Genomic DNA, 72,089 nt, shown 5'->3' on the forward strand with positions numbered 1-72,089 from the left:
GTATAGTGTCTTAATTATCCTCCTGCTCTTCTGCCTATTCCTTTTTGGTCTTTGTTTTTCGCACATCTTCCTCTATCCAAGCTTCAGTTGTTAAGATTCCTGAAGGATCAGTCCACAAAGCTCTTCCCTTCACATTCTAGACTTTCCCCAGCCAGGCACATCCAATTTCTTGATTTTACTTACCATCTATGTGCTAATAGGTCTCAAATGTATATTTCTTCTGAGCTCCAGATCTGCATGCCTCTAAATTGTTTAATCTAGATTTTCAATGATGCCTTACAGTTTCTTCACATATTCCACTTTCTCTTGCCTCTCCCACTTCCCACTGTCTTCATGTTTGGTTCCTCTCTTGTATATTTTACCTTGATGAATGGATCCTCCTTCCATCTCACTGGCCGAGTCAGAAACCTAGTGTCATCTGTAACTCTTCTCACTCTCTCATCCCCCAAAGTTTGTCCCGCTTCTTGGTTATACAGTAAGAATCCAGTGACTAAGGGAGGGGACCACTCCCATCCAGTCTTCCAGCCCTTCCAGCCCCTCTGCTTCACAGACACTCATGCAGTGTGTTGTAAATTCTTCCAGGAGTAGTTTTACTGTCTGCTTTTCTGGATTAAAAAAAAAAAAAATCAAAAACTTAACAAAAAGTGAGTTTAGAAAAGCAAAATGCAGAGGGAGGAAGCAGTGACATTTTTGTAATTATGCTTTTTTTTCTCCGTTTTATAGAATTTTTCAGTTTTTACTATGGGTCAGCTGTTGTGATTTCATCAAGATAACCATGTCTTTGCTGAGTTCAGGTGACTGAGGAAGAGCCACACCCTTGAAACAAAACAAAATACACACACAACCAACCACAAAATCACCTTTAACCTAACTTTTTGTACAATGTCTCCGTTCCCCATAACTTTGCACACAAGTATCTGTGTTATGTTGAATTGTAATTGCTTTTTGTATTTGGAGAGAGTGTGACTATTGAACTTCAACATTTTATTGAGGGCATCCTGGTAGTTTCTGGTGGGACAAAACGGGTGAGAGGGGAAAAGGGAGATGGGGGCGGGGGTGAGGATAGGAATGGGAATGGGGATGGGGGCGTGGGGGGTCTCCTTCCCCTCAGAACATGAAGTTCTCCAGCTGCCCTTCTCAGAGGTCTTCAGGTCCCAGACCTGAGAATTTTTCCTACAGTGATCCTCTTCAATTATTTTTACTTTCCCTTGCCTCGTATATTTTAACAAACTGTACTTACTAAGAAATGTGTTTTCCCTGTTTTGTTTCATTTCAATAAATGACATGGCAACTCCTAAAAAAAAAAAAAAAAAAGAAATCTACTACAAATAGTTTTACTTTCCCCCAGAGAATGTTATTGTTGGCTCTAATTTGTTCTGTGGGGATAGTGGTAATTCAGTAATAGAATTCTTGCCTTGCATGCAAGAAAACTGAGTTTGATTCCCAGTCAATGCATCTCATATGCAGCCACCCCCCATCTGTCAGTGGAGGCTTGTATGTTGCTATGATGCAACAGACTAGAAAGGGGCTTGGCAGCCTACTTCTGAATATCATCCAATGAACATCCTTTGGATCGCAACACACGATGGGGTCTGATCCCATTGTACCTGGATTCTCCATGAGTTAGGGGCTGACTCATTGGCAAACAACAGCATTTCTTTCTGCGCACTACCTATTACCCCTTACCATCGATTTGACTCTGACTCATAGTGACCCTATAGGGCAGAGTAGAATACTACAGGTGGACTGAATTTTCGAACACACAAACCTGATCACATCTGAGTTTGAAATGCTTAGGATGCTCTTTACCAGACGTGAGAGTTCCTGCATGGTCTATCCCCTTCTTGCTCTCTGATCTAATCGCTCACTATACTTCTCCTTGCACTGTGTGCTCCATCACAAAAGTCTTTTTGTTGTTGTCTTGAATGTGTTTTTCTCCATATTCCATCAGGACTTTTGTAGATGTGTTCCTTTCTACCTATAATCTAATAACTTCTTCCCTGCTATTCTATTTATCTTTGAAGGCTTATTTCACTTTTTAGGGAAGCCTTTCCTGAGAACTCAAACTCTCTCAGGGTCCCTCTCCCATAGTATTTTCTCTTTTTCCTTTGTACCCCTTATTAGAATTGGAATTAAATAATTTTTCAAATTTTTTAACAATTCCTATTTTCCCAACAAAAATTAATGTCTTTGATGAAAGAGAGTGTAATATCTTTTTTTTTCTATGTATAGCACTCATTATAAGACTTTCATTGCCCATTGTGATTTTAAATAGCAATAGTCCTAACATTTTAACTGCAAACACTTTTGTAGCACTTATTATTTGCCATGTACTTTTCTAAGCTTTACCTGTATGAGCACTTTAACTTTCACTAAAAACCTATGACAAAGTTCTATGGTTTTTCTTTCTTTATTAAGATAAGGAAAAGGAGACTGTGCTCAGTTAGGGAACCTGTCCAAGATCACACACAGCTAGTATGTGTTGAGGCAGAATTTGAAACCAGAGCCTGTGCCCTTCTCTGCTAAATACTACTGCCTCTAATGAGTGAACATCTGTTGAATGAGTCTTATAATCTCACCTGACAGCAGAGTATGTGAATATAGCAGATGCCCAACACATCCTTGAGCCACGGCAACAGACCGTGGTAATTGAAGGAAAAAACACTTTATTTAAGAAGGATTTTAAAAAAGATTGATAGAAAAGATTAAAGGGTGAGTTGAAGAAAAAATAAATGAAGATCAAAGAAACATGAGAAAAGACTGAGTGACAAAATAATCAAGAACAATTTTAAGTTTTCCTAAAGCACTGGGCTAAAATCGAGGTACTAATATTTAATGGGTATGATGGGTCCAGATTATGATGGGTTCTGATTATGATGGGTATGATGGATGGGCTCACATTTTTTCAGAGTAGTCTAGATTTTATGCAATAGAAAATAGAAAGCCATTGTCAGGTTTTATTGTGGGAATAAGACTGGGAGAAAATCCTACAAGAAAAAAATTATAGTTTATTTAATTATTCCTTCCCATTTTTTCTTGGGAAATTTGCAAAGGTAAAATGATGTCTCCATTATCCCCATATCCCCAACTTCTTGAATGGTATCTACCTCATAGTACTCAGTCAAAAAATATTAGCTAAATAAACATTAAAAAGAAAATGCCAGAGATATGCAGAATGAGAAGTAGAGAGATACTTAAGATGAAATGACCCACAAGGAGAAAATGGCAATAATCTGAATGTGATTTATTAAAAGCAGAGTGATGATTGACGGAATTAAGAGGTAACAACTGATAAAGGTGGACCCTACTAAGGGGGAAAAAAATACTGGGAAGATTCCTAGAAAGGGGGGAACACAAAAAGCAAAGACATAAATCCCAGTTCTCAGTCATTAAAGAAATAGAATTGTAGTGCTCTGGACAGAAAGAGAAAGGTTGATAGAGATAGTATTAAAAAGAGAGAGAGAAGGAATCAAAGCTCTTCTAGAAAACCAACTTAGGAACAAAATCAAAGCTTATATACATATATCTCCAAATTAATGGAGAAAGATTTGCAGATTCTAACAACATGGACTTATGAACTTTAATGATAATTAAATAGTAAGTATGTTTTAATATTTTAAGTACAAGAAAGGCCCATATAACCAGTAATAAACACTCCAGTGAGATCATAACGATGAAAAGAGATGTATGATTGATTTCAAAACAATGGAGAATGGAATCATGAGTAGAGACAGAGCTAAAAGATCTCTGCCTTTCATAGTTTTCTTAGTGAAAAGGGGAACACTATAATCCATTAGCTTCTTCTAAATTTCACTGTCCTGAGTCACAGTTACCTTGTTTGTGAAATGGGGATAATACCATAACAACTAACTTCACTGGTTGAGAAAAACAATATGCTTGTAAGATAACTTTATAAACTGTAAAATTTGATACCTTTATGGAACATTCATATTATTATAAGAAGTATTTATGCTTATTGTCCATTCTTTCGTATAATTTAGACAAAAAATTTATCTTCTTTCCCAAGGATATTCACTCAGTACTCTAGTTTCTGTTAGATTCCATCATTCCTTTTCCTTTTCCACTAGAGTTCAATTGTCTGAATAAAGACCAGAAAATCTAGACTTAGAAATGTCATAAACATCAAAGTTAAGGTTAAGTGGCTTGACCAAGATCACACAGCTAGTCAGTGAAAGCTCTAGGTCACATTTATACAACTGAAACTCCACTTACCCAGCTCTACCATTGCCAACACCTCCCTGGAGTTTGGTCTACGCAGGGAAAATTATAAATTATGTTGTTTTTGTTGTTAGATATCGTCAAGTCAGTTCTGACTCATAGCAACCCTATGTATAACAGAACAAAACACTGCCCAGTTCTGCACCATCTTTACAATCATTGTTATGTTTGAGCCCATTGTTGCAGCCACTGTGTCAATCCATCTTATTGAGGGTCTTCCTCTTTTTTGCTGACTCTAGACTTTACTAAGCATGATGTTCTTCTCCAGGGACACTGACCCCTTCTGATAACAAGTCCAAACTATGTGAGATGTAGTCTCCCCATCCTTGCTTCTAAGGAGCATTCTGACTATACTTCTTCCAAGACAGATTTGTTCATTCTTTTGGTAGTCTATGGTATACTCAATATTCTTCACCAACACCACAATTCAAATGTATCATCTCTTTGGTCTTCCTTATTCATTGTTCAGCTTTCACATGATAATATTCATTTCTGCTTACAGAAATCAGTGAAGATAAGACATTCTACCTAAGAACCTAACTTGGCCCAAAGTAAAGAAAGAACTATAATTTCTTTCTCCTGATTAATTTGTGTACAACAAAAGCTTGTCACCAGTAGACATGGTAGTGGGTGTCCTTTTTGGCATGGCTTGTATTAATTATCTAGAAACTGAAAAAATAAGTTGAAGCTGTTCTGGATAACAACTTAATACACTGTCACTTATTTAGTGAATCATATTTCCTTTCTTAATGTGAATTTAAACTGATTTTTTTTTACTCCTTAGAACTTATTTTTTGTCTCAGGTATATAGGTATGTTTGTTTGGTTGGATGAATAACTATTGTTAATAAATTATAAAGTGCAAATGAAGACTTCTGAGTATAACACATTGGTGGGTACACTTTGGAGTGGTTGAACATGGGAGGCCAAAGCACCCCATCCAGAATCATTTGGGTGAAGTCTCTGTAGTGTTATTCTTCAGCAAAGTTTCTCTACCTCAGTGCTAAAACCAAAAAAAAAAAAAAAAAATCTGTTGCTGTCGAGTCAATTGTGACTCACAGTGACCCTATAGGACACAGTAGAACTGCCCCATATGGTTTCCAAGGAGGAGCTAGTGGATTTGAACTGCTGGCCTTTTGGTTAGCAGCTGAACTCTTAACCCCTGTGCCACCAGGGCTCCACCTTGGCACTACTGACAGCTAATTCCTTGTTGTGGAGGCTGCCTTGTGCTTTATGTGATATTTAACAGCATCCCTGACAACATCCTCCCTCCCTCTTTTGTGACAACCAAAAATGTCTTTGAATATTGCTGAATTTCAAATTTTCCCTGGGAAAATTTTGCCCCCTCTCCCAAATTGCGAACAATTATTTTAGCTTTTAAGTATGCTGGCTCTCCAAATGTGTGTTATGGGGGTGGATAGCCATTGAGTCACTCTACATTAGTTGTTTTGAGTTCTACTGTTGATACTTCTCATTTAGAGGCAAAAGCTTCTCAGATTATAAAGACTATTGAGATTTCTGCTCTTAGAGAAATGAATGATCCTATAGAGGAGACAGTGTTTCGTGAAGTGTAAGCATCGGGATAATCGGAGTATCGATGTGGTATGTCTGATAGTCCAAGGAAATGTGGAGGGAAGAATGTTAGGTTTACACCTACAAATTAGAAAATGAATTTTAGCTCACGTATTATTTAATGTATATCCTGAGAATAGAGGGAATCAGTGAACAAACCCTCCTATAATAGCGAACACTGCACCTATGGATAGTACATAGTGGAAACGGGCCACAGCATAATAGATATAGTGTAAAACGATATCTAGTGAGGAGTTGGTGAGTACGATGCCCGTTAAGCCTCCCACTGTGAATAGGAAAATAAACCCTAGTGCTTCTACTATGGCCGGCAATCATTTATGTTGCTACCATGGAGAGTGGCTAGTCAGCTAAAGACTTTTAGGCCGGTTTGGATAGCAATAATTATGGTAGCTGACGTGAAGTACACTTGAGTGTCGACATCATGCCAATAGTGAATATATGGTGGGTTCATACAATGAAGCCTAAGAAACCGATTGATACTATGGCTCATACTATTCACGTATAACTGAATGGTTCTTTTTTTCCTGAATAATACAGGACAATATGCGAAATCATGCTGAAGCCTGGCAGAATAAGGATATAAACAACAGGGTGTCTAAAAAATCAAAATAGATGTTGGTATAGGATCGGATCCCCTCCTCCTGCTGGATCAAAAAAGGTAGTATTAAAGTTACAGTCAGTTAACAGTACAGTAATGCTTGCTACTAAGACTGCAAGGGATAGAAGAACAGCTGTTACTAGTATGGATCATACAAACAGAGGTGTTTGATACTGGGATATGGCTGGGGGTTTCATATTAATAATTGTAGTAATAAAGTTAATTGCTCCTAAAGTAGAAGATATACCTGCAAGGTGAAGTGAGAAGATTGTTAAGTCTACGGAAGCTCCCGCATGAGCCAGGTTTCCTGCTAGAGGTGGGTAGACCATTCAGTGGGTGCCGGCACCAGCTTCTACTACAGAGGAGGCCAAGAGAAGCAGAAAAGATGGGGGTAAAAGTCAGAAGCTGATATTATTTATTCGAGGGACCGCTATCAGGTGCTCCAACTATAAGAGGTACTAATCAGTTTCTGAAGCCTCCAATTATAATTGGTATAACCATAAAGAAAATTGTCACGAAAGCATGTGCAGTGACAGTGATGTTACAAATTTGATCGTCTCCTAGGAGGGTGCCTGGTTGACCTAGTTCAGCTCGAATAAAAATACTGAGGGCAGTTCCTACTATTCCAGCTCAGGCGCCGAATAGTAGATATAGTGTTCCAATGTCTTTGTGATTAGGTGAAAATAGTCAACGATTGATGAACATAGGTAAAATGGCTGGGTAAAGCATTAGACTGTAAATCTAAGCACAGGGGATGATCCCCTTTTTTCCATGCTGCCAAGAAGCAATTTTGTACCTTCCCATGAAGATTTTGTTTATGCATGTCTATGTATGTGTGTGATATATATTATATTCTTCACATTATATATTATCTATTTCTCTATCTACCATCTCCTTTGTATCATAGAAGTATCATTTAGCATCTGGTGTTAAGTTTACTCCTTTTGTGGTATACTTTCCTTTAGTTATCCCTTAGTCTTTGGTAAGCCATTTTGTACACAGGATCTTGTGTTAGTGGTGGTTCAAGAAATTAAAGGACAGGACAAAGATGGGACATAAGATTTTCCTCACATTGTGATTCTAAGTCTAGTATGTCATTAGAAGTATTATTTGGGGAAGATAATATTTCCAGACTTCCTGGTGGAGTTAAAAAACAAAACAAGCAAGTTGTTATCTAAGGTGATCCAAAAATAGCAGACATATTGTGAGGACTCACCTGTGAAGTGGACAGGCATGGGATAAGTTAGAGCCACCTGTCGCAAATAGCCAATTCTTGAGACAGGGGTGAGGTGGGTAGCAAGAGCTGTATTAGATATACCGGTATATGGAGACAGAGGGGAATGATCTCTTCCTAAAGTTGTCTGTCTCACCAGACTACCCATGGGTTCGGGTTTTTAAGGGAAAAGGGACCATAAGTTTTAGGGACTTGTGGAATGTGCGCTCTCTTTCTTCTGTTTGGTTTTGGTGGTTGTATCTCAAACATGTTGATCTTTTCCTGCCATTATCCCATCAGCTCAGGGGGTAGCTGGTGCCATCCTTCCTCTTATTTGACGGGCTTAGATCAATATCACTTGTTTTCCACAGTCTTAGAGGAAACATTGGTTAACACTTAACCATTTGGGGAGCTAACATCAGGATCTTACTTGGAGGCAGGGATGGGCTAGGGGAGGGAAAGGTGAGAAAGAAGAAAGAATAAGGAAAAAAAAAAATTGGCTCAGGTACTGTTTAAGATGTGGCTGAGCAGCCTGTTTCAATCCCCCCTTTTTGTTGCAGGTTTCTCAATCTTGGGAAACAGGGCACCGTGTCTCTCTAGCTGCTTCCTGCTGGATGGGGGCATAGAGGCCTAAGGGTTAGAGAAGTGGAACTCTTGTGTTGTCTGCGTTAAACCACTGTATCTCTCTTGTATCTACAGTGGCCGTTTATTAGGCTGTTGCCTCTCTTCTTGATGGGGGATGGGTTGAAATTTCTGAGCAACCGTCATTTGGAGCTGGAACTTTTGAATCACTTGAAATGACTCTACCCTTCCGGGGAGAAGGCATCAACTCATTAAGGCATACACCTAGACACATGAGCTTGTCTGGAGAGAGGAACAACACAAGCAAAGGTTAAAATAGAAATTAGTAAAAGGGCTAGAGCGAAAACAATTCTTAATACTTTTATATTACTTATTTTTATGATACTTATTTACCTTTGTTTGTTTTGTCTCTTGAATAGCCACTTAAGTCTTTTTACTGATTCATATTTTTTAAAAAGGCAAAAGTGGGAAGCAGACAAGCGTGTTGCTGGAGTCGTGTCTTTTCAAGTCTTAAGAATATTGAAGGGTATAAAATGAGCAAAACTATCGAAAGCTTTACTTTTTCACAAACTGGAAACTGTGATTTTGTATCTTGAATCATCATTCTTAACGATCATTGGTACAGGTTTCAGTAATGACAGTCAGGAGGGTCTTCACTGATCTAACGAACTTCTATTTATTAGATGGTAATAGAAAAAGGTAAGAGTGGAAAGTCTTTTGTGTTCTGGCTTATGTGAAAGGTTCTCTAAAAGACATTTTCTGAGATTATCCTATTTATTGTCTGTATACCTCTCCAATTTTTTTTTTTTTTTAATACCTCAGGGCCCAGTTGATGCATCCCTGTGAGTTCTTGTAAGCCCAGCTCCAGCTGGGTCACATTCTCTATGCTCAAGGACAGGGAGTAATGACTTTAATATTATTTCTTAAATCATTCCTTCTTTTTGATTGGAGATTGGAGATGCCACATTTAATAATCAATACCTGAACTTGGTCAAGTTCCTAGATGGCGACCACGGCAGGTTCTTTAAAGTCACGGTGCTGGCTTTCCACCGGATACCATCTGGTTCTTCACCAGGATTTTAAGAGCGATGTTCTCATCAATCGTATTGTTAAAATGAGCAAACTCAATGTACATCAACATTTTAACCCAAAGCCTTCTTTTGTCTTTAGGTATGTAAGACAATAGAAGGTTAAGTTTTATTATGCCTAATACTATCAGGATGTAGACTAAGAATATTACTTATAGTAGCATAAATAAATCTCGTGTTTGTAAGGGTGTTACTGTGTGTAACCAAGTAACTTGTTGTCCAATTCTATTTGTATATCTTGTTCTTCTCTTGTGTTATTTATCTAAATGTAACAAGAGGTATTTGCTACAGCACATATTACACTTTCTTGAACCAATAAATAAAATTTAAGGCTATTTTGTTATTTCATGTCACCTTGATCACTGCTGTGTTTCCATCCCACGAGCAAATTTGTCTGTCGTTTGTCCCATAGTGATTGATAAATTTCTTAAAGATTCCTCTAATTCAAATATGCCGTAAGTAGGAATTAACATTACCAACCATCCCCTGAGTGTTGGACCAATGGGTTTTCTTCTCTCATTTTACAAAGGATAACAAATTAACATTACCTTTCCAGTATTTACTATGAATACCTAAAGATAATTTTAAAGTTCTCAAAGTGTATTGCCAAACATTCACCAGGAATCCAAACTAGATTATCCATGTAAATTCACTATTAGTTAGAAAGGAATCATTTAAATTAGTATAGTTGGATCCACCACACCAAAAAAATATATCTATAAGGGCACTCAAAGTTTGTCTAAAGAAAACAGAAGGTATAGAAAAACAAGTTTCTATTAAAGAATACATGATTAGCAAGTAGTACAAAATGGGCTTCCCCTGTTGGAGGCCTCCGGTTAATCTGTCTAAAACATACTAAGTGTTTTTCCTGAGGGCAACCTGCCTTTCCTTGGTTTACCTGTTAATAGTCATGGGTCACTTACTCAGAAGCAAAGGTGGAGTGTAAGACAAAATGGAGTCTGAGCCATGAGGTAGATCTCCTCTGAGAACCTGATTTCTTTAAGTTACATAATTTTCTGTATAGCAGGAAGATAACAGTTTGATTAAAAGCATTAGCAGGGTATTTTACACAATATTGTCTTGAACACTGATTAAACAGATTACTGATTTACCCTAAATATAACTCTATTTACTGATCTTTGAAATCAGTTTTTCAAAATAGACTGAATTCTTTATTAAAAAAGCACAATGCCCAGAGCAAAATGGTCTTGTTAGTTTATCTGGACAGTTGTTTGACTCAAAGTGGCTTCAGGAATCAGTTTTCTTCTCAAGGCTCGAGGTTCAGAAGGACACCCAAAGGCGATGGCCTATGTAGGTTGCCCCAACCTCTATGAAAGTCAGAAATTTGGATTTCAGGAGAATTATATACACTCTCTCATGGCTTCCTCCTTTGGATCATGATCTCGTTATAGAATCTCTGATCAAAAATGTTCAATAAATGGTAATTGGGCATCATCTGGTTTTTAAGATCTCAGGCACCATACAGCAAATCAGGAGGTAGAATAGAAACATACTAGACCAATTTTCTGAAATAATCAATGAAACCATGACCCTAAGGTCTTCCAACTAAGGAAACAAATCTCATGAGGTGTTTGTTTATGTATAAGTAGCATCAGTAACTGTTTTCTCTGTGCCTCTGCAGCAACCACACTCTGTAAAACTTATGACTGTGTATTAATATTAATATAGCAACATTTATTAAGGCACAAAATATTCCTTGAGAGAACTAATAGAAAGTCTAATACTATTCTAATCTGTAGAACCAATCATAGCTCAAATTTCAGACACTTTTCTGGTTATGATATTTACAACTTTTTTAAGTTTACCAACAGGAACTTCTAATTCAAATTTTAAAATAACTAAACCCATCAGTTAGATAATTTAGGAGAAAAGAGGAAAATGGTTTCTTATATCTAGAAAATAGGACCTTAAGTTATTATTTCCAGAAAGAAAGACCTTAAAACATCAGCAATATTCTCACATAAAACCCATAGTATTGTTTTGTTTACTCAGTCTTACGTAGTTAACTTCTGTTGCAAGTGATCCTGGATCCACTGCAGTCTGTAAAGCCATCAGCTTCTACACAGAGGTTCTAGAAATCTTGATTGAGTCCAGTCACAGTCTTTTTCATAAGTCCAATATAGTCCATCTTTTTTAGTTGAGATATTCTGGTCAAATGTTTTCAGAAAATCAGTAAAGTAAAAACTTATCTGTAGATGACAAAACTTAACATGGTCATGATTAATTTATAAACATAATTCCTTACAGTGAAAGACCCGATAGAAATTAATTACAAGCATAACATAAAGGCCAAATAAAATCAGTTACAAAAAAAAAAAACTTTAGATAAAAATATTTGCAATAATAACATTAACCATATTTTTAAAGAACTTCCAATGTAACGCATAATAATCTTGTGACATAATGCCATATACTCGGGATAGCCCAAGAACGTTCTAAGATTATCAAGTCTCTAAACACCTGAAGAGTAATTCTTCATTCAATCTATTGGTTTTGATGTTGCTAGATTCAAAAAAATAAAGTTTTAACCAAGTTAGCAATCATTTGTTGCCTAATATTAAGCAAAAACACAAGAGGAAATACCAACATATAAATTTTAACACAAAGAGAAGGAATCAGGCACTTCTCATGATTTTAACAACACGTTCTAAAATTTTGTGTCTTCCCAACTTGTCAGGAGTTTATCATAAGTTACTAAGAAACAATATTTTATTTAACCAAAAATCTTAAAGTAAAAACCTTAATTTTTTTTTTTTTTAAGGCCATATTGTTTGGTTTCTAACTCAGGAATCTTATTGTAATGACAGACTGAACCTTTTCGTCTTTGAAGTAGAATACACAAAGAAGAGATTAACTCTTTAACTGAGTAACCAAAGAAAGTTTTGTTATTTTAACAGTGATAAACCTAATTCTTTCTTTTATATGCTATTTAACATTAAAGTGCTTAAAAATCTCATAAATTAAACCATTAACTTCAAACAGATAAAACTTTTGACCATTATTAAGTAAAATTTTTTTTTCAATAAACCTCTTAAATGTTTTTTTGTTGTGTATCTCTTATAGTACATCACCTTAACTGGGAAAAATGAAATCACTCATTAGCAGACCTAAATGTACACATATGTATTTTTCTTTTTGGCTTCTTAAAGTTCTCTTAACAACAGAGAGGACTTGTTTACACAGTATCTTTTTTTTTCTTTTTATCGGGATCCGCCCAGTTTCTGATAACTACAGTAAAACAGCAATTTTTTTATCTTTTGTCTTAAAAGAGTTTTTACCTAGTTGAAAGAAATCTTTTAAAAGGTTCTCCGGAGCTATAGGATCCTGGAGACTAGGACTGGGGGCTGAGAAGGCCTGATCTTGCCTGGCCCTACCTGCCTTTTAACTCTAGGTAGAAGACAAGGTTAGGTCGTTTCTGATTCATTCTGATTCATGTTTAAATTGATCTAGGCATTTTGAAAGGCTATTTGCCCAGTAAGTACCAAAGTTCTTTAGCAATTTTGGAAATGAATCTATCGATTTTTAGTTAGGGAGACTGGGGGCTGGAGGTAGTCATCTCAATTCATTTATATAAGTTTAAGTGCACCTAGGCATTTTGAAATGCAAAAGATAATAATTTTTTTCTCTTTATTTCAGTTAGAGTAAACTTGGCAGGTCAGTTCTATTAGCCAAGAGATTTTTAACCCTATACTTCTTTCAGTTTTTGAAGCCTTTTCTTTTTTTTTTTCCAATCGTAAGAAAAGAATTTCAGAATTTCTAATATTTAAGGATGCATCCTAGGGGTGAATCTCTTAGTATGTTTTCTTGATTTTTCATTGAGTCTAACTATTCTCAAGAACCTAGTTTTCTATTTTTATGGGTAGTTGATACCACCAGTTTTTTCTTTTAGTCTAATAGAAATTTATTTGTCTCACACACTGCAGCCAAGAGTTTTCTGAGCTCTGGGAGAGAACCTCTTTTTAAAATCTTAACACTCTGCTCTGATTGTTCTCTGTATTGTGATTCAAATCCCAGTCTAGACTGAAAATCTGATCTCCGCATGCATCTCTCCTTTTTTTTTTTTTTAGCCCAATCAACAAATCTTTGGGAGTCTCTATAAGTATGTCTTAATTCACTCTGAATATACATTTTTTCACCAGTCACTTTCTATGCAACACATAAATCACACGTATGACACAGACAGAGGCGACGGAGATAATCTTGCAGTCTCAACCTCTCAGACAGCCAGCCAAGTTACAGAGGTGATCTTGGCAGCCTCAACCTCCCAGACAGCCCCGGTCACACATAAGATTCACCCATAAGATGAATAGATAAACAGAACTCTCGGACCAGACAATCCAGAAGGGAAAAGGGGAACGAGGATAATCTTAGTGAGGTCTAACACATTACCAGGAATGTCTCAATCTCCACTTCAATCCTCCAGATACCTCCTATCCCCAATGCCAGGTGGAGGGGCTTCAATCACCCCATCTAAACCAATAGAGATGTCTATACCCACTCCCCAAAACCAGGGTGCACCAACCAGAGACAGACAACCATCCAAACACAAAAACCCACCGCCGATACACACACATATGCCTGCCCAGCTCTAGAGTCACCAAGAGTCCCTCCTTGCGATCCCACTCACGGAGACAGTCATCCAAGGTGCCACTCGCCTTAGAAACGAAGGGCCCGGGTCCAGTTCCGGAAGCCGAACTGGTCCGCCCTTCCCGCCCCGGCCGTGAGCGCAACAGGGAGAGGGTCGCCGACTCGCCTCAGGATCCTGGTTAGGTCTCGCCTTCACACACCTCTTTGGCGCGGTTAGGGACCGGGGACGCCGCTGGGAAGCCCAGGTCCGGGGACAGCCTCCGGGGACAAACAGAGTCCCCAGCGGCCGCTTGGTAGGAGAACTGTCGATCGGGCCCGGGCCCTGCAGCGAGGCCACTTTTTTTTTTTTTTTTTTATGGGCCACCAAATTGTTACGCAATTTCGCGAGTTAGAGCCGCCTGCCGCAAATAGCCAATTCTTGAGACAGGGGTGAGGTGGGTAGCAAGAGCTGTATTAGATATACCATTGGAGACGGAGGGGAATGATCTCCTCCTAAAGTCATCTGTCTCACCAGACTACCCATGGGTTCGGGTTTTTAAGGGAAAAGGGGCCATAAGTTTTAGGGACTTGTGGAATGTGCACTCTCTTTCTTCTGTTTGGTTTTGGTGGTTGTATCTCAAACATGTTGATCTTTTCCTGCCATTATCTCATCAGCTCAGGGGGTAGCTGGTGCCATCCTTCCTCTTATTTGACAGGCTTAGATCAGTATCACTTGTTTTCCACAGTCCTAGAGGAAACATTGGTTAACACTTAACCATTTGGGGAGCTAACATCAGGACCTTACTTGGAGGCAGGGATGGGCTAGGGGAGGGAAAGAAGAGAAAGAAGAAGGAAAAAAAAAATTGGCTCAGGTACTGTTCAAGATATGGCTGAGCAGCCTGTTTCAGTTACATAGTTTGTTATCCCTTCCAGTTCTAGGATTTTTCTCCTATTGAGGGTAAAAAAGGTCTTCCTTCCTTCTCCTTCACTAATTGACTCCTAATTAAAACCAACCAGAAAATAGAATCAGGTATGCTAATCTTCTCTTTAAGGACACATGTAACTTAATTATTACAGTTTCTTTGTGGAACAAATAAATTAATGACAAAACTACACCTATTTTATATATATAGAATATATATATATATATTAACATGTTAAAAAAATTCAGTTCTAAAAACATCACAGTCTTCTTACCAATAACACAAATCAGAGCTGGATGGTAAACATATTGATAGGGGAAAAAAAGCTACAAACGGGTAGAATCTAACAAGGTAACAAGTATAAATATAGGGTTCTATGCTTAAATTGGAAACCCTGGTGGTGTAGTGGTTAAGCACTACAGCTGCTAACCAAGAGCTCGGCAGTTCAAATCTGCCAGGCGCTCCTTGGAAACTATAGAGTAATTCTACTTTGTCCTATAGGGTCGCTATGAGTTGGAATGGACTTGACGGCAGTGGGTTAGTGGGTTATGCTTAAATTAAAAATAAAAAGCTATAGATAAATAAATAATGTGTTAACAGCATTACATATATTGCATATTTACCAGTTTTAAAAAACAGTGCAATCCATATGAGTTGATTTATGTATGGTAACCAGTTGAAATATGTTCAAAGGAACATAAAAAGAATAAGAAGAGGCATGGAAAGCAGGTTCTATAGTGATCAGCAAAAGGTTTTAAGAGTGGAAACCTTGGTGGTGTAGTAGTTAAGAGCTACAGCTGCTAACCAAATGTTGGCAGTTCAAATCCACTAACCGCTCCTTGGAAACTATATGGGGCAGTTCTATTCTGTGTATTGGGGTGCTATGAGTCTGAATCGACTCAATGGCAATGTTTTTTTTTTTTAGCCTAAATTACAGAGGGCATGTGTAGATGTCTTTATTCAAATGACTGCCATGGGGTCTTTCTATGAGAAATGGTTTTGTATGGTTTAAGGGTTACAGCTAGGACTGGGGCTCAGATTTCAACTTAACCTAAGTAAAACGACATGAGAAAATAAATTCTGAATATCACTTGCCAAGGAGACTAGAGGGAATTTAAGTTTTTTATGGGTAGCTAGAAAATTCCATGTAACCATGAACGTCAATAAATATCACATAGCAATCCTTTGGAAACCCTGGTGGTGTGGTGGTTAAGTGCTACAGCTGCTAACCAAATGGTCGGCAGTTCAAATCCTCCAGGCGCTGCTTGGAAACTCTATGGGGCAGTTCTACCTTGTCCTATGGGGGTCGCTATGAGTCGGAATCGACTCGACAGCACTGGGTTTGGTTTTTTGTTTTTAGCAATCCTTCTACTTTTCCTGTTTTACATTATTTCTTCTTGACTATAATTAAATTCTGTTTTTTTTTTTTGTAGGCATCTTTAGTATTGTTGAAAACACATAATTACAAACATTTGCCAATTTGACATTTTTCAAGTATGCAATCCAGTGACACCAATTACATCAATCATTCTTGAAATATTCCTCAAACAACTTATGCTGCTTATCCAGAAATCGCTTTTAAATCTGTGCTATATGTCTGTGGTAGTTATCATGGTCTTTGTAGAATCAATGTTTCAAAAGGTAGAGAGTGTGAACTGGGTGGCTGGTGAGTGAAATTGGTAGGAACATGTGATGTGAGGCTTTTCTTTCTTGCTCTTTTGCCACTGATTAAAACAAAAAAAAGTCATAATGCTTATTATTATTAATTTTAATTTAAAGTTAAAATTTGAAGTGACTTCTTTTAGTACAACATCCTGCTACCAGAACTGGGTAGAGAATGTGATTTCTTGGATTCAGACATTAGTTTTTTCCCTGTGGCAAGCCTCATAAGATAAAGTCAGCAACATCATCATTTGCATCTAAAATGTTCTTTGTCTCCTACAGGCAGCACTTATTAAGCTAGCCAGATTCCTAAAGATAGTAGTAGGATTCCATTTATGTCTTACCTTGTGGTGGCACACCATTGAAATGAAAAATGAGTAAAGAAAAAAGTTACACATACTTAAAAAAATGCTAACCCAACAAAAAGATGGTAAGGAGTAGTTCTAGTGTGTTTTAAGTGCTTGTAAATGAATAGTGATGGGTAATTTTTTAAATACAGAGTCAGGGTGGGGCTACTGCCAAAAAAGCTGATGACAATCAGAAAGAGAATCCATGAGTGTCCCCATATTGTCAAGCTTTTCAAGCAGTGAGAGCTGTGCAGGAATCCTTCTGTGAACCATAGAAATAATAAACGCTGAGCCCATTGGAACATAATCTCAATCAGCAAGATGCCACTGCTTTCCAGATTTCCTCACAGGGCCCTGCTAATTCCATGCCAAAACTAGCAGTGGATTTCTTCCTTCTAATCTCGCCTAACGCCTTATTTGATTATTGTCACTGTTCTCCGACCATGGACTGTCCCTTCAGACTCTCATTTCCCAACTAAGTCAATCAGAGGAGACTGAGTGTCAGTCAGGACGTCACCTAAGACTGAATTCAGACCACCGTGTTCCATATGAAAAAACGACCACAAGGACGAGGACAGCAACAGAACCACCTCAAAGTTTTTCTGGCAACTTCCTTATCAATTGGATTACTGACTGGAAGCAAGCAAGGAAAAGGGATATGAGGGGTTCGGAAGATTGCTCTCGTTGATTGGCAAAGAGGAGGTAGTAGGAGGGAAGAGCATACCAGGAGGAGGGTGAACGGGGCATTTTGGTTTTGGTAAGATGGCATCGCCTCTGCCCTGGCTCTACTTTATTCTATGGTGAGTAAGATTATTTTCTGCTTTTTTCTGTTAAAAAAAAAAAAGGCCAGATCAAATCACGGAAGATTCCAGGGGTGGTGAGTCATGTATTTGTGATGGGGAGGACCAGGGTGGACTGTATCACATATCTCCTCTAATGCCAGAGTGAGTACCATTGACCTTCTATTCATAGGCTAGATACCACTCTGGGGAATCTCAAAGAAGAAGGAAACCTATACTCACAGAACATCAGCCGGATCCTGGACAATCTGCTTGAAGGCTACGATAATAGACTGCGACCGGGATTTGGTGGTGAGAGCCCACATCCTTGCTAGACCAAACCCCTGAACTCTCCTGTTCTATACTGCCCTCCCAAGATACTCCCAAGACCCCAAGGCATCATAAAGGAGTTAGTTTAGCAGAATGATAAAGTGCAGGGGTACTGGAGTGAGGCCAGGAGTGTTCCCATCCACTCTCTGCCTCTTACACTATTAGTGACGTTATGCAAGTTATTTGAACTTTCTAAGCCTCAGTTTCCCCAAATGTAGTGTGGGTGTATGAACAGTGCTTGCCTCATAGAATTGCGTGAGTGTTGAATGAGATTCTCCTTGTAAAACACTTTAGCAAGTGGCCCATTTAAGCCATCAATATATATTAGCTATATTACCATTTTTAAAACATTGTCGTGCAGTCAATTCTGACTCCTAGAGACTGTATGGAGCAGAGTAGAACTGCCCCATAGGGTTTCCAGGCTGTAAATCTTTTGCAGAAAAAGAATGCTACATCTTTCTCCCAAAGCGCAGCTGGTGGGTTTGAACCACAGGCCTTTCGGTTAGCAGCTGAGGATTTAACCACTGTGCCACCAGGGTTACTTAGTTTTCTTCTTAAAAAAAAAGAAAACTGTTGCCATCCAGATGACCAGACTCACAGTGACTCTCTAAGACAAAGTAGAACTACTTCATTGGGTTTCCAAGGAGTGTCTGGTGGATTCAAACTGCAGACCTTTTGGTTAGCAGCCAAGTTCTTCACCACTGGGCCACCAGCGCTCCCGTTTTCTTCTACTCCCTAATATTTCCTCAATTTGATCAGAATGCATTCAAAATCAGGCAACTGATAAGAGTTTTCAGAGTTGAAAGGCACATTATGAAGAGTTGTGATTGCATTAGGAAGAGTTGTGGATTCTGGCTCTGAGAAGGAGCTCTGCAGTGGAGTTGTAAGTTCTGTTCCCTTAACACTATTGGTGATAATTTCTCCCTCTGGACTATTTTCAGGTGCTGTCACCGAAGTCAAAACAGACATTTATGTGACCAGTTTTGGGCCAGTGTCAGATGTGGAGATGGTGAGTGAGCTTGAAGGGATGCGGGGATTTGTACCTAAGAGAGGAGGGCTGGGTCATAGAACTAATAATAATGGACAATGGCACCAAGTTCTGCTCAGATTCATGATGCAGTATGTGTGCTCATACTGGGAGGGCACTGCCATTAGAGTAGGTTACTGGCTTAAGCCCTTTCACATCTCACTAAGGACTTGGCCTGGATTCATTAATCTGAGGGACTTTTTAAGATTATATTCTCTTTTTTGTCCATGTATCGTGCACTGAATTCTTTGCTACAGAGAAAAGGTTTTCCTCTTTTTGGTGAAGTCCTAGCAAATTTGTTGATACAGGAGAAAAAAAAAAAGCTGCAAAGATTCTATGTCATATAAGAGTATATTGAAGACATCCATAAAATGTAAAACATCCCTGTCTCTTATAGTACATGATTATCAGTATCAGCATATATTATTAAAACGGTAAAGGGCTTTTGGAAAGGCTGATGCATTCTACCTGTCACATTGCGCATGAACCAGTAGGTGTTCTTGAGGCTCTGTTCCAGGTGCAGATGGCTATAGGATTCCTAAGATGGTATTTATAGTAAATGGCAATACAAACCTGAGCTAGTCTTCTAGAACAAAGTGTATCATGGTATTCTTTCACAGATCTCAGGTAGCGTTTTCCCCTAAAACTAAAATACAAGCACTAACATTAAATAAACTTAACTATCTCTAAAGACTCGTATCATTAAATTTTATTAGGGGAATGTAATTCTGGATAAAGAGTTATCGAAGTCTTCTGCTTTTTGATTTGACAATAAAAGAAGACAATAAAGAATAAAGAAGGAAAAAAAGAAGGGATAAGGGAGAAAGGGAAGGAGGGAAGAAGGAAGGGAATAAAACAAAGATTGGAGGGGGAGCAAAAGAGACAAAGAGCTTTATTAAAGAGAAAATGTCTTAAAATTTGAGGAGAAAGGAGAATCAGTGTTATCCAGAATGCTAGATTTTTTTTTTTTTTTAACATTATGTTTTTCATTTATGAACCGACTCAACCCAAGTATAAACAACCACTAAGCATTTTCTACTGTATTATTATTCTGGGTATACTTGGAATTTTGTTGTATTCTTGTGTCTCTTTTTAAAGCATGTTTTTGTACAATAAAGCTATATTATAGCCCAGATTATTATATGTCAAATTAGATTATTAAAATATAATTATTAATTGCAGTAATAGGTCTCATAAAGGAAAATAAAATAGGCAAAGCCATTATTGGCCATGTTTTGTTATAATTACAAGTTGTTATTTATAATTGACTTTTGAAGTGGCTGTTAGAAATCTTAAGATTTTTAATGTTATTTCACGAAAGCCACAAATCAAAACTCATAATTTTGATTACACGTATTTAAATGATGCTCAATTTATAGTAATCATAGTAACATTTGCGTTTATATGCTCTGAGAATAATATAAAATAATCATGATATGCCACCATAGTGTGCTTATTAAGGAAAGTTTATCTGTTCTTGAAACTTTACTGAAGGATACAGGGGTGCACAAAGATCCCATTGAAAGCAATCCAAATACCAAGGGAAATTGTTAGACTAACTAATGGGGGAAGGCCAGTGCAAAGCCTAGATTATAAATTTTTTTTTATGTATTTTTCTTCTAGATTAAAAGGAGAGAGAGATAGGTCCATGACTGAATAGATAGATGACAGGACAAATAGAGTGAGAATGTTGAGAAAGGTCAAGGTCAGGAGGACAACTTGAACAATTCAGTGTTATATAATAGTATCACCAACTTTCCAAGTATGAGAAAAGTAGTAATTAACTGAAATCATAGATTTCTTTGGAAGTTATTGTCATAAAGAATTGTTTCATGACAAGGTATATAAAGACTACTATAAAGACAAAACTAGTGAACTTCCAGCGAACCTCCTAACAAAGCAGCTCTCCAGCCTGCATGAATATCTTTTTTTTCTCTTAGGAGTATACAATGGATGTTTTCTTTCGCCAAACTTGGACTGATGAGAGGTTGAAGTTTGGGGGACCAACTGAGATTCTAAGTTTGAATAACTTGATGGTCAGTAAAATCTGGACACCTGACACTTTTTTCAGGAATGGTAAAAAGTCCATTGCTCATAACATGACAACGCCTAATAAGCTCTTCAGAATCATGCAGAACGGAACCATTCTGTATACCATGAGGTGAGGTTCTCCCAGTTCTGTTTCCTCTGCTCAAGTGATCTGCTCAGCATATTAACTCAGAACCGTTTATTTTGATGTACCCAGGCTTACTATCAATGCTGACTGTCCCATGAGGCTGGTTAACTTTCCTATGGATGGGCATGCTTGTCCACTCAAGTTTGGCAGCTGTAAGTCACAAAAAGCTTCTGAGAGTCAAATAATGCTTTTAAGATATGGAATTATTTGGTTGTAGTCAGAGACTAGAAAGCAAAAGAGATATTACTATGGTACATGCAGTGTGATCCCAGAAATATGCTTAATTAATTATGTCAGTGAATCTTATAGACACAGGTTTTTGTTATCCAGATTAAAGGAAAACATTCAAGCAAATTTTTTGTCTTTACTTCTGTTTTATATAAGCAAGGCTTGCTTTGAAAAAAAAAGAAAAAGAAAATTAGTCAGATTCACTGCTATGTTCAATTTGTTTCAAAAAAATTCAGATGCTTACCCCAAAAGTGAAATCATATATACATGGAAAAAGGGACCACTTTACTCTGTAGAAGTCCCAGAAGAATCTTCAAGCCTCCTCCAGTATGATCTGATTGGACAAACAGTATCTAGTGAGACAATTCAATCTAATACTGGTAAGAAAGTGACCAATGTATGACTATAATCCTGCAAAATCACAGAGAGCATGCTTTCAAACTATCTATTCCTGTTTCATCTGCATTGGCCATCCTCAGCTTTGCTTGGTTTTGAAGTGATGAGGAACTTTGCTTAAAATTCATTTTGCAACCAGGTGCACATAAAGGTTTGCGGAACCTTGGAAGGAGTTGTATTTATATGACACAAAGAACCCCACCGAAAATAATGAATTGTGTCCCTTTGCTCTATCATTTGCTGATCAAGTGGCTTTGTCATACGTTGAGATATGCCCTTTTTTTGTTTTCTTCCAGCCCATGCTAATTGTAAAACCTGCATGACTTATTTTCAGTTGCATTCTTTTTGCATGCTGCCAACAGCAATAATGCTGATATACGTGTCTTTCAACAGGTGAATACGTAATAATGACAGTTTATTTCCACTTGCAAAGAAAGATGGGCTACTTCATGATACAGATATATACTCCGTGCATTATGACGGTCATTCTTTCCCAGGTGTCTTTCTGGATTAATAAGGAGTCTGTCCCGGCAAGAACTGTCTTTGGTACGCCTCACTGTTTCTGCTCTCCTTGCGTTCATCCACCACCTCTCAATGCTTGTATATTTTAGGGGAATATTCACATCTGTGTTTTTCCCATCCACAAGGGCAACACAGTCTTACCTCATTCAGGCACGTGTATCATGTAAAATGACCTTCATGTTATAGCAAGTGGTGTGGTGAATCAACAAAAATTTTGCCTCTATGGGAATTCTAGCTGGTTTCCAAGGACTTTCATGTGTTTTCCTTAAGAGTTGTTGATCTGCACTTGCTTTTTCAAAAGAAAAAGCAGACAGGTAAAAACTGACTTATATATCCACTAAACCAAAAGGTTAATAAGATATAAACTATATCTCACTCTTATTTGGTTGAACCATACAAAATTGCCAGTTTTGTACATCTAAAATATTTACATATCACCTATAGCTCAACCTAAGCATATAGTTCCACTTACGATGTTTAGGATCACTACTAGTTGTGATGGAGCAGAACAAAATAATAAGAAAGAGAGCTGTTACAAAATATCATCAGTGAACTTTTAAATGTTTGATTAATGTAACAAACTCCAACTTTTTCTGGTTTTTCGTGATTATAAATTTAGTAGTTCATAGAGAAGACCTGAATTAAACTGAAATCTCAGTTGAACCTTAATTTTTATTTTTTAGAATAGTTCTTTTTTTTGTAAACTATATCTGTGTAAATATATTGACCACCAACATCAACATTACACAGGTCCAAATTACATAAATTTCCCAAGTCATAATTCAAGAAGGAAAACTACTGGTGCATGAGTAATAAAATTGTTATTTTCTCATGAGTAAATTTTTAACTTAAAACCGGGCTAAAAAAAAAAACAAACCCACTGCAATCGAGTGAATTCTGACTCATGGTGACTCTACAGGTCAGAATAGAATTGCCCAGTAGGATTTCCAAGGCTGTACATCTTTCGCAGAAGCAGATTGCCACATTATTCTCTGCACTGGTGCGTTCAGACCGCCGACCTTTCGATTAGCAGCCGAACTCTTTAAACACTGTGCCACCTAGAAATTAAAACAAATAAACAAACAACAACAACAAAAAAGAGACACCTAATTTTATGGTCAGTGTTTAGACCAGATAGGCTACTTAAATATGATCAAAGATATTATCAGCTACCAAAACTAATTAGAAATTTACATTTTTTTTTTCTTTTGCCTAATTGACAACAATTCGCTATTAGTCTTCCCAAGCAGCAAACAAGAACTATTCAGAACTTCAAATTACAATAAACTAATTCAATTCAACAAATGTTTTTTGAGGAACAACAAAGTATAAATCACTGCACTAGGTATTGAACGATACAAAAATGATAATACCTGTGAGAGTAACTGTGAAAAACTATAATACAATAAAATGATGACAAAAATTATTTTATCTTATTAATAAATCTTATTAACCTTATTAATAAAATGACAAATAATAATATTGAGTTGCCTATTCTTTTTCATTTCAGGGATCACCACTGTTTTAACCATGACCACTCTGAGCATCAGTGCCAGGCACTCCTTGCCAAAAGTGTCGTATGCAACTGCCATGGATTGGTTCATAGCTGTTTGCTTTGCTTTTGTCTTCTCTGCTCTGATTGAGTTCGCCGCTGTCAACTACTTCACCAATCTTCAGACCCAGGAGGCCAAGAGGAATGCACAGATTGCAGCCCCACCACCAGTGACGATATCAAAAGCAAAGGAACCCTTGGAAGCTAAGATTGTTTTGGTAATTGCTTACTGTTCTAATTTATCTACCATTTAAGAAAAGGCAGCCCAAACTAAAATCACAAACAGCTAAATAGTCCAAAAGTAGTCTTAGTTGAGCGCAAGTTACAAAACTGGCCCCAAAAGTGAGGGCTTCATTTAACTTTGCTGTAAATGTTTAGCAGGCTCCTTTTAGCAATCTCCTTAGTACTGGCAGATTCCAGGCACCCAGAAGAGACTAGAAAATTCTTCTTAGCCTTTTTAGATGTTTCCTTTGAACAGGTTCACTTATACCAACTAAAAAACCAAAAAAAAAAAAAAAAAACTAGGGAAAGAAAAAAAGTTTCTAATGAGGCTTTGGAGTCAGAAAGAAAAAAGAGGGCAATTTTTGTTAGAAATCTGTTTGCTGCTCTATTTCATGTGGGCAAGATATGAATATTAGTTTCTATAAACTTCAGCTGAAGTATTCAATTCATGGAAAAAAGTCTCATATTCACATTCTTATATCAAATGCATGTGGATTAATGAGCTTTTATTCAGAGGCTTAAAATCAGTTAGAAATAAGTTTAGATTTACAATAGTAAGCATTGGAACCAAAAAGTCTTTGAATTAAGAAAAAAAGTTAGTGTTAATAATTGAAGGGCCATAAATGTGACCCCAAATTTCAATTTCATGTATCAGTAAATTTTCATGACAGGTAAGCTGCACATGCTTTTTTTTTTTTTTTTTTTTTACTGGATTACTGTATAGACCTCATTGATAAGTATAAATTGCCATTTAAATACAAACGCCAAACAGTAGCTCTTAGAAAAGGAAAATTTGCTCTGCAAAATGGAATAATGTAGACACTTTGTACTGGAAGTTCCTTTATAATGATCGATTCTAGTAAACATTTCCAAATCTCAAAGCCACTTGAAGCCCACCTACATTGGAATATAACCCTTAGCTTAATTTTATGATAAAAATTATAAAGGTATACATGATTTACCTTTCAAATACCCAGGCAGTTTAGTGTTTAAATTAAAAAGGTAATTTTTTAATTGAATTTTTCTGTTTGATACACTAACGAACTTTAAAAATTTACATTTTCTCCAAGGAGTGTGATAAGGCTATTGCCATAAAAAAAATGAAATACATAATTTAATTTTTTTCTTGAATTAAACCAAATAAATAAATAAATAAAACCAAACCCATTGCCGTCCAGTAGATTCCAACTCATAACGACCCTATGGGACAGAGTAGAACTGTACCATACGGTTTCCAAAGAGTGCGTGGTGGATTCAAATTGCCAACCTTTCGGTTAGTAGGGGTAGCTCTTAACCAGGGTTTCTTTTCTTGAATTAGTCCTAATTAAAAACAAACATTTTCCCTCCAGTGATCCACGCTAATGAGATCATTTTAGATGAAAAAATAGAGCCTCAAGATAAAAATGTTAGCTACTACTTGACAGCAAAATTAAGACTTGAGTACAGATTTCTTGATATCCAGAACATTAAGGAGGCTGAGCCCCTTCTCTCCCCAGTAATTCTTCAAAAGCTGAAATATGGCAGGGAACACACCCCTGGACAAAACATTTTTAGAATGTGGGCAAGGTCACTCTTAACCTTCTCCCCTTAACTCAATGATGCTTTCTTAATGCATATGTGGCTTAAAAGGTCATCAAAATAATACATTTTGTAACTACAATATGCTAGCCTGAAGACCCAGCCCAAACTATTTGAATACCATGCTCTTAAGGAGATATATTTTGAGAAATATTTTACATTTATAAAAATAAATGGCTTCCATTATAAGCTATCTATATGTTTACAGATATATAATTTGCATATTGTTCAAAGGCCATTTATTTTCCTTAACATACACCTATAAAGAAGAATTAATATTTATCAGCATTCAGTTTACCAGTTTCTCATTTGAAAAATTACAGTAAAAACAAAAGGAATTTGTGAAGAAAGGTAGCTCCAATAACTCTGAATATGCTTATTTATCAGATACAGAAATAAAAAGACAAAATTCTGTACTTCAACTCTCTTGGAATATATAGTGCTGAGAAAAATATGATTTCAAATCCTCAGAGATAACATAGAGTTATCATCCCCTCAGGCTTTTATTTTAAAGTTATACTTTATTAATAAGATGAAATTCAAGATTCTCATTCTCAAGTCTTCACATAAACCATCTCATACAACTCCAAAATAGTAACGTATAATGAGCAGGTCCTTGGGAAAGCTGGATAAAAATTAGATTTAAATCATCACAAAGCTCTTTTTTTCCTTATATGTTATTATTATTTATTTTTATGAAAAGTTATTTTCTGAACCTGGCTTAAAATATTTCAAGGTAATGAAGAAGAGAGTTTTGTTTCTAAAAGTCTAGCTCAAATAAAAACAAAAAGAACCAAAACAAGGTAAATCTTGAAGGTAACAAAAATAAGCATAGGCTATTACATGGAAAATTTACATTTTATTTTTTTCATGCCAAAACTTAGTAATTTGCTGTAGGTAACATTTTTTTTTTTTTTTTTTAACATAGAGGAACAAACGTAAACTGCATATTTGCAATTTACACAACACAATGGTTTACTAGGATTGTATGGCCATTTTTTTTCTTTCAAAATACCATGGCATTTAAAAATGCAGTTGTAATCGAAATAACATTATTTGAATAAGTTGAACGTTGAAATGGAAAACTAATGTGGTGATGTCAAAATGTGAATAAGTACTTGGATATTTCATGTGATTCCAAGTTGTATATTTTGATGTGCCTACTACTTTCCACAGGAAAATACTTAGAATGGATGTGGGGGAAAAGTTTAATACTTTTATCAATTTGATTTTGACCTTGAAATTTAATGCAATGGTGACAAAGAAAACTTGGACTTTTAAAACCTTGTTCTCAAACCAGAAAAAACAAATAAATTACTCCTTAAAAGCTATATTCTTAGAAGTGACTGATAGCCTCATTATCTCTCTGTTTTTAAAGCATTTGGAATTGGAGATTTTATTTTATTTTTAGATTTTAAGAAATTGTTCATAGCTCCTTTCCTGCTTATATGGTGTCTTTCCTTGGTTTTTTGTTTGGTTTGGTTTTTTGGTTTTATTTATGTTTTAAATCTGGTATGCTATCTTGGCATTAGAGAGTTATTCCTGTCTTCATGGTTTCAAAACCCAATATGTGTCTGTTGTCTACCTATACTGCACATAAGACCAAATTTGGACCTCAACCTCCTTTTGGAGGGTTTGCTATCTTCCTTGTTATTTTAAAGGTCAACACCCTCAACACTAGTTTCCTAAGAAAGAATGTGCTCCCCCACATCCAATGTGGCATCTCTTCTCCACGGGGATTGTGACGATACTCGTAAATTACTTGCATACAAAATAGAGCAAAATTTCATTACTCAGGACAATAACTATATATTGTTTATTCATTTTATTTTTCTTTCTTGTCTTCATTTGGTAGCCATTTATTGTACATATGTTTATTCATTGAATCATTCCTACCGTAAGTACTCATTAAGTGGTTTTATGTGCCAGGCCCTATGTAAAATTAAAAAAAAAAAAAATAGTGAGGCTATATTGGTGAGTAAAATCAAGAGGGCCTGTTCCCTCATGGAGCTTCTTGTCTAGTAGTAATAGAGGAGAATCAGTGAGTCATAACAGTATGTTGTGATAAAGCTTGTGGTTGGGAATGCATAGTAGGCTGTAGAAAAACAGAGCAAGAACATCTAACTCAGCCTGGAGGGGTCATCACTTCTGGGGGAAGTAATGTCTAAGCTGAAAACAGAAAGATGAGCTTGGCACTGCTAGAAGCACTAAACCAATTGCTAGAAATATGGTTATAAAGAAAGAAATAAGACATATGTTCTGTCTTCTTCAAGGTGAAGATGTCTGCTGGGCCATTACCATGTTGTCCTCCACCTATGTAGAGAGCTCGAAAGGATAGGTTACCGAAAGATACACCTCTGCTCCAAATTTTGTCAAGATGTCTTTGATTATATCATTACTTCCTAGAAATCTTCTGTTTAAAACAGAGTTGAGTCCCCCCTAGAAATCTTCTGTTTAAAACAGGGTTAAGACCTTCTGAGACTCTAGATACCAGAAAGATAATAGTGCCCCTTCTCAGTGATTATGCCATTGCATGACTTATGGGGAGAGTGGGGTAGACTAGATGAGGGAGTAGGTGGCTAACTCTTTCCCCATCCCTTCTGTAAAATTCTCACTGAACACTTTTCCATCCTACCCCCTCCAAATATCGCAGTGTGATTCCTAGGCATGTCTTCCAGTACTACTGTCATACTACATTGATGCCAATACACTACTATGTAGAAATTCTGGAGTCATCTCTGCTCTCAGCTCTATGAACTGTAAAAGTATATGTAAGTAAATCCAACAGAACTCTCATTTCCCTCCATAATGATTAAGGTGATGCTTTTAAAAAATATCAAATACCATGTGTTCTAAAAATATATATATTTTCCTTTATTTTTGGTGCCCCTGCTTCACTGGAAAACCCTGGTGGCATAGTGGTTAAGTGCTATGGCTGCTAACCAAAGGGTCGGCAGTTCGAATCTGCCAGGCACTCCTTGGAAACTCTATGGGGCAGTTCTACTCTCTCCTGTAGGGTCGCTATGAGTGGGAATCGACTCGACGGCACTGGGTTTGGTTTTTTTTCTGCTTCCCTGGTTCTAAAACCAGGTTCTTTGTTTGTTCCTTGAGTAATACAGGCTGAGTGAGAGTATTCTACTGAAAGGTGACCCTACCCATTAGTATATTAGACCCACTAAAGGTTATGTCGAGGAGTCTCGGTGGCACATTGGTTAAAGAACTCAGCTGCAAACTGAAAGGTTGATGGTTCAAACCCACTACTTACTCTGCAGGAGGAAGATTGTGGCAATCTCCTTCCATAAAGATTTACAGCCTAGGAAACCCTATGGGGCAGTTCTACTGTGTCCTATAGAATCACTATGAGTTGGAATCAACTTGACGGCAGTGATTTTTTTTAAATGCTATATCAAAATTGCCCTAAATACTTCCCAAATGTCTTATACTTACATCACATAACTGATTGTCATAATGTCCAGTTTGACTCAAAGTACCTTTGCAATGTGGCATTACTTAAAACAAAGTAGTGCTCTAAAAATACCCAAGGCAGGATGGCACTCATCAGCAGGGAGCCCTGGAAAAATTCAAAACCACAGGTGTTCCACTCAAAACAGTGACAACCCCAAGCTGAGCCCTCATCTGGACTCTGACAAAAGCCTATTTTCCCATCAGCTGAAGCTGCAGGGCTTACAATAGAGCAAGCAGGGTCTGAAACAAACCTGTAGCTTAAACGGCTTGCAAAATTGGCTTCCTTTTCACTGGAGAAATTCAATGTGTTTCTTCTCAATTGGTGTCCAGTTTTCTCATCCTGCCAATTCCCAATTATCCAAGAGCTGATTATCCAGAGTGTGGGTTAGCCGGGCCTTTTGCATTTCGTTCGGCATATTGTATTTTCTTCTTGCTATAAATTTGTCCAATTACTACTGGGCAGTAAGCAAGTTATGATTCTAAACCAATGACTCTCAACCAGGGTCCTTCTCCCCCATCACCACCTACGAGGTACATATGGCAATATATGGAGATATTTTTGTTTGTCGTGGCTTGGGGGAGGGTGCTACTGGCATTTAGTGGGTAGAGGCTAAGGATGCTGTTAAACATCCTACAATGCACTGAACAGCCTACATGACAAAGAATTACGCAGTTCAAAATGTCAATAGTGTTGAAGTTGAGAAACCCTGCTCCAAACACTAAAACTGATGTGGAAACTTGTTAAATGAATGATCTTTAGGGTCTGAGAGGAGTTGAATCCAGGCCTTGCCACTTATTACGTGTATAAGCTCCCTGCTTAACCTTCCAATCCTCCATCTCTAAAATGAAAATAATGGTATTTACCTCATAGATTTTTGCAAGGAATAAATGAGATAATACATATGAAGTGCCTAGCAGTGCTAATCACAAGTAAGCATTTAGAAATGGTACACATAGTATAAAAATATGTTAAAATACAATGTAATAAAACATTTTGTTCCTTTCTTTTTGCCTACTCCTCCAACTTTTGAGAAAAATCAGAAAAAATGTTTAAATTTTTATTCATCTGTTCATTCAGACTATATTTATTGATCATCTACTATTCTCTAAACACTGGCTAGCCACTTCGGAGCACTCACATATGAAAATAATATGTCCTCTATTATTAAGGTTATAGAAATACTAGGAAAGGAGATAAAGCACTGCAGAAATGATTAATTATACTTATAAGGGAAAATGTGATAACAGCTAGAAGAGTTATAATGGCTAAGTAGGCAGAAACATGTACAAAGGGTGGGCTAATCAGTAATGTCAGATGGCTCTTGAGTTCAGTATCAAAAGTTATGAAGGGCATTTAAAGATTGAATGGTAGAGGAAGGTTACTCCATGCGAAGAAGATATAAAGTAAAGGCATGTGAGCAGGGAGGATGAGAAGTACAGGTATGTTGTGCATAAAACAATTTTTTTTTAAGTCATAGCTAAGACTTGCTGAGGAAAAAAATAGTTACATACGTTTTCTCAAATGCTTTAAAAAAACAAAAAAAGTTACAAGGGAGATAAAAATCACCATCGTTTTAGAGGTGGGAACTTGAACCTTGGGAGAATATATGACATGTCCAGGTCATTTAACAGGTAACTGGTAGATATGGAGTCTAGGGCTTTCTGATGCTCCTCTCCTCTTCATCCCTAGGCCAACTTCCCATAGATCTAGTTTGGGAAACTAGATGGAGAAAGTGGAATCTTATTGTAAACCCACCCAGGTTAATGTCATTGTGCTTAAATCCATCATGGTATTGGTTCTGAATGGCGTCCTTTAACTCTAGGACATCATAAGTCCATTTGACAATGCCAAGAGATTCACTAAGAACTTCTTTTTCCACAAGTCTAAGAAAGACAATTTAAGAAAGACAAAAAAAACAAACAAATAACCAAAAAAAAAAAAAAAACACTGCCTTACATTTTTGAAATACATTATATTTTGCAATCACTTTTTTAATTCTAGTGAACTAGGAATGTCTGTCTTCCTTTCTTTAAAAAAGAAAAAAATATGTGTTTCAGACAGGTAACGCAAGTTATTAAAAATCAAGCTGTGTCTAGAAAGAAAGTCTTCTGCTCTGAAGGCTATTCTATCATGACCCTCAGAAATTTTACCAGTGGAGAGGATTTGAAAAGAATGGAACAGTGACGCATTTTGCTCTTTCAGGTGGAGAATATTTTAATGACATTCAAATTAGTCTGAGAAACATGATAGAAAGCTCTTGGAAGATGGTGCTGTGTTTCATCTTTCAGAGAGGCAGCATGCATTGAGACAAATATACTGTGAGTCCTGGTCCTGTACACATACCATCTCGTGACCTGGGTGTGGTAATCTTTAGCTATCACATATTTTCAATAGAACATGTCATTAATTTCTTCTCCTGGATCAGCAGATTAGATTATCTGTTATTTTAAACTGTCTTCTACCTTCAAGGAGTCCCTGGGTGGTACAAATATTTAAGCTCTTGATCACTAACCAAAAGTTTGGTGGTTCAAATCCATCCAGAGGTACCTTAGAAGAAAGACCTGACAGTCTACTTCCAAAAGGTCACAGCCATTTAAAACCCTATGGAGCACAGTTCTACTAGGACGAACAGTATTGCCATGAGTTGGAATCAACTCAAAAGTAACTATTTTCTTCTTTTTTCTACCTCTAAGACCTATGATTTCCCAGAGAACCTATAACAGTACTGGACCAATAAATAAACTAGAAATATATTCTTTGCATAAAATTTGCCATGGTCACGTCAAGTCTCACTTGATGACACAGATTCAGTGTTGCTTTTGGTGAAGAAACAGATTTCTCCATGTCTCCTAGAAGCACAGCGGGCCTGAACTCTCTAGGATGCCTATTGTTATTTACTCAGTCACTTCTATGGCAAACAAAACAGCAATATTCAAGATGAGAAAATAGAGAGAATAGGGTCTTTGAATTGTTGTGTCCTGTAATCCCAATACCACTACATGGGTGGGTCATTCTTGTCCTGCGGCTGAACTAGCACCAGGGAGACAACTGCCTCTTCCTGTTGCTGCTGGGTTGGTGGCTAAAGCCACAGGAGTTGGCCCATATGAATAACATACCTGTCAGGCAGCAAAGTGGTGATTTTGCTGCCAGGGAGGAAACAAGGTCATTTTACAGGTTCAGGGATAATGTACAGCAAGTGGGTTAAAAGCAGAGACTCAGCAAGGACAACCTGGCTACAAGGAGAGGGCCTATTCCAAGATATATACAAGAAAAGGAGACCTCTAGACTTCAATAACACTGGAAAGAACGTAAATCAAACCTAATCAGAGTCTCTGAGCTAGGTCTGATACTTTAGAATAGAAATGAGAAAATCGTGGGATGAAATAAGCACTGAAATCGGTCATTGGTTTTTTTTACCTAGCTGTTGTCCTTGACCAAGGCACTTCCCAGCCTTCTCACCTATCAATTAATGGACTAAGCACACCATTCAAGAATAAAATTGGTTGTCTTTAGTAGGACAGAAAGTCTAACAATAGAAAATAACCTATAACAACTCTGAGGTTAGTAAATGGATTTTAATGACTTAAGATCTAAGGTGACCGTTGGAGAAGTTCTGAATGGGAAGGAGAAAGCAATCTAGAACCTCTGGGGATAAAAAAAAAAAAAAAAAAAGGCAGGAATATTTCAAGGGATGAGCAGTCTTCTCACCCATTTAAAGGCAGTTAGGCTTTTCCACTTGCCTTTAACATACAAGGTCTCATTTTTATTTTATTTCTTATCTGATTTGTTTCTAACTAAAATGAGTGTTTGAAAATGTAAGTTGAGAATAGAAGAATAATATCTATTAATGGAGTTGTTATTTTCTTGTATTAACTAATTCCCTACTTATGCCAAATTAGAACCTCTCACCCCATTGTCCACCCCCATTGTTCCACAGGAAAATGTGTAGCCAGGAAGCAGATATGCCTTTGCAATTTGGCTCATCTCTATGTAACGGTATAATGTTCAGCACAGTTTCTGGGACACGGAACATGCTTGGCATCAATAGCTGATTTATTGAATTATAGAATACAGTGTTGGATGGAAGCAAATGAATTTTTCTTTTCTTTTAAGAGTTTGGGTTTTATCCATTCCTAGGTAAAATAGTACCACTAAATACTATGAAGAGTTTTTTATTGTCTTTCCTTACATTGTAGGTGAATAACAAATATGTGTCAATGATCAAAACAAGGAAGATTAGATAGGTGGTCACTGTCCTTTTACCTAGCAGTCTCTGGGTAACTCAAACAATTAAGTACTCAACTACTAACCAAAAGATCGGCAGTTCAAACCCACCAGGAGGTACCTAAGAAAGTAGCCCTGGTGATCTGTTTCTGAAAGGTCTGAAAACCCTATAGAGCAAGTTCTACTGTGTACATATAGGGATGAAATGAGTCAGAATCAACTGATGGCAACTAACAACAAAATCCTTTTGCCCAGGCTGACTATTTGTGTCTCTCTTCCACAGCATCCGGATTCCAAGTACCATCTGAAGAAAAGGATCACTTCTCTTACCTTGCCAATAGTTCCGTCTTCTGAGTCCAGCAAAGTCCTTACTAGAGTACCCATCTTACAACCTACACCTCTTACACCCCCACCACTCTCTCCAGACTTTGGGGGCACCAGTAAAATTGACCAGTATTCTCGAATTCTCTTCCCAGTTGCATTTGCAGGATTCAACCTTGTATACTGGATAGTTTATCTTTCCAAAGACACTATGGAAGTGAGTGGCAGCGTTGAATAGTTTGCACCCAGGACAACCTATATAAGTTTTCATTCTCTCTCTATATGTATTTTTAAAGAGCATTGAGACTAATGTAGATGCTTTTCTGAACATGAAATCAAAATTGAAAGTCTGTAGCAAATAGCTTTGGGTATGCACATATGGATCAAAAAGCAGTAACGCCCCTCAATATTGAAAGTTGAAGATTTCTCAAAAATCTTCATTAAAGAGAATTTTTAATTTAAGATGATCAGATGGATTCAAGATAAATTTACTAACCTTTGTCCATCATTGTTTAATGCTTTTAATTGTCACTGTGAATAACATTGGCCACACAGCAGTTAAATAATAAATGCTGACCTCCAAAGGTTGCCTTAAAATGTCTATTTTGGCTTAAACCCTGGTAGCGTAGTGGTTAAGTGCTACGGCTGCTAACCAAAGGGTTGGCAGTTCGAATCCGCCAGGCGATCCTTGGAAACTCTATGGGGCAGTTCTACTCCGTTGTATAGGGTTGCTAAGAGCCGGAATAGACTTGATGGCACTGGATTTGGTTTTCTGGGTTTTTTTAGTTTCCAAAAGATCAAAATTATAAACACAGTCTAAATATTTATCAGTAGGTTAATGCCAGCGTGCTGGGGGCCTTTATGCTAGTCACATGGCTTTCAATTGCACTTAAAGCCTATATTGAGCTTAGCCATTTGTTTTTAACGTTGCTGTCCCTTTTACCTCAATAAAGCATGGTGTTTGTATACATATGAATTATACACATAGATCCCGAAGTATGTATGCATATGTACATAGCTTTACTTGGCTGCAATACAGTGTTGTTTTGTTCTGTTAAACTCTCCTTTTCAAATAATATGCTTACCATAATTTCAAGAAGTTGTAGAAAAAATATAATGGTTCAGAGGAAGATTTGTGTATTATGATTGGGATTATAGCTGTCATATTTTCCAACTTTCTAAGGATAAAGCTAAATAAATCTACAGCAAAGGCGGATCTCTGGATTTATTAATAACTCTAGGTAGTTTTCTTAGTTATGAAGAAATGAGGTGGTTACTTCTATGATCATATTGTTAGTGTATGGAAGACTCTGAAGGTATGCGAGAAACAGGCTCAGTCAGCTATCTAAAAAGTAATTGAGTTTATATTCAAACAGTCAATTCTGCACCCTCCTCCTGCTCAGTCAACAATGAAAAATGAATGTGAGAACTCTTCTCCTGTGCACCATTGAAGTTCTTCCTGATGCTTACTCTGTGTTTCTTCCCCATAGAATCGTTATAGGGAGAGAGCAAGTAGAAGAGAAAGCACACAAACCCCTCATATTGCGGAGATCACCCTGAGCTAAATATTGTCCTAAATATTGTGGAGATCACCCTGAGCTCTGGACCCTGAAAGGAATGCTTTCATACTACTATTCTTTCCTTTGTCCAGGAAAATACAAAAATGCTACAGCTAAACAACTTAGAGTTGGCACTAATGGAAATGGCACTAGACTAATGGTGAGGAGCCGAAGGTCTTGGTCCAACTTCCCTGTGAATTAGCTACATAACCAAATCTCTTAGTCTCTGCGAGGCTCGGTGCTATTATTATCTGCAGAATGAGAGTGTTGTATCAGATGCCATCTGAAGGCCTTTCCCGATTGAACAGCTTATGTTTATGTTCCTATGATGCTGAACAGGTTTCAGCAGAGCTTCCAGACTAGGATAAATGAAGAAGAAAGGCCTGGCAATGTACTTCCAAAAATCAGCCATTGAAAACTGTATGGATCACAATGGTCTGATCTCCAACCAATCACAGGGAGAGTGCAGAACTTGGCAGAGTTTAGTCCCGTTGTGCATTGGGTTACATGAGCCAGGGGCCGTACTCAGTGGCAGCTAACAACAACAACAGCATGTTTGTGTCTTATCTATCCATTTCTATCTAAATTAAAGTTAGTCTATACAGGGCCTGCTACTGTTTTGGGGAGTATATTAAGTAACTAAATTCCAGTAGGTGCTAATTATCTTACATGCTATGTCATATTTAATCTTCCTCATAAGCCTATGAAGTATGTTGTATTATCATCTCCAATTAAAGATTAGGACACCAAGGCACAGAGAAGATGAATAAATTTGCTCAAGATCAAGTAGCACTTAAGTCCCATAGTTGAGAATCTTACCTAGGCAGTTTGAATCTATAACTTGTTCACTTAGCCATAAGCCTACATGTCCTTATCTAATGTGACTCTCTGTTCTTCCATCCCCTCCAAAATTCCCACTGCATCTTTCATTTCCCTGGTGGTGCAACGGTAAAGTGATTGGATGCTAACCAAAATGTTGGCGGTTGAAACCTACACCATGGTTCCTTGGGAAAATAACCTGGCAATCTGCTCCCACAAAGATTACAGCCCAGAAAACCCTATAGGGCAGTTCTGCTCTGTTACATGGGTCACCATAAGTCAAAATCGACTTGACAGCACGTAACAACAATAATCTTCCTGGTGTCCTGTCATCCTCCCTACCCCTCTTAGCCTTCAAGCCACATCTTCCTGCAAAAGACATTATTCTCAGTCAGTGTCTATGCTTACAGCTGAAACAGATAAATAAAACCAACTAAAGCCACCAGATATTTATAGGTGCTACATTTGACCCCAATAAAGGGATCTTTGGGGGAAAAGTCATAAAATTTCAAATATTTTGCATTGCTAAGGCTTCTAGAAATTTTTTTTATCTGTACATGTTATAGGATTGTAACCAATATTAACTGAAAATAAAACCATTATCTGAATCAAATAATTTGGGGAGATATTGAGTCAAAATGAAACAGGTGTCTCTTCTATAGGACTTCTCAGAGGCTTTATTATGCTTAAGGAGACCTTGTAGAACAGTGGTTAAAGCACTCCACTGCTAACCAAAAGGTTGGCAGTTTGAACCCACCGGCAGCTCCACAGGAGAAAAATGTGGCAGTCTGCTTCCATAAATATTCACAGCCATGGAAACCCTATGGGGCTGTCCTACTTTGTCACAAGGAGTCGCTATGAGTTGGAATCGATTTGATGACAGTGAGTTTGGTTTGGTTGGTTATTATGCTTATGTGCACCATGAATCTCTCCAAAAGATTGCTATAAATATTACAGCAGTTCTCAAATTCATATGACTTCAAGTATTATTTTACAAGGAGGAAATCTTGGGGGCTAGCATTCCCAAGCAAACGATTTGGGAAACACCACCTTAGACATTATTTATATTATCTCATCTATTACCCCCAAATAGACAGGGAACTGATTTCCTGAATGGGCACATGACTTAGCCCACTTCTCACAGCTTTGAGAAATCAAATTCAGACTGAATAAAGTAGAAACCACAGTAGATATTTTAATAAAGAGATACCTGGGGAGCATGATGAAGTCAGTCTTGGGAATGTGATAAGAATATAGAAGCTGGAACCAACTGTTGCTGTCAGGGTGGAAGGGCCATTCCTGTGACAGTCCTCATTTTATAACATTAGGAGAGGATGAGAAAGCCCATTCTTCTCTTTTCCTCTTGCCTTCTCATCTTTCTCTAGTGGCTTCTATTCTCAGAACTAAATAGGAAACCCTCCCAAAAGGAGAAATGCAAACTGTGCAGTTTAGCACTAGTGATATATGTAAAGTATGGAATGGTAGATTTGAAAATAAGAGACAATAACTTAAAGACAAAACAGACTGGAATCTAAAGATTCTGGCATCCAGTTTAAGCCCTTTAAATGCATCTTTAATGGCTAACCTAAATGTTGGCTGTTTGAACTCACCCAGAGGCACAGCAGAAGAAAAGTCCTGGCAATCTGCTTCCATTAAGATTACAGCCAAGAAAACCATATGGAGCAATCCTGCTTTTTAACACATGGGGATGCCATGAGTTGAAATCAGCTTGATGCCCACTAACAACAACAAAAGGTTTTGACATAAAACTAATAAAATTAATTTTGCTAAAAGAATTCCATGAAATGTGTAATCATGAGCTTGCATATAACAAATCCTAGTTGGCACAGAAATACAAATTGTGTTATTGCACACAACTAACCACTGTTGAAAAATTTGAGTGATGCACAGTGCTAGTGACCATAGAATAGGGGACCTTTTCAAAAACTTCCCATAAAGCTTGGGTGTTTGATTATGTGTTATTGTTTAATAATGTCCTTAACCTGTGGTTTTGGTAGCCTAACGCTTTCTGTCCCAGAAAAATCAATTGTAACTATTGTCTTAAATCCTGAGGAACCTGGGCTAAATTTATCTTTCTGACTGTATGTTTTAGTGAGCATGTGAGCAAATATTAGGAGAAAAACCGGAAAGCATTACTACAATAACATAATGCCCACTTGAGTGGAGATTCTTCCAGACTACATGCCTTACAGAGTTAGAAAGACAATATGCAAATAGACTATTCCTTTGTTTTCTAAAATCATTTGTCTTATTTCTCAATTATTGCAAAATGAGCTGACAGACTACCTTCTCTGTAAACTTCTAGCTTTGGTTCTAATTTAACACATTAAAATCTCATAATTTAGTTACTATTCTCGAATTGTTTTTTATTGTTGGTAGTGGTATTGGAAACCCTGGTGGCGTACTGGTTAAGTGCTACAGCTACTAACCAAGGGGTCGGCAGTTCGAATCCGCCAGGCGCTCCTTGGAAACTCTGTGGGGCAGTTCTACTCTGTCCTATAGGGTTGCTATGAGTCAGAATCGGCTCGATGGCATTGGGTTTGGTTTTTGGGCAGTGGTTTATTAGATTGTTTATCCATGTCTAAATTTTACATTTATCCATATGCTAATGTAAAAATGTCTTATTTGTGTGTATAGTTTACTTTTCTAGGATTTTTTTTTTTTTTGGTGGTAAGTATGTTGTTGTTGTTAGGTGCCGTCGAGTCAGTTCCGACTCATAGCGACCCTATGCACGACAGAATGAAACACTGCCCAGTCCTGCACCAACCTTACAATCGTTGTTATGCTTGAGCTCATTGTTGCAGCCACTGTTGCAATCCACCTCATTGAGGGTCTTCCTCTTTTCCACTGACCCTGTACTCTGCCAAGCATGATGTCCTTCTCCAGAGACTGATCCTTCCTGACAACATGTCCAAAGTATGTAAGATGCAGTCTCACCATCCTTGCCTCTAAGGAGCATTCTTGTTGTACTTTTTCTAAGACAGATTTGTTCTTTCTTTTGGCAGTTCATGGTATATTCAATATTCTTCACCAAAACCACAATTCAAAGGTGCCAATTCTTCTTCAGTCTTCCTTATTCATTGTCCAGCTTTCATATGCATATGATGCGATTGAAAATACCATGGTTTGGGTCAGGCTCTTTCAACATTTCTTACATGTACTATTTGGTGACATTAAATATGTTCATCATGTTGTACAATCATCATCCTATTCATTTCCAAGTTTTCTATCACCCTTAACAGAAGCTCAGTATTCCCTAAGTAATGACTTCCTCTTTCCCCCTCCCTCCCAAAACTGGTAACCACTAGTATCTTTGGTTTCTATACATTTGCCTATTCTAGATATTTCATCTAAGTGGGTCATACAATATTTGTCCTTTGGTGACTGACTCATTTCACTCAGCATAATGTTTTCAAAGTGCATTTGTGTTGTAGCGTGTTATCAGGATTTCATTTGTCTTTAAGGCAGAGTAACACTCCATAGTATGTACGTACCACATATTGATCGTTTAGGTTGATTTCAACTTTTTGCTATTGTGACTAGTGCTGGAGTAAACATTGGTGTACATGTGTCTGTTTGCATTCCTGCTTTCAATTCTTTTGGGTCTATGTCTATAGGTAGAATTGCTAGATCTTAGGGTAATTCTATGTTTGACTTTTTGAGGAACCTCCAAACTGTTTTCCATAGCAGCTGTACCATTTTAAAGTCCCACCAGCAATTCTAGATATTGTAATTTTTTAGAAAACCAATAACCTGTTATTTACTTAGCCCAGAATGCCCCCCAGCTCCCACCTTCATCCTTATCTGCAAAACAAAAACAAACCTGTTGCTGTCGAGTCAATTTCAACTCATAGCGACCCTATAGGACAGAGTAGAACTGTCCCATAGAGTTTCCAAGGAGTGCCTGGTGGATCCGAACTGTGGGCCTTTTGGTTAGCAGTCATAGGACTTAACCACTACACCACTAGGGTTTCCTCCTTATCTGTGAGATCCTCATAATAAATTAAAAAAGAAAGGAACTTAATGGTTAGTATTTTATTCCCAGAAGACTACTCTCACTCAAAGTCTTCTTGCTCATATTTTAAATCTAGTTGAAATTAATTTTTTTTCTTAGCCCAAAGTGGGTAAATGGTGGAAAGATATAAGGGGGCTTAGAACTAGATAGCCCAGAAGTAGAAAGAAGTGACAGCTGACAGAAAATAGTGATAGAGAATATATTCTTCTGATAAAAAAAGTCAGCTTTAGAATTATAGACTCATTGCACATCGGGGCACATAAGCCTCCATGACACAGGTAAAGTGTGGCAGCCCTCATGACCTGATGTCATTAGTGCCTTTTAACAGATTCCTAGAGTAGGTCAGAAAACTCATGGGAAGCCACTTACATCTTTGAGCCTCGATTTCTACTTCTTTATAATTGAGCTGTATGATTAGATGATTTATAAAATAGTGTAACAATCTAAACTTCTATTATGTATAATAACTCTATGAAGGGGTTTTAAATGAAACTATTTAAAATGTCAGAGGAGTATGTGGCCCCTTTTAAAACACTTATACCAAAAGTAGTTAAATAAAAAATATTTGGTCTTAATAAAAATAAACACTAGTTACGTAGCATAAATCAGGCATTTTTTTCTAAGTATTTACCTATATTATTTGATTTATTCTTTAAAACAATTCTATGAAGTGGATTTTACTTATGTACATTGTACAGGTTAGGAAACTGAGGCTCAGGCAGGTGATATAAATTGCACAGTATCATGGGGAGACAGGATCCAGAACCCATTTTGTTTTCTGCAAAACTTCATGCTATTTGAATAGATAAATTCCATGTATTTGTATGAGCACCTTGCTTCATTGCTGGGTTGTAGTCAAGCAGCAAGTTTGGTTTGCTAAATTAGACGCTTAGGAGGAACGAGTTCAATTACAGATCATTGGTTAGGAGCCAGGCTTCTGCCTCTGGCTGTATTGTATGTGCAATAGATTCTGCCGTTGTACTAGGGGGTCCAATTCCTGCAAGGACACATTCAAGTAATTGTGAGTCCCATTTCCTTGACACAGCGTGACTTTAATAGCTACTTATCACCAAGCCCTTACTGATACATCAGGGTCTATCTTTTATTTTTCAATTGGCTGCTTATCTATTTACCTTTTTTTTTTAACCTGCCATTTCAAAATATTCAGAACAAAGAGGTATGCATAGGTATTCCCCAGACATCTTGACCAGAAATTGTCATCTCTTTTATCTAAAATTATTTAAGGTGGAAATAACACATAAGAGGCAATGTATCATAGTAGCAAAGAGCGTGAGCTGTGAAGGTGATCTGGTATATTTAACACTTTTTTAATATATCATCTTAGGAGAGTCACTTAAACTCTCATAACTTTGTTTTGTTCACCTATAAACTGGTTTTAATAACATTTAGCTGACAGGATTATTGTGACTATTAACGACTAAATAGATATTTAGAATGCATATGTATGTAGAACATTGTTGTGTGCCATCCAGTTGATTCTGATATATAGTGACACTGTAGGAAAGAGTACAACTGTGCCACAAGGTTTTCCAGGCTGTAATCTTTATGGGAGCAGATTGTCAGGTCTATTCTCCTGCAGAGCTGCTGGTGGGTTTGAATCACTGACCTTATGGTTAGCAGCTGAGAATTTAACCATTGCTCCACCTGATATACAGCTTAAGTGTTGAAAAAAATGTTAGCTATTACTAGTTACCTCAGAACTATCACTTACTAGCTGCGTGATAATTGGAGACATTTTAAATCCATGAATTGGAATTTATTTCTCTTTTTATCCCTAGTGCAAAATGAAGTGCCTGATAATTTGTAGATGCTCCATAAATTTTTGTTGAATGACTGCCACTTACTACTCCAAAAAAAAAAAAAAACAAACCAATTGCCATCAAGTTAATTCCAACTCACAGCGATCCTATAGGAGAGAGTAGAACTACTCTGTAGAGTTTTTAAGGAGCATCTGGTGGATTTGAACTACCAACCTTACTATGCCACCGGAGTTTCCTACTCCAAGGTTCTATTCTTTTCATCTCTACCTTGTTCCATCCAGTGATTCCAACTCGCGGTGACCTTATAGGGCAGAGTAGAACTGCCCCATAGGGCTTCCAAGGAGCAGCTGGTGAACTCGAACTGCTGACGTATTGGTTATCGGCCAAATGCTTAACCACTGCGCCATCTCTAGTGGACCTAAAATACCAGCTGTGCCTATCTAAAAGGGTTATTATGGGTCATACAATATACTAAGCAGTTTAGATGCATTTCCAGGTTATTTTTTAATAAAATCTATTATAGAGAAAGACATTATTATATTCCCTTTCCACCCCACCCCCACCCCTTCTGCAGACAAGGAGAAAGGTCATATAGCTTGCTCACAGTCAGCAAAGAATGGCAGTGGCAGAATTTGAATCTGAGTCTGTCTTTTCCCTGAAGCATAATGTGCCGTGGCTTCCATCTGTTAGCTTACATGTTATGAACCAGTTTAGGAGAAAAGGCTTAGAACACTGAGAAGCATTACGCCAATAGAAAGCATTTATATATGTTAGCATGTTGTGGAGGTGGTCTCTTGACAACCAGTTTCTCCTCCATGAACCGTGCGCTTTCTTTTCCTGCAAAGTCTATCACAGACATTGAGAAGCAATGTGTAGAATGGAATAGGTGAGAATGGAGTGCTCTTGCCATTACCACACAGATCATCCAAGTAGGTCAATTACCAGCTGTGCATAACCCATACCACTGCATCTTTCTAGTTATTTTACAATTGCTGGCTCTTTTCTCACTGGCAATAGCAAAAGCAGACCTACACAGTCAGGTCATTTTGAAATTCATTCACAGGTCATCTAATAGTCACTTAGGGAAAGAGAGAAACACCAATACATGCTTACAAAGAGCTATGAATTTAGTATCATCCTATTTCACCTCCATTCTTCAGCATACTCATTTATAAAATAAGAATACCAAAACTCCTTCACTATAATTGTAAGAATTTAAATACAGAAATCCCTCTGCAGCTCCTGGTACATGTAAGGTGATTAACAAATTATTGAATTTTGTGAATAGCAATAATGATGAAGATCACATTTTATTTAACCAAAAATTTCTGTAGAATAATAAATCTCAAATAAAATGTGGATCATTCTTCACATATTGTCCAAACACTTATATTCATATCAAGTGTGGTCCATTAGGTTTAAGAAAGAGGCAATGTAGTCATTGCTATGCAGAACATGAACAGGTTCATAAAGTAGGATGAGCATAAGTTATATATGTTAAGCTTCCTCTTCTATACCAATTGACTTCTACTTTAATACAAATTGCATGTGAACCTGTTTCACATTATTAATCTGAAATATGAACTTAGTTCGTTCATATTAAGTATTTATCATGTGCTGGAGCTGCGCTAGAACAAAAACAAAACAGACCAAAAACTAATATATACCCGATGCCCTCGAGGAACACAGTCTAGTGAAAAGAGAAAAAAACATAAACATAATTAGAACCCAGGGAAGAAGTGCCAATAGAGATATTTACAACACAATACGGCAGTAATGAAGAAGATGTGAGTCACTGAGTGCCATACTCTGCTAGGGGCCTTAAATAACACGGGAAGAGAAGAGTAATTATTGCCAAATTGGCTCATCCCCACATTTGTTCACTTTGTTTCTCAAATGGAAACTCCTGCAACGGAAGCTAAGAGATATGGAAGCAAAATAGAAATATCCATAGGTTGATGTTTATGCATGCCTTATTCACAGCCTAGACCATGAGAGGAGGAAGAGGAGCGTATTGGAAAACTGAATCAAAGAAGATTTTTTCTAATAGTCCAGAAACAATAATTCACCCAGAAGATTTTAGGATGAAATAGCACATCATTCCATCTCTCTCTGTCTCACTCTTTTTATCTTCTTCTTCTCCTTTTCTTTTCAATATAAAAAATACTTTGAATACATTTCCTTATTTAAGACTAATAGTTTTATGAATTAGAAATTAATAACCTGGTTATAAGATCAAAAAAATAAATAGTATCTGTGTTACTTGACTAACTCTATAGAGCTCTTGATTGGCAGAGTTAGTAGTCATACTCAGGTCTGTCTGTCTCAAAATACTTTCTGTTAATTGCTCACCTACATAGCTTCGGTGTATTTGTATTAGTTTCTTACAGTTGCTGTAACAAATTACCACAGTGGTTGGCTTAAAACAACAAAAATTTATTCTCTGACCTTTCTGGAAGCTAGAAGTTCAAAAACAGAGTGTCCACAGGGCCATGTTCTCTCTGAAGGCTCTAGGAGAAGATCTTTCCTTGTTTTTTCCAGCTTCTGATAGCCCAAGTATTCCTTGTGGCAACATAATTCCAATCTCTGCCTCCATCTTCTCTCTATATCTGTCTCTTCTCTTTTAAGGACACCAGTCATAAAGAGATTAGGGCCTACCCTAATGACTACATCTTAACTAATTAACTCTGCAAGGACCCTATTTTCAAACAAAGTTACATTTACAGGTTAGGACTTGATCATATAATTTTGGGGGGCACAATTCAACCCATAACCCAATTCTCTCAAAAATGAGAGAGCAGGACCACATCATTACTAAGGTTGTTTTCAATTCTAGCATTCCATAATTCTATAAATACTAAATATTTCTAAAGAATGTACCTAATTCTTTATTTCCTCCTTATCTATGATTCACCTGTTCAATGAAGAAAAGTCAGTGAGTAAGAAATATTGAGATACATGCGTTGCTAAAACACATATGTTTATTGGAGAGATTTTAAAAGCTTTGAGGTTTAAGATGACTAGATGTTATTTCCACTGGCATTTTCCATTCCAACAGATAAAGATTGATGCCTGCAATAATGACAATAATCTTATTTTAAATTTATACAATGCATTTAAGAAATTAAAATATTAACAAGATTTCAGTTTTTAGTGTTCAATAGATGAGAAAAAAAAATCAACCTATTGCCGAAGATTCAATGAGAAAGAGGACGACTAAAAGGAAAGAACTTGGGCACAGACACATAGTAAATTAATGGAAGAGCTGATAAGCTCATGAAGGCTGGTGACTTTGGTTTATATATTAAATTCTAAATCAGGAAGAACTTAGAATTCACTCAACTGTGTTACAGAATGAAATCTATTGAAATTTCATCAAATTAAAGAAATTAACCTAAAAGATAATCTATTTTCAATCACGTGAAAATAACATGTGGTGTTATTGGAACACATCATTATACTCTAGGTAAAGAGATAATTAGTGTTAAAAATCAAGCTGTAGAAGGAACATCTTAAAGCAAAAACGAATATCTTTATTCATCTAGTAATACCTGCTACTTAACTCCCTCGAGGTGTTATTATGATGATTAATTAGATCCTAACCAGAGAGACCCTAACATCATTGCTGATGTCGGATGGATGCTGATGTCAGAAAGATGTTCACCTGCATTTTGACAGTGCTAAGGCATTCGACTGCTTGCACTGTAACAAATTATGGGTTACATTGCAGAGAATTGGAATTCTGGAACACTTAGTTGTGCTCATGAGGAATCTAGACTCTATGAAGAAGAACAGGCCATCGAGATTGGAGGAAAACTCATTAACAGCCTGTTATGCAGACGACACAACCTTGCTTGCTGAAAGTGAAGAGGACTTGAAGCACTTACTGATGAAAATCAAAGACTACAGCCTTCAGTATGGATTACACCTCAACATTAAGAAAGCAAAAATCCTCACAACTGGACCAATAAGAAACACCATGATGAACGCAAAACAAGATTGGGTTTGTCAAGGATTTCATTTTACTTGAATCTGCAATCAACACCCATGGAAGCTGCAGTCAAGAAATCAAAAGATGCATTGCACTGGGCAAATCAACTGCAGAAGACCTCTTTAAAGTATTGAAAACAAAGATGTCACCTTGAGGACTAAGGTGCACCTGCCTCAAGCCATGGTGTTTTCAATTGCCTCATGCATGTGAAAGCTGAGCAAAGAATAAGGAAGACCAAAGAATTGACTCCTCTAAATTGTGGTGTTGGCAAAGAATATTCAATGTACCATGGACTGCCAGAAGAAGGAACAAATCTGTTTCGGAAGAATTACAACCAGAATGTTCCTTAAGAGCAAGGATGGTGAGACTACGTCTCACATGTTTGGACATGTTATCAGGAGGGATCAGTCACTGGAGAAGGACATAATGCTTTATAAAGTAGAAGGTCAGCAAAAAAGAGAAAGACCCTCAATGAGATATATTGACACAGTGGCTACCACAATGGGCACAAGCATAGCAACAATTGTGAGGATGGTGCAGGACTGGGCAGTGTTTTGTTCTGTTGTGCATAGGGTTGCTTTGAGGGGGAATCAACTCAACGGCACCTAAAAAATCAACCAGAGAGCAGTTTTATGGAAAAGAAAAACACCTGAGGACTCTAAATTACTATCTTGAATTCACCATATTTATCTCCAGTTCGTATCCTTTCTTGGCTTAAATTTTAATAGCATCTATTGGTCCTTTGAGGAAAACAGAAAATCCTTGAGTTCAGTCGTGAACGCTCTTTTGACATCTATGGGAAAGACAAAAAATACAAGTATAGTGAATACCTAATATGCAACAAGAATCAAGGTGGAACACTGTGTAACATGTCCCACTTTGGCCCTCAGAACCCTGGGATAAAATAGATTTCCACTCATTGGCATAATTTATTTTAGCATAAATTCTAGGCTCTTGTGAAAAAATAATTGTGCCTATCCAACTTCCTTTTTAAATAAGTCAATTATTTATCTATGAAATCAGTTATTCAGAAGATAAATATCTCCCACAAAGTCCAAATAATTTTAAAGAAATTACTTTTAAGGACCAACATTTGTAACTAATAAATACAGAAAGCAAATCTATATAATGCTGTACAGCACATTTCTTTCAAGCAATCATGTGATAAACTGATATTTACCTAATTCAATTTATTTGTCACCATGGGAAAGAAAATGAATTATATAGTTCAACTTTTCCAAAAAGGTTTGTTAAAAGTTTCTTGTTAATTTCTTTATTTTCGCCCCCCCCCTTTTTTTTTTAATCAATGCAATTTTTGGATTATTGGGAAAGAGTTTTGGAATGCATTGCCAATAATTTTTAATAGTGGACAATTTATTTATTTTTTTCATGCTGCAGCAGATGCAGTCATTGGGATAATTTTGTTTTTGTTTTCTTTTTTACTTATTATTGTACTTTAAATGAAGGTTTACAGAACACGCAAGCTTCTCGTTAAACAATTAGTACACATATTGTTTTGTGACATTGGTTAACAACCCCACAACACACCAACACTCTCCTTTCTCAACCTTGGTTGTCTATTATCAGCTTTCCTGTCCCCTCCTGCCTTCTCGTCCTTGCCCCTGGGCTGGTGTGCCCATTTAGTCTCATTTTGTTTTATGGACCGGTCTAATCCTTGGCTTAAGGGTGAACCTCAGGAGTGACTTCATTATTGAGCTAAAAGAGTGTCCAAGGTCCATACTCCAGAGTTTCTCCAGTATCTGTCAGGCCAGTAAGTCTGGTCTTTTTTTGTGAGTTAGAATTTTCTGCATTTTTCTCCAGCTCTGTCTGGGACCTTTTATTGTGATCCCTGTTAGAGCAGTCAGTGATGGTAGCCTGGAATCATCTAGTTGTGCTGGACTCAGTCTGGTGGAGGCTGTGGTAGCTGTGGTCCATTAGTCCTTTGAACTAATTTTTCCCTTATGTCTTTGATTTTCTTCTGTGATCTTTATAGTTTTGGGTTTTATATAGATCTTTGACCCATTTTGAATTAGTTTTTGTGTATGGTGTGAGCTATGGGTTCTGCTTCATTTTTTTTGCAGATGAACATCCAGTTTTGTCAGTATCATTTGTTGAAAAGTTAAAAAGACTGTCTATTCCCAATTTGATGGACTTTGGGCCCTTGTCAAAGATCAGGCGACTGTAGGTGGATGGATTTACATCTGGATCCTTGATTCTATTCCATTGGTCAATGTATCTGTTATTGTACCGGTACCAGGCTGTTCTGACTAACATAGCTGTATAGTAGGTTCTGAGGCCAGGTGGTGGAGTCCTAATTTATTCTTCGTCAATAATGCTTTACTTATCCAGGGCCTCTTTCCTTTCCATATAAAGTTAATGATATGTTTTTCCATCTCTTCAAAGAATGTTGTTGGTATTTGGATCAGGCTTGCATTGTATTTATAGACTGCTTTTTTGGGTAGAATTTTCACAATGTTGAGTCCACCTATCCAGGAGCATTACATGTTTTTCCATTTATATATATCTCTTTTGGTTTCTTGTACTAGCTTTTTTTTTTTTTTTTTTAGTTTTCTTTGTATAAACCCCATTGAAGCCATTGCCGTCAAGTCGATTCTGACTCATAGTGACTGTAGAAGACAGAGTAGATCTGGCCAATAGGATCTCCGAGGAGCACCTGATGGATTCGAACTGCCAACCTTTTGGTTAGCAGCTGTAGCTCTTAACCACTATGCCACCAGGGTTTCCTTTCTTTGTATAGGTCTTTTATATCCGTGGTTAGATTTATTCCTAAATATTTTATTTTTCTTAAGGGTTATTTTAAATGGTATTGTTTTCTTGATTTCCTTGTCATCATTTTCTTTACTGGTGTATAAAAATCCAACTAATTTTTCTATGTTTACCTTGTATCCTGCTACTTTGCTGAATCTATTAGTTCCAGTTGTTTTCTCATGGAGTCTTTTCAGTTTTCTATGTACAGTATCATATCATCTGAAATAGGGACAACTTTACTTCTTCACTACAAATTTGGACACCCTTTATTTCTTTTTCTTTCCTTATGGCTCTAGCAAGGACTTCCAGCACAATGTTAAATAGAAGTGGGGATAAAGAACATCCTTGTCTTGTTCTTATTCTCAAGCTGAATGATTTCAGCCTTTCTCCGTTAAGAATGATGTTGGCTGTTGGTTTTCTATAGATGCCCTTTACTATGTTGAGGAATTTTTGTTCTATACCTATTTTATTGAGAGTTTTTATCAGGAATGGGTGTTGGGCTTTGTCAAAAGCCTTTTCTTCATCCATTGAGATGATCACTCTTTTTTTTTTTTATGTGGTAGATTAAGTTGGTTGCTTTCTAATGCTGAACCATCCTTGCATATCTGTATGGATCCTACTTGGTAGTGCCGTATTTTTTTGTTGTTGTTGTTTATGATGCTGAATACCACTGGCTAGAATTTTGTTGAGAATTTTGGAATCTATATTCATGACAGGTGTTGGTCTGTAATTTTCTTTTTGTGGTGTCTTTGCCTGATTTTGCTGACAGGGTTATGCTGACTTCATAGAATAATTTGCAAGTATTCCTTCCTTTTCTGTGTTCTGGAAGAGTTTCACTAGTACTGGAGTAAGCTGTTCTCAATATTTGGTAGAATTCTCCAGTGAAGTCCTCTGGGCCAGGGATTTTTTTGTTGGGAGTTTTTTTTTTTATTACCTTTTCAATCTCTTCTCTTTTTATAAGTCTGTTCAGATTTTCAATACCATTTTGTGTTAGTTTGGGTAGATATGTGGGTTTTGGGTAGATAATGTGTTTCTAGAAATTTGCCCACTTCCTCTAGGCTTTCAAATTTGTTGGAGTATAGTTTTTCATAATACTCTGTCATGATCCTTTTTATTTCAGTTGTAATGTCCCCCATTTCATTTGTTATTTAGGTTATTTGTGTCCTTTCCAGTTATTCTTTTGCCAGTTTGACAAATGGCTTGTCGATTTGGTTGATCCTTTCAAAGAATCAGCTTTTGGCTTTGTTGGTTATTTCTGTTGTTTTTCTCTTCTCTATTTCATTTATTTCTGCTCTGATTTTTATTATTTCCTTTTCTTCTGGTGTCTGTGGGGTTCTTTTGCTGTTCTCTTTCTGTTCGTTCGAGTTGTGTAGCTAGTGTTTTGATTTAATCTCTTTCATCTTTTTTGATGTGTGCATTTATTGCTATAAATTAGCCTCTGAGCACTGCCTTTGCTCAATCCCAAAGGTTTTGGTATAATGTGTTTTCACTTTCATTTCATTCTAGGAATTTTTCTGATTCCATCTTTGATTTCTTCTAGTACTCAGTGGTTTTTAAGCAGGGTGTTATTCAGTTTCCATGTATTTCATTTTTCTTTCCTTGTTCTTCCTGTTGTTAATGCTTACTTTGATGATGTTGTGATCAGAGAAGATATTTTGTATTATTTGTTTTGGATTTTGTTGAGGGTTGCTTTGTGCCCTAAGATGTGGTCTATTCTGGAGAAAGGTCCATGTATATTGGAAAAGAATGTGTAATTTGCAGCTGTTGGTTCTATATATGTCTGTGAGTCCAAACTGGCTGATTGTGCCTTTTAGCTCTTCTGTATCTTTGCTGAGTTTCTTTCTGGATGTTCTATCCTTTACTAAGAGAGATGTGTTGAAGTCTCCTACTATTATTGTGGAACTGTCAATTTCTATTTTCAGTGTTGTTAGTTTGTTTTATGTATGTTGGAGCCCTGTCATTGAGTGTGTAGATATTTATTATGGTTATGTCTTCATGATGGATTGTTCTTTAATCATTATATAATGTCTTTCTTTGTCTTTTATGGTAGATTTTGTTTTAAAGTCTATTTTATATGAGATTAATATTGACATTTCTGCTCTTTTTGGGTAGTTGTTTCTAGATGTAGTTTTTTTCCATCCTTTGATTTTTAACAAATTTTTGTCTTTGTTTCTAAGAAGTGGCTCTTGTAGGCAGCATTTTAATGGATCCTGTTTTTTTTTTAATCCATTCTGTCACTTTATGAGTGCATTTAGGCCATTTACATTCAGTGTACTTATTGATAGTGTAAGTTTATTGCTGTCATTTTGCAGTGCTTTTTTTTTTCTTTGTGGTGCTGACGTTTTCTTTGCTCCTCTTACTCTCCTGTGCTGAATTCCTTTTGTTTGTGGGTTTTCTTTTTTATTTCCTCTGTTTTTGTAGATTTTGTGTTTACTGAGACTTTTTGTTTTTCTTCTCTTTTTTGATGAGTACGTTTGTTAGCTTTCTTTGTGGTTATCTTGAAATTTACCCTTATCTTCCTGAGGTTGAACCAGTCTTTTTACTTGGTATCACCTTGCCTTCCTCTCCATTTGAAAGTTCTATACCTACACCATTTATTCTCTCTTTTATTGTTCTGATATTGTTGTCATTTACAGATTAACCTCTCCAGTTCTGTTTGTAAATCTTTTAGTTTTTATTATTCCTTGAGAGTTCATTACCTAGGTTGGTAGCTGGCTGATGCAGTCTTGCGTCCTATATTCAGGCTGTGGTCTGGTGTTTTCTGTTCTCTAACCAAAGGACCCCCTATAATAATTCTTGTAAGTCTGCTTTAGTTTTTACATATTCTCTTAATTTCTGTTTATCTGGAAATGTCCTAATTTCACCATTGTATTTGAGTGAGAGCTTTGCAGGATATATTATTCTTAGTTGGCAATTTTTTCCTTTCAAGGTTTTGTATATATGTCATCCCATTGCCTTGTTGCCTGCACGGCTTTTGCTGAGTAATCACAGCTTAGTGTTTTTGTTTCCCCTCTGTATGTAACTTTTTATTTTTCTCGTGTTGCTCTCAGGAGTCTTTCTGTGTCTTTGGTTTTAGCAAGTGTGATTATGATATGCGTTCGTGATTTTCTTTTGGGGTCTATCTTATATGTGATTCAGTGAGCTTCTTGGATGGTCAGCTTTTCATATTTTATGGTATTAAGGAAGTTTTCTGTCAATAATTCTTCAATGATCTTCTCTGTGTTTTTCATTTTCTTCTCCTGTTCTGGAACTCTGAGCACTGGCAAATTTTGCTTTTGAGTGTAGCATACCTAATTCTCAAGGTTTCTTCATTCTTTTCTCTGATTTTCCTAAAAGTGATATCCAAGGATTTGTCTTCAGTTTCACTGATCCTGTCTTCCACTGTTTCAGACTTGCTCCTCAGACCTTCTATGACACTTTCCATTTCTGAAATCTTGTTGTTTATCTTTTGGATTTCTAATTGCTGTTTTTGTGTGAATTCTAGTTGTGAATTTATTTTGACATTTTGTTCAGGTATTACTTTCCTAAATTGTTCCATTGTTTTGTTGGTCTTTTCCATGATTTTTCTATTTTTTTTTCCTCATTTTTGTCTGCTTTTTCCTTCAACTCTTGGATGTCTCCAAATATTTGAGATTGAATTCCATATCAGTTAGTTCCAGTGACTTTTCTTGTACTGGAAGGCCATCTGGTGTTTTATTTTGACACCTACTGGAACTCTTCTGTCCCCTGTTTCTTTATATGTCTTGATATTTTCTGCTGTCTTCAGAACACTTAATAGTTATTTTCTTCATTTATTGATTGTAGATTTGTTTCATCCTGCTTTTTTGTTTCATTTGGTTATATTTGAGCAGGCGAACTGGGAGTTCTTTGTTGTTTGTTTGTCTGTAGGACAATACCTCTCATCATCTTGTTCAATGGGCAGAGCTAGCCACTCAGCTATGGAGCAGCAGGGCAGGTCCAGCAGAAGGGGAGTGGCCGGGTTGGGTCACTTGTAGATTAGGGTTTATAGGATGGTGCTAGGTGTCAGTGCAGGGCAGGTTCTGGTAGACTTTTCTGTGCTGTTCAGGGGTGTGATGCTCAGTGCACAGTGAAGATAAGCAGAAGGTAGGGGAGAAATTGTGATGTGTGGCACTAAGTGGGCAGGTGAAAGTAAAAGAAGGAAGGGAAAGAGATATAAGGAACTGGATTAAAAAAAAGGGGGAGAGAAATGCACATGCAGCTAGCTAGTCAGGAGAAAGAAGCGGAAAAAATGTAGACAGAGACATCAAAAAAAAAAAAGCATTCCAGGTGCTTGGGAAGAAGAAAAGGAAGGGAGGTAGAGAGAGACAAGTAGCCAAGAAAAAAAAATTTCCCCAAGGAGCCCACCAGAAGGGAGTTTCCAGCTGAGCAGTGCTGCACAGCCCTCCAAGAAGGAACAGAGATGGCACATGTCACCAGGTGTTCAGGAGAAAAGAAGGGAAGGATGGTAGAGAGAGAGAGAAGAAATCAAAAAAAGAAAAAAGAATCCCCAAGAGAGCTTACTTGCTTGGAGACAGGGACTAGGGAAGTGGATCCTAAGCCTTGTGACACTGCACAGTTCGTCTAGAAGGGGCAGAGATGGCACACAGTGCCAGGTATTCAGGAGATGGGAAAGAAGGCAACTAGAGAGAGATGAGAAACTAAGAAATGAACAAAAAGTAAAAGGAAAAAAGAAAAAGAAAGAAAAAATGCCCCCAGGGATCCCACTGGTGTGTTGGCAAAGGACCAGGGAAGTGATTCCCATGTGAGCAGCATTCACAGCCTGTCAAGAAGGAGCAGAGATGGCACATGGAGCCAGGTATTCTAAAGAAAGAAAGTGAAGGAGGTGAGAGAGAGAGAAGAAACCAAAAGAAGTTGAAAAAAAGCAAGAGCAGCAAAAAAAAAAAAAAAGGAACTGAAGGAGTCAGCTGGTATAGGTGGGAGGAATCCAAGGGGCACAGAGATGGTACCTCCCCAGCCAAACGATTGCGGCCTGCTGGAAAGCAGCAGAGGCTGAGCAGAGGAAGAAAGGTGGCAGGGCAGGAAACTGTGTCTTGCCGGTTACCAGGTGTCCTGTCTCCTGTAGGAGCTCTGTGAAGCTGCCTTCCTGTACTCCCTGTCCACCAGTCTCAGTGGCTGAGGAATCCAGGATGGCAAATCCATGCCAGGTTAGCTGATAATGGACCTTCATTCTGTACCTCTCCTTGCTCTCTGTTCTCTGTCAGTTTCTTATTCCATTTGGTGCCTGGTGCTTGGTTCAGTTCTTTATCACTCCATTTGATGCTTAGGGTTCCAGGATTCATGTTTGTCTCTGTTTTACTTAGCTTTTTGAGTCTTTGCTGTGGAGGGATGGTGTGGTTCTTCTGTCTATAGTGCCTTGTTGGCTCTGCCTCTCACTGGGATAATTTTTAGTAATTACTAAAGGATCATTTTTATCATATTTGTAAATATTTGGAAATGGGTTAAATTATTTAGTTTGAACTCTTTGTGTATGAGTGCATATATCACAAAGAAACTAAACTATAACATACATACATGTATATCACTAAATTACAACATATACATATACATACACATACATGCTATATATATATATAACCACAAAACCTATACACTATATATGTATGCACATGTGTGTATACCAAATATATCGAACATGGAACAAGCAAAATGAATACATTATCCTGCCTGCAATTATTTATAATGGCAAAAATAATCATTTCTTTATGTGTGTATATGTATTTATATATTCTAGTTTTATTTTGGGAGTCCTCATGGTGCATGGGTTAAGAGCTTAAATGCTAACCAAAAGTTAGGCAGCCACTCCTTGGAAACCCTATGGGGCAGTTTTACTCTGTCCTATAGCATCACTATGAGTCAGAATCGACTCAATGGCAATGGGTTTGTTTTTTTGCTTTGGTTTTACAGCATTTTACCTCATGATATTATAATTAATGTAGAACCTGGGCAACACTCACAAAAAAGCAAATATATAAAATAAGATGCTATGATTCAGACAAAATAGGTTTTAGCTTAAACCAGTACTTCAAAACTCTTTTTTTTTTTTTTTTAATTCAGTTGGTAATATAGTCTAGGTTGAAGATCTATTCAGAAAATTGGTTTTGTCTGAATAGGAGGAAAATCTTCATTTTACTGACAACAAAATGAAATGTTCTGCAAAAGCAATGACTATGAAGTTTTCTCTTTATACAAGTGTGATAGGTAAGATTATGTGTCAAATTGGCTATGCTACGATTCTCAGTGGTTTGGCAGGTATTGTGTAAACATGCTCTATTTTATTATCTGATGTGAGCAGACAATCAGTTGAAAGGGGAGTTTCCTTGGGGGTGTGGCCTGAATCCAGTATATATGAATATTCTGGCAAAGAGCTCTCTCTCTCTCTCTTTCTCTCTCGATCTTGCATCTGACTCATCATCCTACGGCCTCCAGTTCTTGGGACCTGAGCCTGCAGCCTGCCATCTGACCTGCAGATTTTGGGATTCACCAGCTCTTGCAGCCCTGTGAGTTAGTAGCCTGCTGTCACCTGCTGATTTGGGTTCGTCAGCCCCTGCAAACATGTAAGGAGAAGCCTCCAGTCTGGCACCTGACCCACAGATTTGGGACTTGACAGCCATCATAACTGTGTGAGCCATTTCCTTGAAATAATTTTTTCCCTGTATGTATTTATGTATATACTCTTCACTGGTTTTGCTCCTTTAGAAAACCCAACCTAAGAGAGAAAGTATTTTTCTGAGCTCACAAATAATGCAAAATTTTTCAAAATCTCTTTGAAGAAGGAAAAGGGAGCACATATTATTCCTTTGGAAACCCTGGTGGCGTAGTGGTTAAGCACTATGGCTGCTAATCAAGAGGTCGGCAGTTCCAATCCACCAGGCACTCCTTGGAAACTTTATGGGGCAGTTCTATTCTGTCCTATAGGGTTGCTATGAGTCAGAATCGACTCAACAGCAGTCGTGGTGGTGGATTATTCCTTTGGTTCTCTGTATTTTAAAAAACTTCTATGACTATTTCTCCACTGCTAAATTTATAATGTTGTTAATTTCTCTGTGCCTTCTATAAACTTTAAGAAAGATAATAATTTTTTATCAAACTCCATATATAGCACCATGATGCAGATCTAAAGCTGTTGTTCAAATCTTTTCTTGAGCAACCGTGGAAAATTGGAGAGGGAAAAAAACTTCTAAAAAGGTTTTTCCTACTTTTGGATTTTTTATATAGTTTTGAGATTATGTACTGTGAGATTGGAGAAAATCCTAAAATTACAACAAGTACTGAAGGAAATGCTGAAATGTTTTACAGGATGGTTGAAAATGAGGAAATTTGAGGGAAAAAAATTCATTAGGTTATTTATAGATGTAATATTCCAGTCTTCCTCTTCTATTCATCTTATAGACATACTCAAAATTCTTATTCTGTTTCTAATACTGCTTATCTGATTGCTATCTACTACTTCAAAACAATTATTTAAATTAATCCAGTCTTTAGTCTTATGAGAGTCCCTGGGTGGTGGAAATGATTAGTGCCTTCCGCTACAGCAAGGTTTAGTACACCCAGAGGCATCTTGGAAGAAAGGCCTGGCAATCCATTTCTGAAAAATCAGCCATTAAAACCTCTATCAGACATGGTAATACTCTGACACACATGAGGTTGGTATGAGTTGGAGTCTTACAGATAATGTAATTCCTGGGGTGAATTTTTGCACAGTGGTCTAGAATTGATTCTAAAAGGCCTGAAGAGAAAAACCTTTTTTTACATTTCATATTTGAATTGACCTTAATAATTGGGTGAACATTTTTCTCTATTGACCAAAATCTACAAATACGTGCAAAAAATTAGCTAAGAGAAACACCAAGAGTTTTTGTCCTTTAGTATATCTTAAAAACGGTGTAATTGTTAATATTCAGAAAATGGAATTCTGATAAGTATAACATAAGAACATACTCTTCTTGACAGCTTGGAGAACAATAAAATGAAAGCTTTATAATCACCGAGAACATTAGCCTGGAAATAGTTGTTTTTCACTCATATCCGAAATGACGATTTCAACCTCATTGCGTTTCTGGCAACTTTTTTTTTTCTCCTTTCTATTATTATTACCAAATTACAGAATGGTGGATTCTAAATACCCTGATGGGTTAAACAGTTCTGTTTTTGGATCTATTTTGGTTGAAATAATTGCTTTGTAATTTGGATTCTGGACATTTCCTGAGTGAATGTGATCAATACAGGAATATACATATGCAGACAAATTAAAGTGTCTATTCCTACCAAAAACTGCCTTCACATGAGGGAGGCAATGTGAATAATTTCCTTCTTTAAAGGTAAAATACAGTTTCCATTTAGGACATTAAGTTTTTGCTTTTTTTTTTTTCCTGCTGAAAAGTTTTATTTTTTATTGTTTGAATAAATATAATTACAGGTAGTCCCAACTTATGATGGGATTCCATTCTAAAGACTACTGCATAAGTCAGTTCTGATGTAAGTAGAGTACCTCTTTTTTTTACTTTTTGTTACTATTGCGTTTTATTATCAGTGTCTTTATAAATGCAATTTTTGAACATCTGCGAGTGAAAATCTGAGAATGATAACATCAGCAAATAATGCACTGCAACATTGTATGTGGCTCATATTACTAGCAATAAAGTGTACCAAAAAAAAAAAAAAAAGAAGATGGTCGGAAGTGTGGTTTGTCATAATTTGAATACGTCATAAGTCAGGGACTACCTATATAATCATAACTCTTAAGAATCACATTTCTCAAGCACAGATTGGCTTATCTGGAAGGAAAAAAGATGGGATTAGAGTAATTAAAAAAACCACTGCCGTCGATTCCGACTCATAGCGACCCCATAGGACAGAGTAGAACTGCCCCATAGAGTTTCCAAGGAGCGCCTGGTGGATTCGAACTGCTGACCTTTTGGTTAGCAGCTGTAACACTTGACCACTAGGTCACCAGGGTTTGTGATTAGAGTGATAAGGTCCCAATATTCTAGGTATCTTTGAAAAACATTATTTGGCTATACTTGCAAATGCTTGTCATGTTACATTCCCCACATATGTTATCTGAAGTTCAAAAAGATGTGAAAATCAGTTGATGCCTCTGTTTTAATAACGTAATTAACTACAGGAAAAATTCACTTTCCACTCTGACTCATGTATAAAAAATATCTCTCATTATTGCAACCCCAGCAACTGTTGCTTTTCATTTGGCTGTACTCATACTAAGACGTCACATCTTTCCAAAGATTCTTTTTGAACAAATAACACCCATTATATTTGGAAAAAAAAAAAAACAAAAAACTTCTTTGGAGCATCATCATGTAGGCAGGGCTAAATTATAGAGATCTAGTTTTTTTTTAGTACTGTCTAGAGATCAACATTTATTCTGCCCTAAAAGAGACTACATGTATCATAGCTACTGTTCTTCTGATAGGTATCAATTTTTCAAAATAATAACTTTATTGCTGTGTAGCTACGTTATTATTTTTTATTTTCACATATCTATGATATGAAGTGTCATGAATTTAACCTTTAAGAAATTAAGATGTATGCAATGGAGAATCACGGTATATATGGGATTTGCTTTCAAAGCCAGTGTGTAAATTAAGAATTACATGTAATCAAAAATAATCTTTAGTTCCTTAAAATGCCCATGAATGATATGGATATAAAATCTACAATGTGTGTAGTTACGCACAGCACATACAAAGAGGACCATGTGGTGAAAATTATGTATTTGTAAAGACTAGAATCCCATGTCACAAAATTCTCACACTCTGAATATACAGGAGTGAATGGGAAATTAACTTCTGCCATTTCAAGCTCACGCTAGCCCGTACACCATAATGCCATAGTGGAGAATGGCCAAAGAAATCATCTACTCTCTTTAAATTGTTCTCCCTCCCCCACCTCCCACTCTCTTCTTCCTCACTCTCTTTCTCCTTCTGTTCTTACTCTTCCTTCCCTCAGCTGAAAAAGTACAATTGAATTTATGTAAATAAATATGATCATTGGAAAACCTAAATGTATAGTGATAAGGCAATATTAAAATTGGGTCTGCACAGTCATCCTGCCTGAAATCTCTAGACTTAGAATCCTTAGAATCACCAATAGTGATACCTTAAAGCTATGGGTTAGTTAAGTTTTTATTAAGTTTCTATCAAGCGTAACAACCTTCTGGAAACTGGACCAAGGAAGAGGGTGTTCCAAGAGGAAAAAAAATCAGGATCGTATATTTACACTAATCCCTCAACTTTGGTTATCTACTAGAAGAGGTAAAGAAATCACAGAATACGTTGAAACAGATAATTACCATAGTGGATCCAATAAAATTATTGGAAAGGGGGAGGTGTAACATAATGTAATTATTAACATGCTGGGAATCCTGAGTCTTTAGCACTGAATTCTTAAACATTTTGTGGCTATGGATGGCATATTTTTAAATGGCAGATTTTTTACTGAAGGGATTAACAGAATCAACCAATTCTAACTCATGGCAACCCTATGTGTGTCAGAGTAGAACTCTGCTCCATAGGGTTTTCAATGGCTGATTTTCTCAAGGTTGATCACCAGGCCTTTCTTCCAAGATGCCTCTGGGTGAACTCGAACCTCTCATCTTTCAGTCAATAGCTGAGCAAATTAACTGTTGGTACCACCCAGGGACTCCAATTAAGGTGATAGTCAGTAGATAGTTCATAATGTAGAGATGCCTTTTTAATAACTTGCTAAACAGCAGTCTGATACATCCATTCACCAAAGAGCATGCATGGAACATTTACTATATGCAAAGTACTAGGCTGGATGTACTGAGCAATAATATTTGTAACTTTACTCTTAAACATGAAGCAGGATTTCTACTATGTAAGGGTATTTTCCATTTTTATTATTAGCCATGTTTCTTTGGACAATTTATTTATCAACCTTGTAAAATTAGTGTCACTGCTATCATTGCCAGATTCATAATCATAAAATCTTCTTTTTCTCACTATATTCACCAATATAATGAGTGTGTATGGGTGTGATGGTGTGTAGATGATATTTATGGCTAGTGTTGGAGTTGAAACACCATCCAAAGATGCAGATATGTCTTCCTGTCATAAAACACACGTTGACAGTTTGATTCCTGACTTAGGATACATATCACTTGCTGTGCTCCATTATGCATTCTGGATTTATCTGTGGAGTCTTTAGATTGGAAATTATGTGCAGGAAGATGAAACTCATATGAATTTAATGAATCTACTTACTTTTGTCAGGAGATCAAACTTTATTGCATTAATGTTCTCAACTTTTGCCTTCTTAAAGAAAAAGTGCAATGCGATATTCCATAAGGGATTTTATTTGCTCATCTCATTGGGATAAATACATCCATGTTTTGATCCTCATTGTATTATTTTGCACACAGAATAGAACAAAAAACTTTTCAGGGTCTCATAAGAAAATAATTAGAGGCAAATGTTATTAAGTGCTTGCCACTTCAAAATTTGGTTTCCCTTTTTAAAAAATGTTTAATAAAGACTGCTTAGCAAGGAGAAACCCAAATATTTGTGGATAAAAATGTAAGTAATTGTAAATTTCTGTGTAGTTTTCTTTAAGGAAATGAAAATGGAAGTTCATTAAGGATTAAATCCATTCTGTTTCACGAGGTACAGATTAAATGTCCTGTAATATTTTATTCATGTTCATAAGGGGAAATCTGATTGAGAGAATGTGGTTGCCTCAAAGTAAAACTGTTCATACTACTATAAAAATGGAAATCGATGACATTTCACACTCCGTGAGAAATATCATTATGAATAATTCTTTTACAAATAACATCTTTGCAGGAAAAAATAATTAAATTTTGACCTACAAACAATGGTAGTTCCTTCTGCAGTCCTCAAAATACATTGACATATATGCCATAAGAGAAAGCATGATTTTGTTCTGAAAATATAATAACATAGGGATATAGACACACACTCATGCACACACACACACACGCATCTTAAGACTGAAATTGGTATACAAGAAGGTTTTTTGTAGACATTGTTGAATGACCAAAGGATAAAATGACCAAAGGATAAGTAGTGAAGATTTTCAAGAATCTTATTTTATAGTCTGCATGCCCTACATATGATTCTCAAAAGAAAAAAAAAAAAAGAAGAAGAAGCTTCAGTGTAGAAATTAATGACTCTGGAGTTATGTTGACATGAGATAAAATATTGTTTTATTTGTGAGAAATCACTGGGAAATTATAAGTACCACTAAAATGATTTTTATTTGTTTTCTTTTTCTACTCCAATGAAAATATTTCTAAAATGCACCACATGTATTAATATAGCTACCACTCATCTATCAGTTTGTCATACTATGGTGGTAGGCACGTTGCTGTGATGCTGAAAGCTATGCCACCATTATTTCAAATACAGCAGTGTTACCCATTATGGACTGGTTTCAGCTGAGCTTCTAGGCTAAGATAGACTAGGAAGAAGGACCCGGCAGTCTACCTCTGAAAAACAACGGCCAATGAAAACCTTACAAATAGCAGTGGAACATTGCTTGATATAGTGCCAGAAGATGAGCTCCTGCAGTTAGAAGGCACTCCAAATACGACTGGGGAATATCTGCCTCCTCAAAGTAGTGTTGACCTTAATGACTTGGATGGAGTAGAGCTTTCAGGACCTTCATTTGCTGATGTGGCATGACTCAAAAATGAGAAGAAACAACTGCAAACATCCATTAATAATCAGAACATGAAATGTAAAAAGTGTGAATATAGGAAAATTGGAAGACATCAAAAATGAAATAGAATGCATAAAGATCGATATCCTAGGCATTAAAAAAAAAAAAAAAAGATTGCCATCAAGTAGATTCCGACTCACAGAGACCCTATAGGACAGCGTAGAATGGCCTCATAGAGTTTCCAAGGAGTGGCTGATGGACTCAAACTGACAGCCTTTTAGTTGGCAGATGAACTCTTAATCATTGAGCTACGAGGGCTCCATTTCCTATGCATTAGTGAGCTGAAAAGGACTGGTATTGGCCATTTTGAATAGAACACTCACATAGTCTACTATGTCAGGAACGACAAATTAAATAGAAATGGTGTCACATTCATTGCCATAAAAAAAAAAAAATCAAGATCTACCCTGAAGTATAACACTGTATACAAGGAAGACTAGTTAATATGACTATTATTTGAATTTACAAACCAACCACTAATGCCAAAGATGAAGAATTTGAAGATTTTTACCAACTTCTGTAGTCTGAAATTGATCAAACATATAATCAAGATGCACTGATAATTGCTGATGACTGGAAATGTGAAGGTTGGAAACAAAGAAGGATCAGTAGTTGGCAAATGTGGCCTTGGTGATAGAAATGACTCCAGAGATCATGTGATAGAATTTTGCAAGACTAATGACTTATTCATTGTAAACACTTTTTTTTTCAACAACATAAATGGCACTATACACCAGGTAGAATACCCAGGAATCAAACTGACTACCTATGTGGAAAGGGACAATGGAGAAGCTCAATATCATTAGTCAGAACAAGGCCAGGGACTGAATACTGAGCAGACCATCACTTGCCTATATGCAAGTTCAAGTTGAAGCTGAAGAAAATCTGAACAAGTCCACAAGAGCCAAAGTGAGACCTTGAGTATGTCCCACCTAAATTTAGAGACCATCTCAAGAATAGATTTGACTCATTGAACTCTAATGATCAAAGACCAGATGACTTGTGAGATGGCATCAAGGACATTATACATAAAGAAAGCAAAAAGCCATTAAAAAGACAGGAAAGAAAGAAAAGACCAAAATGGATGTTGGAAGAGACTCTGAAACTTACTGTTGAATACAGAGCAGCTAAAGTGATAGAAGAAATGATGAAGTCAAAGTGCTGAACAGAAGATCAAAGGGCAGCTTGAGAAGAGAAAGTAAAGTATTATACTGAAATGCGAAAGAACCTGAAGTTAGAAAACCAAGAGGAAGAATATGCTAAGTATTTCTCAAGCTCAAAGGACTGAAGGAAAAATTCAAGTCTCAAGGTGCAATATTGAAGAATTCTATAAGCAAAATATTGAACAACATAGGAAGTATTAAAAGAAGATGGAAGGAATGCACAGAATCACTCTACCGAAAAGAATCAGTTATCTTTCAACCATGTAGGTAGGTAGCATATGATCAAGAACTGAGGGTATTAAAGGGAGAAATCCAAGCTGCACAGGAGGCATTGGCAAAAAGCAAGACTCCAGGAATTGACGGAATGCCAATTGAGATGTTACAACAAATCGATGCAGAGCTGGAGGTGCTCATTTGACCATGCCAAGAAGTTTGGAAGACAGCTCCCTAACCCACCAGCTGGAAGAGATTCATATTTGTGCCCATCTGAAAGAAAGGTGATCCAACAGAACACGGAAATTATCTAACAATATCATTAACTTCACAAGCAAGTAAAATTTTGTTGAAGATAATTCAAAAGCAGTTGCAGCAGTACATCCACAGGGAACTGCCAGAAATCCAAGCTAGTTACAGAAGCGGACATGGAATATGGGATATCATTACTGATGTCAGATGGATCTTGGTTGAATGCAGAGAATACCAGAAAGATGTTTACCTGTGTTTTATTGACTACACAAAGGCTTTTGACTGTATGGATCATAAGTCATCATGTATTTCATTTTACTTGGAGCCAAGATCAATGTCCATGGAAGCACCAGTCAAGAAATCAAATGACATATTGCATTGGGCAAATCTGCTGCAAAAGACCTCTTTCAAGTGTTAAAAAGCAAATATGTCACTTTGAAGACTAAGGTGCACCTGCCCCAAGCCATGGTATTTTCGATCACCTCATCTGCATGTGAAATATGGACAATGAATAAGGAACACCAAAGAAGAACTGACACATTTGAATTATAGTGTTGGTGAAGAATATTGAATATACCATGAGTTGTCAGAAGAATGAACAAATCTGTCTTGGAAGAAGTACAGTCAGAATGATCCTTAGAAATGAGCATGGTGAGACTTTATTTCACAGCCTTTGACTTGTTATTAGGAGGGACCAGTTCCTAGAGAAGGACACCATGCTTGGTAAAGTGAAGGATTAGCAAAAGAGAATACTCTCAATTAGATGGATTGACACAGTGGCTGCAACAATGCAGTCAAGCATAACAATGATTGGGAGAAAGGCGTAGGACTGGGCAGTGTTTCATTTTTTTGTACCTGGAGTCTCTATTAGTTGGCATAATATCAACAATATTGATATAAAACTGTATGTAGGCATCATTTAGGATTTTCTTAGTATCTTATGACATTATTATGAATTTTTTTCTAATTGAACTTACTTCAATTTTTTCTTATTTGTATATATTGTGTACTATATAAATTTTTTTTTTATATGGAGATTCTTAAGGACTATAGAAATGTATGAGGAGGCTATTTTTTTGATATGATAAACCTCCATATTGCTTTATTTTGAAGGAATTTATTCATTTATTCATCCTCTAAAACGTTATATACCAAATGACCAAATATTTACTTAACACCACTAAAACAAAAATAGTGTTAGGTACTGAAGATACAAAATAAATGAAGATGTAGTTACTGCACCTAAAAGGAGGCAGAAGAGAAGAAAGAAAAATGCAACACAGGATGACATAAATAAGGAACTACTTATGGACCATAAATATGGTGCTCTGGAGGGCAAAGCTCAACTAGAGGAAGGAGGGTTGGGGGATACAGGAAAAAGATCAGGAAAGACTTGTTAGAGGACATAGCAAGATGACATGTAAAGTGAATCCCGGCTCTTAAGAAGGCATTTTCCAGGTTTGGGGGTGGGAGTAGAACAAAAGAGGAAGGAATTCCAGGCAGAGCAAGTGTTAAACCTTGAGAGTTTGATTCATTATGGCTGTGCAAGTAATAGGGTGGGGATGGCAATATGAAAATAGATTAGATTGAGAAAAATGAGTAGGGGACATATTAGTCACAAGGGACATCCTTGGGTGTTTGGCCTTTCCCTAGAGATAATGGGAGGTAATCGAGGGTTTTTCAGCAGTGGTGTGACATGATAAAATTTTGTGCTAAAGAAAGATTCTGCTAATGGCAATGCAGAGATCAGATTATTATTTTTTTTCTTTTTTTTTAGGTGAAGTCCAGTCAATTTCTACTCATGGTGACCCCAGGTGACATTGTAGAACTGCACCATAGAGTTTTCTAGGCTGTATTCTTTACTTGTAATGCCACCGTGTGGGTTTGAACCATCAACCTCTCAGTCAGTAGTTAGGCACTTAACCATTGCACTGCCAAGGCTCCTTGAGATCTGATTAAAAGTTAGACCTTGGAGCCATTATTCAACTATCACGAAGCAGCAAGATAGTTAAATAGCTGTTATATACAAGAGAAGACAGTCTTATAACTCATGTATAGAATCCAGAAATATTATTGAGATTAAATTTAAAATATCTAGTGAGTGGACATAAACATAAAAGAGAAGAGTTTAGGGTGTTGCCCAATTCTCCAGATTGTATAACTGAGTAATTCAAGTTGTACTTCCTTTCACTAAGATAGGAAAAAATTAGGAAAAGAAACAAGTTTGAGGTGGAAAATGAGGTGTTCCTTTGGCTATAGTAAACTTGAGATATTTGATGAATATCCAGATTAAACTCTCTAGTAGACTGCTGTATATACAGTCAATAACACAACAGGTAAATCTAGGTTCAGAAATTTTAAGTTTCTACCTGAAGTTATAAGTCAAGAGTTAATCATATCAGAGAAGAATGATTAAAACCATGAAATAACAGAAGAGAGAATTAAAATGTGGCAAGAATTAATTGGAAGAGGAGGAGGGTTAGCTTTCAGAGAATACTAATGTATAACTTGAGCAAAAGGAAGAAAGTTGGCATATTAGAGTGACCAGAAATTCAAGAGTAGAGTTTCAAGAAGGGAAGAATGTTAAACTTGCTCATAATAAAGCATGAAAGACAAATGAGGGTTTTCTTTTTTTTTTTGGTTTGTTTCTTTGTTTTTGTTTGGCTAGGTTTGGTTTGTTTAAACAACAGAAAGGTCATTCATAGTCTGAAGAGAGCATTTTTCCATGGAGTGTTACGCAGACGCCCAGCCATAGTTATTGTATCAAAGCCTTGGTTGTAGAAAATTGGTGAGGAAGAGTCAGAAGATAACCCTATGAACCCAGGATGCCTGCTAAGCCAATTCATTACTGGGACACTTCCTCAGGTTTGTCTTCACCATACACCATACCTATACATAAATGTCTCAATTCAAAGATTCAAAATAAAACAAAAAAATAATTAGCATGGAACCCATGTTGCATGTGCCATATATGGCTTTTGTTTCAAAAAAGAGCAGAACAATATAAAAAAGAAAACACAGGTTAAAAAAAAATGTGAAATTGAATAAGTCTATCAGAAAGCAGAATAGTTAAAGTAAATAGTCCTCAATGTTGCCAAATAATTAAAACATATATTTTTGAAACAGAAGCTTTAAAGAATGGCAAAGCATTAAAAAATAGAAGATTCAAAAGAAAACAAAAATACTTTGAAAACTGATCTGGCTGCAATTATGAACATGAAACTATTACAAGAATATAAACCAGATTAGAAAGAAGGACATTACTACTGAAAACCATGTGGATGATACAGATGAAAGGCTTGGGAAAATACAGCAAAACCAAATGGAATAGAGCAGACACTTAATGATGTTTACAGGAGAAGCTACAGATATAGATGAGACAAAGAAGATTGAACATACGCATATGTGATGTTCCTGAGGAAGAGGGTGGCAAAGGTAGAACAACAAAATAGTGAAAGAGATAATGGATGAAATCTTTTCTGTAATAAAGAAATATTTGGATCTGTAGACCAAACGAAAAAAGGTACACAACAAAGGATACAGAGATATTTGCTGATAGAATTTTCACTATAATATTTTCATGATAAATGAGTCATTAAGAAAGCATTGAAAAAGAGAGGAGAAAAAGGAGACTAAATAACAGAACTAAGATGAATTATTTTGTACCAGTAAATATAAATATGGTAAACTACCAAATACAAAGATTCTCAGATGGAATAAAAAATATTGAAAGCAAAAATTGGGCACAGATCAAGCAGAGGTCAGTGTTAATACTAAACAATGTTGAACTCAAGGGATAAGGCGCTGAACATGAAAAAGAAGGGGTGAAAGGAAAACCTCTATGTCATGAATCTACGAAACAAGGTATTGAAACAAAAAGTTATAGGAACAAAATAGAGTGTAAAATCAATAGGAAAAACAAGAAAACATTTATAGAAATAAAACAGTACTAAGACATTAATTCTTTCTGTTTATAGTCTTTCAAGAAGGCAAAAATATAATAAGAAGAAATAATAAACCAAATAAGGTAAATATAAAAAAAAATAATATAATAAGTAGGTATTAGAAAAAAGAATATGCTTTACTTTCAAGGGCTTATAGATCATTTACAAAAGTTGACCAAAGATTAGTCCTCAAAATAAACCTGAATAGATGCTACAGACCCTCTATAGAATTCATTTATTGTTCAAATTGCAATCTAGTCAAGAAATTAATAATTGAACAGAAAAAAAACAGTCTACCTGAGTGGAGAAAGAAAACTCCTCTCTGCTTAACAGCTCTTAGGCCAAACAACAAACTTAAAACATAACTTTAGATTACTGATAAAAGAGAAAAAATGAAAACACAATCTAAATCAGCACCACCATTGTCAAAACACCAAGAACATTCCTATTAAATGCAGGAGGGAAAATGGAGTCCCTGTGTCACTATTATTGCACTGTATTATCTTGAAAGTATCAGCCAATGAAATCAAGAGAAGATACTACCTGTAGATAATCAAGTACAAATATAGATAATATGCTTGTATAGCTAGAAAACCTAAAGCAATGGCCTTAAAAACTCTTAAAAGCATTAGACTACCTCAGTAAGGTAGCTGATTGAAAAAAATAATATACATAAGAGCATTAATTTTTATATCTAAACATCTAAACGGTTATAAAACAATTGAAGAAAATATCCCATTCAACCTAACAACTAATACAACTGATACATCTAAATATACTTAAGCAAAAATGTGTAACACCCAATATGGTCACTACTTCATCGCTCTATGGCTCAGTTGTTGTAAGGATTAAATAAAACAATGCCTGCAGGTGATTTTGTTTGTGACTGATACATGGAAAATACTCAATAAAATTAACTATTGTTACCATTATTACTGTTGTTGTAGTATGAAAACAAGCTTTAAAATTCTACTAAACTGACACGAAACAAGTATTCAATAGAGTGAATGAAAAATTTTGTTTTTAGTTAAGAAAACAATAATATTAAAACAATTATCTCACTAAATTAATCTACAAACTAATTTTTTATTTCCTATTTTATTTCCAGACATTAAATTATAAAATGGGAGCACAGAAGAATACATACGATATGCTGTCATTTATTTAAAAACCAAATGCAATACGTTTTGGAATCATTAACATTATTAATAAGGAAGAATTGATAGTGTTTAATTCAGGGAAGTTGCACTGAGGTCTGAAACAGCAGAGACACAATCTTCATTAAATAGTTTGGAACCATGATGGTATTAGATCAAGGAAAGCTAAAAATATTTCCTGACAGACTAGAGATGGGTGTAAATAAAACAGGAGATTTGAGAATTGCTCCAAAGCTTTTGTTCTGAGCAACTGAAGTGATAGTATCATTCACTGAGGTGAAGATGCGGTAGTTTTTGGAGGGATATCAGGAGATCAGTTTGGGCCATGCCCAGTTTGAGGTTTTTATTAGATACACCACTGAAGTGTAACAGTCCATCAGAGAAGGCAGTTGGATATCTAAGTCTGGAGTGAAAAGAAAAAAAAAAAAAAGTTTTGGACTAGAGATGTCAATAGGAGATTCACAGTATATGGATGAGCTTTATTTCCAAAAGATTAGACAGATCATTAAGGAAGAGAATGTAGATAAAGAAAAGAAGACAACGAGGACTGAGTCGTAGGTTACTTCAGTGACCAATTGAGAAGAGGGACCATGAAAACTGAAATGAAGTAGCTAGTGAATGGGAGAAAAGTCAAGGCAGTGTGGTGCCCTGGAACCTACTTAAAGAATGTATGTGTAAAATGGAAAAAGAGGAGTGGTCAAATCTACAAATGCTGCTGGTCAATCACATATAAGGGGCATTGGAAATTATGTACTGGATTCAGCCACATCGAGGTCATTGACGAAAGCACTTGCAATGGGCTTCTTGTTGTTGGGCTTGTTGTAGGTGCGGTCGAGTTGGTCCTGACTCATAGCAACTCTATAGGACAGAGTAGAACCGCTCCACAGGGTTTCCAAAGAGCGGCTGGTATATTTGACCTGGCGACATTTTCGTTAGCAGCTGAGCTCTTAACCACTGCACCACCAGGGCTCTTGCAATGAGGTAGTAGGGATGAAAACCAAATTGAAATGGATTTAGAGAAAACGGGAAGTGAGGATATAGAAGCAGCAAGTCTAATCAGCTTTCTTGTGGATTTTTGATTCGAAGGAGAGCAAAGAAATGGAGGGGAGATTCACAAAAAAAAAAAAAAAAAATCAAATTAAGAATATATATTTTAAGGGTGATAGTAACAGTATTTTTATTTGATAATGAAAATGGTCCAATAGAGGGTGAAAATTAACGACAAAGGGGGCAGAGAAGTACTGCTAGAGGACACTTACCAAAAACCAACCAAACCCACTGCTGTGGGGTAGATTCCGACTCATAGCAACCTTCTAGGACAGAGTAAAACTGCCCCATTGCGTTTCCAAGGATCGTCTGGTGGGTTAGCACTTAACCACTCCACCACTAAGAGGACACATAGGATGAGGGAAAAACTGGGTATAGTGCTCCTCTCTTAATTTTCCATCAATGCACTCCCATTTTATGAAAACTAAATGGGGTGTGTGTGTGTGTGTGTGTTTTAAGCCATAGCAACCACAAGAGGAGAAACCTTGTGAGGTAATCACAAGGTTATTAGATGAGAAATATTGTAACAATACTTCATTTACCTGCAGGTTTTACATTTCAATGTAGCATCATGTTATAAAAACTACTACAGCAACTAGTGTGTTCATTCAAAAAAATATATTGTTCGAGACAGAGACTGCATTTCTTTATACTCACTCCCCTTATAACTCCTCTGGCCTAACATATAAACCTGCATTTTTGTTTGTTAAAAATGGACAAAATGGGCCTGTTTGGATGAAGTTTTCTTAATTCTCAGTCCTCTTAATTTTCACATTCTTCACGTTCTCATTTATGTCCTTTAGACTTTTCATCCTTTGTGACATTTGATTTCAGTTATAAAAGAATATAGTGGAGCATTCCTCAATATTTTGGTTTAGTAAAATTCTTCAAAGAAATTACCATTGTCTTAGGCTAGGTTTGCAGTTGTTAAGAGCTTGGCTGCTAACCAAAAAGGTCAGCAGTTCAAACCCACCAACTGCTCTTTGTAAACACTATGAAGCAGTTCCACCCTGTCCTATAGGGTTGCTATGAGTCAGAATCAACTCAATGGCAATGGGATTTTTTTTTTTTTTTTTTTTGGTTAGGTTAGGTTCTCTAGAGGAGCAAAACCAGAGAAATATATATATATATAGAGAGAGAGAATTTTAATTCAAGGGAATGGCTTACGCATTTGTGGGGGCTAGCAAGTCCCAAATCTGTGGGTCAGGACTCAGGCTGGAGGCTTCTCCTGACTCCCGTGGCTGCAGGGGTTGATGAACCCAAAATCAGTAGATCAGACAGCAGGCTGGTGGTTCGGAGGCTGTGAGAGAAGGAAAATGCCAAAATCTGCAAGTCAGATGGCAGGCTGCTGGCTCATATACCAAGAACTGGAGGTCAGAGGATGATGAGCCAGATACAGAATGGAGAGAGAGCAAGCTTTATAGGAACATCCATATATATTGGATACAGCCCACACTCTGAAGCAAACTCTCTTTTCAACTGATTGGCTGCTCAGTTGGATCACAAAATGGAGGATGATTATGTCAGATCACATAATGAAGGATTATTACATCATTACATAACTGCCAAACCACTGAGGCTCATGGCCTAGCCAAATTGACACAAAACCTTAACCAGCATAAATATCTTTGAAAAATGTATTAGAATTTCCTATGAAAGTATTTAATCATGAAAAATGTCTTCACTTTGCCAGATTTCTAATTAAAATAATGGTTTTCTTGTATCTGACCAATTATTCTGAACTTTCTATTCTGGGATAGAGACAAAATATAAAATCCTTGACTTTCAAGAAGTTTCTAGAAATTACAAAACTCTTTCAAAATACACATCCATTTAGTTGTAATGTCCTGCCATAGCTCCTGTCTTTAAGTTGCTTAAAGTCTTATGAAAGGAAATGAACAAATAAATACACAAGCAATTATATAAGAAGGATTCAAATCCAAATTATAAAGGGAACAGTAATAGTTTCTGTTATGGAAGAATAGTCTCTCACTTAATGCTGTTCTTAGGTTAAAGTGAGAATGTCTGCAAATTGCTTAATGTAGTACTTATTGCAACGTAAGTGCTCACTAAATGATAGAAACCCTGGTGGTATAGTGGTTAAGAGCTATGACTGCTAACCAAAAGGTCAGCAGTTCGAACCCACCAGGCACTCCTTGGAAACTCTATGGGGCAATTCTACTTTGTCCTATAGGGTCACTAGGAGTTGGAATCAATGCTAGAAATTATCATTTCATTGGTCTTTGCCTTGGTTTAGTTTCCCCAGAAGCAGATACTAAGACAAGGATTGGAGTGAAAGTAGTTTATTCAGTTGGTGTTGCTAGAGCACCACCAAAGAGCACCTGTATTATCAAGACAGTTACCAAATGAGCAACTGGAGCTTAGTTCTGCCAGGGAACTCAGCGAGGTCGTACTGATCATACCTCCGTGTTATCCCCACCCCTATTCCATGTGGTAAGGAAGCTAGGGGTATTTATTCACCAACTCCCCAACCGCCATTGGTTGAAGGCTGATTCCCAGGATAGTCACTCTGATACTTTTGGCTTTTCCTGACCATGAGCTCCTTGTACTCTTGTGTTCTCCTCCAAAAAAATCCCAAGATGGAGAAATATTCATGTTCACAGTAAGCAGCCTTTGGTTGTTGAGGTGAATGCCAAGTGCCTATGCGTGGAGGATCCATGACTATCATGACCATAATTGTTATCACTAAAGCCATTTAGCAGCACAAAAAAGAGTCGACCAGTTAAATTTATGAGATTAAAAGTTTTACAAAGAAGGCATAATCAATGTATAATATATGAAACAGTTAATTCTTGAAGTTAGGAGTTGGCCAGATAAAGCGGGAAAAACTTGTGGAAAGGCGTAAAAGCTCCAGAAAGCATGGTATCTTTGATAAGTGAAAATAGTTTGGGCTGCCTTCTGGAGACACTGGAGATAGACTCTCTAAGAGATAAAGACAGAGGAG

The 72,089-nt window shown here is 36.8% G+C and overlaps 1 protein-coding gene across 1 annotated transcript; it reads left to right on the plus strand.

Moving 5' to 3' along the window:
- The first annotated feature begins 17,505 nt into the window (after positions 1-17,505).
- GABRA6 (gamma-aminobutyric acid type A receptor subunit alpha6) lies at positions 17,506-33,890 on the plus strand. Its single transcript, XM_003404638.4, has 9 exons — positions 17,506-17,631; positions 17,804-17,922; positions 18,882-18,949; positions 20,908-21,128; positions 21,213-21,295; positions 21,608-21,751; positions 22,161-22,313; positions 23,800-24,059; positions 33,615-33,890. The coding sequence occupies exons 1-9, from the start codon at positions 17,594-17,596 to the stop codon at positions 33,888-33,890; spliced, it is 1,362 nt and encodes a 453-aa protein (XP_003404686.1). The 5' UTR covers positions 17,506-17,593.
- Positions 33,891-72,089: the final 38,199 nt, after the last annotated feature.

Source organism: Loxodonta africana, chromosome 2 (assembly GCF_030014295.1).
Source record: "Loxodonta africana isolate mLoxAfr1 chromosome 2, mLoxAfr1.hap2, whole genome shotgun sequence".
NCBI lineage: Eukaryota > Metazoa > Chordata > Mammalia > Proboscidea > Elephantidae > Loxodonta > Loxodonta africana.

Coding starts and splice junctions, on each gene's coding strand:
- GABRA6 (XM_003404638.4), top strand. CDS start 17,594: ATGGCATCGCCTCTGCCCTGGCTCTACTTTATTCTATG. Junction 21,752..22,160: donor GACAATTCAATCTAATACTG/GTAAGAAAGTGA, acceptor GTCTTTCAACAG/GTGAATACGTAATAATGACA. Junction 22,314..23,799: donor CCCGGCAAGAACTGTCTTTG/GTACGCCTCACT, acceptor TTTTCATTTCAG/GGATCACCACTGTTTTAACC.